This window comes from Dasypus novemcinctus, chromosome 21 (assembly GCF_030445035.2).
Source record: "Dasypus novemcinctus isolate mDasNov1 chromosome 21, mDasNov1.1.hap2, whole genome shotgun sequence".
NCBI lineage: Eukaryota > Metazoa > Chordata > Mammalia > Cingulata > Dasypodidae > Dasypus > Dasypus novemcinctus.
The window spans coordinates 78,951,320-79,023,408 of record NC_080693.1 but is presented as its reverse complement, the minus strand read 5'-3'; the positions used below and the strand labels follow the sequence as shown (position 1 = coordinate 79,023,408).

Below are 72,089 nucleotides of genomic sequence, written 5' to 3'. Positions count from 1 at the left end.
GCTGGGGGGAAGGCATTGCATTTACATGCTGAGTTTGGCTTCGAGACTGGCCACATTTGAGTAACATGAAGGCTGACAGGAGGAAATTCCCAGGCACAATGCTGCTCTAGGCCTTGTTCTTATTTTAGGCTTATCAGCTCCCAAGCATAGTCATTAGCGTTATGGGCTCACTGTTGAACCCTCACTCCCTCCCGGTCCCCGCCGCTGCACCAGGGAGACTGTCGCTGCTCCCCTAGGGACCACGACAGAGCACCACTGGCCAGGAACCCAGTACCCCCCCTGCTGTGGTTTTTAATTGTTGCCACTATGAGTATATCCAAACATTGCCATGCACCCTGGACATATGTTCTGTACAGCTCCCTGTCAGCCATATATCCCCTGTCAATAGTATCCCATACCAGTATTCCTCCATTGCCTTTGCTGAACCACTCTGTGGTCCAGAACTCCCTGAAATTTGAAGCCCAATATAATGTCAGGGTCCCTTACTAGGAAATGGCATATAGCTATGGGTTTAAAGGTTATATAAAGAATACGTGTTGACTTGGAAAAAATTCTACATCCTATCTTCCCCCCCCCCCCCTAATTATTGAGCTTCTCTTCACAGGAGCCCTAGACCACATCAATGCATATATATAGTATACAGCACTCCCATACATCCACCACAAAACCTTTCCCTTCCACAGCGATACTCTTACACCCTATTCACATCATATTTACTTAACGTAATGTACAGAGTCTGAGACAATAGCTTTCAAACAAGGTGACATTTGTGCTTACATTGTGGTGCATACTTTAGGATACACAGTTTTTTACATTCTTAGTTATCCTATGTTTTACATTATGGTTTACATTATCAGTCTGTCATCTCCTATATGTTATGCTGTAATATTACATGTTTTATATCCATCCTTGTGTACTCTCACGAAACTCCTCTCTTACCCCCCATTTACCTTGGTTACACACATTTAACGTCCATTTTCCCTTCCACCTTGGTGCCCACGGTGACAGCCAGCCTCCGTTTCCCGAGGAGCCACTTCCAGATATAGATGGAATAGTATTCAGGGTCTAACTTGCTCAACTGCCCCAATGCCCTGGGAGCCACCCTTTCTCTCGAGGGATACAGTTCCCTCTATTTGATGGCATTAGTCCTCCCCAGGATGTGGGTCCACCCCCACTCTCACTACTTGGGTTTCTACCCCATGGTGTCACCCACTCTGGCAGAATGAGCATTTAGACATTCCCCAGGAGCCCGTCCTGCATCAGACCCTCCCCTCTGAGCATTCTAAACAGGTAACCCTCTTTATTATATTTTGATATGATTTTCTTGGCATTTTACTCTCCACCAACACCTGACCCTCTCCTGTGTTCGTATGCTACCCCTCCCTCCCCCCACTTTTGGGCAATGTTACCCATCCGCCCATCCCCAGCCTCCCTCAAACCCGCAAAGCCCCAACCAAAGGTAACCCCTGCCCCCCTTTTATCTCTTCTTTGTGTTCATACTTACCACCATCTCGTCTTAAGTTCCACCCCTGTAGACATCGGCTCACATCCTTCCTCCACCCTCCGATTTCCTGTAAGCCTATCGTTCAGTCTCTTGCTATCTAGGGCAGCTTGGTTATTTCAAATCATTGAGGTCATGTAGTATTTGTCCTTTAATGTCTGGGTTGCTTCACTCAACATAAGGTTCTCAAGATTCATCCATGTTATCACATGTGTTTGTAGTGTGTTTGTTCTTACAGCCGAGTAGTATTCCATTGTGTGTATATACCACATTTTATTGATCCACTCATCTGTTGATGGGCATTTGGGTTGATTCCAACTTTTGGCAATAGTGAACAATGCTGCTATGAACATTGGTGTACATATATCGGTTTGCGTCCTTGTTTTCAGTTCTGCTGGGTATATACCCAGCAGTGGTATTGCTGGGTCATATGGCAAATCTATGGCTAGTTTTTTGAGAAACCACCATAATGTCCTCCAGAATGGTTGGATCCTTCTGCATTCCCACCAGCAGTGGATGAGTGTTCCCCTTTCTTCACATCCTCTCCAGCACTTGTATTCTTCTGTTTTTTTCATAGCTGCCAATCTTATGGGTGTAAGATGGTATCTCATTGTGGTTTTGATTTGCATTTCCCTGATAGCTAGAGATTTGGAACATTTTTTCATGTGCTTTTTTGCCATTTGCATTTCTTCTTTGGAGAAGTGTCTGTTTAAGTCTTTTTCCCATTTTTTAAATGGGTTGTTTATCTTTTTATTTTCAAGATATAGGAGTTCTTTATATATGCAAGTTATAAGTTTCTCATCAGATATATGGTTGCCAAATATTTTCTCCCACTGTGTGGGCTCCCTTTTTACTTTCTTGACAAATTCCTTTGAGGTGCAAAAGGCTTTAATTTTGAGGAAGTCCCATTTATCTATCAGTTCTTTTGCTGCTCGTGCTTTTGGTGAGATATTCATAAATCCATTACCTATTACAAGGTCCTGTAGATGTTTCCCTACACTGCTTTCTAAGGTTTTTATGGTCTTGGCTCTTATATTTAGGTCTTTGATCCATCTTGAATTGATCTTTGTATAAGGTGTGAGATGGTAATCCTCTTTCATTCTTCTACATATGGCTATCTAGTTCTCCAGACACCATTTGTTGAATAGGCCACTCTCTCCCAGTTGAGAGGTTTGGTGGCTTTATCGAATATTATGTGGCTATATATGTGAGGTTCTATATCAGAGCTTTCAATTCGATTCCATTGGTCTATGTGTCTCTCCTTATGCCAATACCATGCTGTTTTCACCACCGTAGCTTTGTAGTATGTTTTGAAGTCAGGTAGTGTGATTCCTCCAATTTTGTTTTTCTTTTTCAGTATGTCTTTGGCCATTCGGGATCTCTTTCCTTTCCAAATAAATTTCATAGTTAGTTTTTCTAGTTCCTTAAAGAAGGCTGTGTTGATTTTTATTGGGATTGCATTGAATGTGTATATCAGTTTTGGTAGGATAGACATCTTAATAATGTTCAGTCTTCCTATCCATGAACAAGGAATAGTCTTCCATTTATTTAGGTCTTCTTTGATTTCCTTGAACAATCTTGTATAGTTCTCGGTGTATAAGTTCTTTACTTCTTTAGTTAAATTTATTCCTAAGTATTTGATTTTTTTATTTACTATTGTGAATGGTATTTGTTTCTTGATTTCCTCCTGATCTTGCTCATTATTGGTGTACAGAAATGCTACTGATTTTTGCGCATTGATCTTATAACCTGCAACTTTACTAAACTCATTTATGAGTTCTAGAATCTTTGTTGTAGATCTCTCAGGGTTTTCTATGTATAGGATCATGTCATCTGCAAATAATGACATTTTGACTTCTTCCTTTCCAATTTGAATGCCTTTTATTTCTGGCTCTTGCCTCAGTGCTCGAGCAAGTACTTCTAAGACAATGTTAAATAGGAGTGGAGACAGTGGGCATCCTTGTCTTGTTCCTGAGTTTAGAGGGAAGGAGTCTAGAATTTCTCCATTGTACACAATATTGGCTTTAGGTTTTTCATATATACTCTTTATCATGTTCAAAAAATTTCCTTGTATTCCAATCTTTTGGAGTGTTTTTATCAAGAAAGGGTGCTGTATTTTGTCAAATGCTTTTTCTGCATCAATAGATATAATCATGTGATTTTTTTCCTTCAATCTGTTTATACGGTGTATTACGTTGATTGATTTTCTTATGTTGAACCATCCTTGCATACCTGGGATGAATCCCACTTGGTCGTGGTGTATAATTCATTTAATGTGTTGTTGAATACGATTAGCAAGTATTTTGTTAAGTATTTTTGCGTCTAGGTTCATTAGAGAAATTGGTCTGTAATTTTCCTTTCTTGTGATGTCTTTGTTTGGCTTTGGTACTAGGGTAATGTTGGCATCATAAAAGGAGTTTATGTTCTTTCTGTTTCGATTTTTTGGAATAGTTTCAGCAGGATTGGTGTCAGTTCTTTCCGGAATGTTTTGTAGAATTCACCTGTGAAGCCATCTGGCCCTGGGCTCTTCTTAGTTGGGAGATTTTTAATAACTGATTCTATCTCTCTGCTTGTGATTGGTTTGTTAAGTTCATCAATTTCTTCTTTTGTCAATATGGGCTGCTTATGTGTTTCTAGGAATTTGTCCATTTCCTCTAGATTGTCATTTTTGTTGGAATATAGTTTTTCAAAATATCCTCTTATGATAGTCTTTATTTCTGTGGGGTCAGTAGTGATATCGCCTTTCTCATTTCTTATTTTGTGTATTTGCATCTTCTCTCTTTTTTTCTTTGTTAGTGTCGCTAAAGGTTTGTCAATTTTGTTAATCTTCTCAAAAAACCAGCTCTTGGTCTTGTTTATCTGTTCAAGTGCTTTTTTATTTTCTATTTCATTTAGTTCTGCTCTTATCTTTGTTATTTCCTTCCTTTTTCTTCCTGTTGGGTTACTTTGTTGTTGTTTTTCTTTTTTTTTTTTTTTTTTAAAGATTTATTTATTTATTTAATTTCCCCCCCTCCCCTGGTTGTCTGTTCTTGGTGTCTATTTGCTGCGTCTTGTTTCTTTGTCCGCTTCTGTTGTCGTCAGCGGCATGGGAAGTGTGGGCGGTGCCATTCCTGGGCAGGCTGCTCTTTCTTTTCACGCTGGGTGGCTTTCCTCACGGGCGCACTCCTTGCGCGTGGGGCTCCCCCACGTGGGGGACACCCTTGCGTGGCACCGCACTCCTTGCGCGCATCAGCACTGCGCATGGCCAGCTCCACACGGGTCAAGGAGGCCCGGGGTTTGAACCGCGGACCTCCCATATGGTAGACGGACGCCCCAACCACTGGGCCAAAGTCCGTTTCCCTGTTGTTGTTTTTCTAATTCCTTCAAATGTGCAGTTAGTTCTTCAATTTTTGCTCTTTCTTCTTTTTTGATATATGAATTTATGGCTATAAACTTCCCTCTCAGTACTGCTTTTGCTGCATCCCATAAATTTTGATATGTTGTGTTATCATTATCATTTGTTTCAAGGTAGTCATTGATTTCTTTTGAGATTTCCTCTTTGACCCACTGTTTTTCTAAGAGTGTGCTGTTTAATTTCCAAATCGTGGTGTGAAATCTGGGCTTCTGTCCCTTGCAAATCTCCAGCTTGACTCCACCGTGGTCAGATATAACGTTTTGTATGATTTCAATCTTTCTGAATTCGTTCAGCCTTTCTTTGTGGCCTAGCATATGATCTATCTTGGAGAATGATCCATGTGCGCTTGAGAAAAATGTATATCCTGCTGTGTTTGGGTGTAGCGATCTATATATGTCTATTAGATCCAGCTCCTCTAATATACTGTTCAGATGTTTTGTTTCTTTGGTGATTCTCTTTTGAGATGTTCTGTCCAGAGTTGATAGTGGTGTATTAAAATCCCCCACTATAATTGTAGATGTATCTATTGTTTCACTTAGTTTTTCCAGCATTTGCCTGACATATTTAGAGGCACCCTTGTTAGGGGCATAAATATTTATGATTGTTCGATCTTCTTGACAGATTTTCCCTTTCACTAAAATGTAGTATCCTTCTTTGTCTCTCACAATTGTTTCACATTTAAAGTCTATTTTGTCTGATATTAATATAGCTACTCCTGCCTTTTTTTGGTTATTGTTAGCTTGTATGATTGTTTTCCAGCCATTCACTTTCAATCTCCATGCATCTCTGGGTCTAAGATGTGTCTCTTGTAGACAGCATACGGATGGGTCATATTTCCTTATCCAATGTCCCAGTCTGAATCTTTTGATAGGTGAGTTTAATCCGTTGACATTCAGTGTTATTACTATCAAGGAATTATTTGTGTTAGCCATATTTTGATTGGATTTGTGTTTGTCATATTTTGTTTGTATATATATATTTTTGTCTTTTTTTTTGTTGTTGTTGGTCTTATACTCTCCTCCAACTCTGCCTTTCCTGTTTTTTCCTTTCTTCCTGCAGAACTCCCTTTAGAATTTCTTGAAGGGGAGGTTTCTTGTTGGTATACTCTTTCAGTTTCTGTTTGTCTGCGAATATTTTGAACTCTCCATCATGTTTGAATGCTAGTTTAGCTGGATAGAGTATTCTTGGTTGGAAATTTTTTTCCTTTAGTATCTTGACTATATCATACCACTGCCTCCTTGCCTCCATGGTTTCAGAAGAGAAATCAGCACTTAATCTTATGGAGCTTCCCTTGTATGTGATGGTTTTCTTTTCTCTTGCTGCTTTTAGGATTTTCTCTTTGTGTTGAGCATTGGATAATTTGACGAGTATATGTCTTGGGGTGGGCCTGTTGGGGTTTATGACCAGTGGAGTGCGCTGTGCTTCTTGGATATGTACGTCTGTCTCTTTCAGTAGATTTGGGAAGTTTTCAGCCATTATTTCCTGCAACACTCCTTCTGACCCCTTTCCCTTCTCTTCTCCTTCTGGAATACCTATAATACGTATATTTGAGCGTTTTGCATTGTCATTCAGGTCCCTAAATCCTAGCTGGATTTTTTCTATCTTTTTATCGACCCCTTCTACTATCTGTTTGATTTCTGATGTATTGTCTTCCACATCACTAATTCTCTGCTCTGCCTCTTCTAGTCTGTTGATATTTGCTGCAAGTGTATTTTTGATTTCTTGAACTGTGGTGTTCATTCCCATCATGTCTGTTATGTTTTTGCGTATGTCTGCAATTTCCCCTCCCAGTGTTGTCTTCATGTTGTTAACCTCTTTCATTACTTCATCAAATTTGTTGGTGATAAATGTTGTGAGATCTTTCATTGCTTGTGCGAAGTTCTGCTCCCCTTCCTGATTTTTAGTTTGTTGATTGGATTCAGCCATGTTTTCCTGATTACTGATTTGGTTTGTCAATTTTTGTTGCTTTCTGGTCATCCTTTTATCTTGACGGGTTTAATCAGTTCCTTAGCTTCTTTGTCTAGTCTTGGAGATTAATTAGCTGTTATTTTTGTGTAAGTGTTATATCTTCTTTTTGTCACTTTGTTCTTCTTATTCTAATTTCTTGTTGCTGGTTAAGTTCACTTTAAAGGAAAGTATTAGTGCCAGGGAAAGGCAATTGTGTAAGCAAGGAAAAAGTGTAGAATTGTATTGGTGATATATGTTAACAAAGCAAGAATATGAGATCTGGGAGGATGGAGGTTAGATTCATGTAGATTGTGTAGAGTTATAGCTGTAGGTAGAGTACCTTTTATGAGGTAGATGACTGAATATGGGAGGAATATGGTATGAACTACAAAGCTATTGTTTTCGTGAGAGAGGGAAAAAGAAAAGAAAGGTAATAGTTTCAAGAGTGGATGCCAGACAGAAAACAGAACAAAGGTATTAGAAATTAAGAGTTAGACACTTTGTGGATCAAAGAACAGGAGGTGGGGGGTGGAATATAGGAGAGACAGTAGATGATAGTGGATATCAAGATCCAGGGGAAGGGGGATAGTGGAGTTAGCCTAAATCAGTTCACACAGAAATGAGGCAGAGGAGGATGGGAAAACCCAGTAAATGTGAGGTGTTCCCTGTAGCACCTATTGTATACTTGAATTAAAATAAAATAAGTGGAAAATGAGGGACAAGAGGGAAAGAGAAAACCGAAAAAGAAAAACTAATTATAATAAAGAAAAAAAGAAAGACAAGAAGAAAGGAAGAAAGAAAAAGAGGATGGGCAAACGGTGGGGAACAGATAAGGGGAAGAGAGATACAGGTATACACGTGTCACAATTGCAACACTATCTAAAACAACAATGAAAAAAACCCCTAAATAACTGTATAAAAAAAAAGGACTTTGGGGGTCACGCTAGGAGAAAAGACAAGGGAATAATGCAATATTAGCAATCAGGGTGTCAAAAAAGAGTAAAAAATAAGATAAAGTGAAAATAAAAACAAAACAATATGAACCAATAAAGATAAAACGCAAACGTTAAGGTCTAGGGCACTCAAGGACCCCAGGTAGACCCCAGGGCATGATGGATTCAGGGGTGGAAAGTCTGAGACACTGAAGACTCAAGAGGTGTGAGTCTGGGGTGTGGACCGCCAGAGTCCAGGGGACCCAGACCTGGCAACCTCAAATCTGGTCCACAGGAAGCTTAGGAGCCCTGCAGTGCAACACAGCCCTCAGGGATCCCCGTAGCTGGGTGCCAGCCCCGTGGGGGAAGCCAGGTCCGCAAACTCTATATTAAATGTCTGATCCCTGCAATTCACCTACTCCTCAGGGTTTCAGCCTTTGGACAGCTCCCTCCCTGTGCTCCCACAAAACGGCCACTTGAGGGCGCCTCTACACCACAGCCAGTTCAATGACCCAGACCCCAAGCCCCGTCGGGTGGGCTGGGCTTCAGCTGGAAACGCCGAAAACAGACTCCGAGACCGGAAACCCCAAACTTTGCAAAATATTCCCCAATCGGCTTCCAGACGTGTCCCCCTCTCTCTCTGCACCCTACAACAGTCTCCCAATTGTGTCCCCTTATTGCCAAAAATCCAATTCCGTTGCAGATCGGCAGCCGGACCTGTGGGGATGGAGCTCCAGGTGGAAGCGCAACCCCCCTGTCCGGCGACCAAAACGTCCCCCGCTTCACAACAAAACACCGTCTGTCTCCCCAAATCGATCTGCAAAGGAGTCTTGTCCCATCAACCCCTCACCAGCCAGCCCAGTATCCGTGAATTCCTCAGCACCACTAAGCCTCCAGAAAAAGGAAAAAAAAACAAAAAACAAAAAAACAAAAAAAAAAACCCTGGCCGCGGCGGCTCCCGGAGCTGCAGGAGCGCCCGATACCGCGGCTCTGCCCACCCAAGGAGGGAACTTCCCGCGCCCAGCTGGGACCTCTGTTTATATATTATAGACGTATCCTCTCTGTTACCTTCCCACCAAATTGACGTCCAGACACCTTCCAACCAGCAAAAATCCCCGAAACAGCGCGGTCCCAAAGAGCCTTCAACGCTGCCCAGCCGCCCCTTGCAGAGACATTACCAGGCAAGCTCATTCAGCCACCATCTTCCTGATGAACCATCCTTGAACTGTTAATTATCCCACCCCTTTGCTAAGTTATTTTGCATAGGTATTAGTCAGGATGACAGCTAGGAAGTGGAGAGAGGTGAATCTTCAAGACTAGGGGCTGGCAAGCTTTTTCTGAAAAGGACCAGATAGGAAACATTTTAGGCTTTGGGAGCCATACAATCTTGGTCACAATTACTCAGTTTTTCCCTTCCTGCATGGAAGCCACCATACATGAATGAATTAGTGTAGCTGTGTTCTGATAAAGCTTTTGTATGTACACTAAAATACTGATTTCATAGAATTTTCATACGTCCTGAAATACTGTATTTCTTTTGAGTTTTTTCCCAACAATTTATAGATGTAAAAATCACTCTTAGCTCATGGGCTGTACAAAAAGAGGTGGTGGACTGGAGATGTGGTTTTGATTTTGTGTTCACCTCTTCCAAGGCCCTACAAGCCTCATCATTTGCTAAATAGTTTTTCGAGAATCACATACTATGGGAAACTGTGGTTAGATCTCAGTGAAACTTTGGGTGCCCATTCTCATGGGAGACTTTTACATTCATCACTACTCCAGGTGGCCAAGATGCCTTGATCCCCCCACTCTGTTCCATGGATCCTGGTATGGGCCCACATTTAGACCACAACCCTATTTCTCCAGCTCCTAAAGCCCATTTCCATTTCTAATAGTCGCCTTGGCTGTTGGGTGTCACATCCTGCTCATGCTACTCTCTTTCCATTCCTTTTGTATTTCTGGCACCTGAGGATTTTTATCAGTTACGTGTTAAAAACTTTTGGATTTTGTTTTACACAGAATTTCTGGGTTTGGACTGGCATTAGCTTCATCTACTGTACTGCCTGGAATTTGGACTTTCTTTTTGGATTATAATGGAATGTGACCACACTGGATAATTTTTTATATTGGTTTTCAATCATCAGTCCTTGATTTTGCTCACCCCCATTTCCTTTGTTTTATAAACAACTCCAGGGATTAGATTAGAAAAAAGGAAAGAGGAGGCAACATGTAAGAGGAGAACTGAGGGGGCTGGAGATTTTTTTGATCCTCTTGGTGAGGAGAAATGACACCTCCAGCTGTTGTCTGATGAAATGACACAGCAGGACGTGGCCTTGTAGTTGCCATCAGCTCTGTTAGTTCTGTACCCCCCAGGTGAGTGAGTGGCTTATATATTTATTGGACCAAAATCTATGTGTTTTGTCTTTTCATCTAGGACTTAATCCCATAGGTTATGTTTAATCAGATATAGTGAAAGAGAGAGGATGATAAGTTGTGCTCTTCTAGCAAAGGTTTGAAAAGACGGATGATCTCATAGTAGTTCTGAAAGGTAGTGAAGTTAGAGATAATGGATATCAACCCCTGGGGAAAGCGAAGTGGAAGCAGCTGATGGGGACAATCACTGGAATTAAAAACAAAAATTGTTACTTTTTCATGTAGTACACAAGGGTCCAAATCATCAGACAAAATAACTTCCTATAAATCCTTTCTTGATAACAGCATTTTTAATCCTGACTTACACTGAAATGGCTGACTGATTCCATGTTCAGTTAAACCCTCACATGGAGCACTATTCTCTGGGGTCTTGCTTTCCAGAAGTTCAGAGTTTCTCAAACCATCAGTTTCTGGCTTTGTGCCCAAGACTTCTTGTAGAATTTGAGAGAGGTTCAATTATTTGTGTATAGAGAGGCCAGGATTCAGGAATGATTTTGAGAAGGAAAAATGGTTTATTGATGGCTGGCTGGACTCGGGAGCTTTCCGTTTCAAACCTGAGCCCCGAACAAGATTTTTGAGTTCCTTTTATATGAGAGGAAAGGCCAAATGGTTCTTTTGTTTCAGTTCTCAATAGGCTTGAATTAGCATATATCTTCCACATCCTAGGTAAGCTTTTAGCATGGACTTCATACATTCTATATAAGCTTTTAGCACATTTGGTTTGCATTTCCCCTGAATATTTAAAGTTTATAGACTTTGCATTGTTAAACTGTTTCCTGGGACTGGAGTCATTGCCATGGTCACCAAGGGCAGGACTGCAGCCTTTTACTGTCCCACACCCACAAGTCGCAGACAGCTTAGGTTATCTACGAAGGGATGAAGAGCCTCCCACCCACAGCCCATGTCATTTCCCCCCTTTATGCCGAAGCTTAACTTGCTATGCTTTGGCATAATTATTGTTGGAGCTATGAGGTGGGTGGCTGTTTGTTGTTTGGGTTGATTACTTATTACTTTTCAGCATAGCATCTGGATCCTGTTTTTAGAAGTTTAGAAATTTTCATTCTGGACAGCAGAATCCTGGGGCAGGGCTTGCAGTCATCCTGGGGCCACCGGTGCTTATGCAGATTTCCAGTCAGGCTCCAGATCCATCTATTAATTTTGTTTTCCCCTTAAAGAATCCACACCTTTAATCTTAAAGGGGTGCTGAAGGGAGATGATCTCTTTTCTGTAACTGCTTCCTGCTGGCCATGGACTGTAGTTATTACTTAACAAGGTGTAAAACTTTTGTTTTATTTTAACTGGAGGAAGATGGATCTGGCATTCTGTACGAAGTTGGATTAAGTTTTCATATGGTTAATAAGATGTTCACTCTGAAAGAAACAAACTTAATTAAAATTTTGGAATATCCATTTTTAAAAGAGGACATTTGATTACAGAGGTAGACAAGGTTAGGTGCTTATAAAGATGGCACCCCTTTTTAAAAGCTGGTGGGAACCGTACATATATATATATATATATTTTTTTTCCTCTAAGTTATTTTCAGAGAGAAATTGCAATAGATACTTAGCTTTGTTTTGAAGACGCATTTCAAGCTGTTTAATAATTGGCACTCATGTTCTATTAGATGCTCCTGGTGAACTGGCACTTTTTCAACAGTTGGTTTCATTCAGGATTAGTGCATTAAGATGGAAATTTTCTTAGTTTTTAGCTGTGGGAGTGGATTAGAACTAGAGAATAGAGCTTTTTTTTTTACATTTCAGTTTTAATTGTACAATTTCTGGTAATTTTGATTGTTTAATAGGTGACTCATTAGCAAGCAAGCCTCATTTTTGCTACACAGTAGAGTATATCAGAATAGTAAGTTGGCTGAATCTGGCTAAGACCGTTGCCTTATTTTATAGATATGTTTATTAATTATTTAGAAAATAAAGTTACCAGGAATTTAACATGTCTAATATACTTCTGTACCTGATCCAGAATAGAAAAGATAACGTTATAATTATTAGGCATATATTTTGTACAGGATGGAAGTACGGCACTTTAATATTAATTAATGTATTATTTAATGCATAAGGATTCTGAGTTGCAATTAATAGTTTTAAATTTCAGGATTGTAATACTTTACATGTTATCTCTCCATGGGAGCAGGCCATAATGCCAGTTGTGTTTAAGTTTTACTTACAGTATCCTGGTATCATGGCTCCACTTAGCATGTTCTTCACGCAGTGAGCAAGTTGCAGCATCGTTGCTCCTAGAGTTTCCAGTATTTTACCAGCCTGGTTCATAGTGCTCTCTGGCACTATGGAACAGTACCAGTCTGGAGGCGATATCCATTGTACTTTTGGCTGTACCGAGTCATCATTGGCTGCTGCAGGAGCTTGAAACTGCAACATAGTTTTTATCGACTTCAGGAGCAGAACCAGAGGCTGATATAGCAAATATTTCTAATTGAGGGGTCAGTGACCAGCCCAGCCAATAACTCACATGGAGAGGCAACCTGTAATGTATTCAAGGCCTGGTTTGAATGCATAAAAGAGTTTGACAATGTTAAAATTTATTCCTTGTTTTTATATATATTTTAAACAATTTAACGCAACACATCATGTATCAAATGACTGTTTACTTATACAATTTTACCATGAAGATAATAGTAGGTATTTTACTCTAGTAATAGAGGGAAAAAGTTATATTTCATTGTTAAAATGAAAACAGAAGATTTCCAATAGAATCAAGATAACTTTTTATTACCATTTATTTAAATATGCACCTTGCAGTGGCCTTCAGATGGGTTTTATTATCATGAAGTTATTCTTTGCCACCAATACTAATCCAAGTTTTTAGTTAACAATGACTTCTAGAACTAGAACTAGTTAAACGTTTTCAGTTTGGAAGATGTTTTACAAACTCTTTATAATTGACTACAACCACATTGACTAGTTACCTTATGTTTAAATAAACTTACTAAATTACAATTACCAAAGAAATTTTCTTTATTATTTAAGGGAGCATATTTACAATTTTTCTTCTTTAGCTTAATTTCATTAACATGAACTCACAATTTTTATTACTCTAAAGACTTTGTACATATAATGTTAATTTATTTAATGGGTATTTTATAAACTAAGGGAGATTATACCCAAGCTAAATAAAATGGAAACCATTATAGTTTATGCAAGGAATGTTCTCTTTTTTTCTTTACAGGAAGCTAAAACTTCTTTTCTTTGTTTAAGTTATGAAAATGAATAACTTTTAAAAGCATACTGACTACTAGGTTTCAAAACACATTACACAATTACCTAATTTGCTTAATCATAATCCAGGAAAGATTTTTCCATAGTTTTTATGGACTTTTTTACCTACTGAAATTTGTTAACAGAGCCACTAATTACCCTTATTTTATGGCTTTAAACTGGGAAATTACAGGGCAAACTCATTCTTAATTCCCCAGCCTAGTAGATAGGTTGAATCTGCCACACCTAGTCCTGCCCTCAAAGCTCTTGCAAAGAGGAGGCCCTTTCCCAATAGTTTCTATAATCAGATTTTTATATGACTTTTTCATCCTGCTTAGTCTAATTTGGGCTCCAAGAATATTTATTTACATATATAACTGCATATTTAATTTTTAACAATTTGAATAGAGCTCTTTTAAGAATTTTCATTTGTTAATTTGATATTATCATTCTGATGTATGAAGATATACACTGAGCAAATGGGCAGATACAAATAGTTAGACACAGAAACACAACTCATTGATGTTACTTATAATTTGCATATATACTGTTTAGCTTAATTTGGGTTCCAGAAATATATGTTACTTTATAACTGCATATTTAACTTCAACAACTTGAGCAAATAGGCAGACATGAATAGTTTGACACAGAAACATAACTGTAGTTATTTTTTTTAAATGAATGTGTTTTTTTTTAAGATTTATTTATTTATTTATTTCTCTCCCCTTCCCCACCCCCCCACCCCGGTTGTCTGTTCTCTGTGTCTGTTTGCTGAGTCTTCTTTGTCTGCTTCTGTTGTTGTCAGTGGCACGGGAATCTGTTTCTTTTTGTTGCGTCATCTTGTTGTGTCAGCTCTCTGTGTGTGCGGTGCCATGCTTGGGCAGGCTGCACTTTCTTTTGCACTGGGTGACTCTCCTTACGGGGCGCACTCCTTGCACGTGGGGCTCCCCTATGTGGGGACACCCCTTTGAGGCATGGCACTCCTTGCGAGCATCAGCACTGCACATGGGCCAGCTCCACATGGGTCAAGGAGGCCCAGAGTTTGAACCGCAGACCTCCCATGTGGTAGACAGACGCCCTAACCACTGGGCCAAGTCTGCTGCCAACTTTAGTTATTTAAAACTTCTATATTTTACAAAATAAGTGTGACTGCAAAACATTTCAAAGACTCTTGAAACTTTTCTTAATTTGCACTATGACTGTGCAGTTTTGCACATGAATTTTGTTTTTTCACTAATGACTTGTAACCAAAATGTTTCCAATGCTTTAGCACCATTTTCTTTTGTTTCAAAACTTTATATTTTACCTTGAATTTAGCAGAATTTTGATAAGTAACAAGATTAAATTCTATGTGTATTTACTGAGGCTATTTGAAGCCTCAGGGAGACTGGTTTCTCTCATGAATTGCCACTTTTAGGAACACTGAAAGTCAAGGCAGGAGACTTCCTTTTTTCCCCCCTAGTTCTTGGGAGATAATAAAACTCCAGTGGTCGTTTAAACTCAAGGGCTAAGAATTTCATCAGACAGCAATTTAGTTTACACTTGGATTCATGAGAGAAAGCAGGGTTACTAACACCAGTAGGATAGGAGACAGGGATGTCCCCAAGTTCACCCTTCCCTGGACTATAGGGGCAGAAGCTGTTATGAAATAACCATAGGCAAAGGCAAGGGGTGAGGTTAGGCTTGAAGTAACCATAAATGAAGGTAAGGTTAGTTTAGAATTTACACTTACAATGATAGGTTCAGGCTAAACTCACCCAGTTGTTTCAGTTATTATTTTTCCACTGTTTTATAATATAAATGCATCTATAAATGATCTTAAGTCTTAGTTACAGTTTTTATTAATTTTTTAACCTTAAGGTGAATTGGATAACTTTATTAATTAAGCTACAAGAATTTTATTAGTAACAATTTTGTGAAGTCTTGCCTTTTCTTAGTAATGGAACAAATTCTCATATGCAAGTTATGCATTTAATTTATCAGCAAGAGAGTATTGGCATTTAAAGATTCATTTTAAACTACATTTTTACCTTTTTACCATGAATTCATGGGTGCCAGCAATGGACAAAAGCCAAACATAGATTTCAAAGTGGCATTTCATTCTTTTTTTTTTTTTTTTCCCTCTGTAGTCTCACAACCCTGAAGTTCCCAGCCAGACCATTGAAAAGGCTATCAAGTGATTAGAGGTCTGTTGTTTCAAGTGATAGCCTGCTTTCTTCAGACAAGTTTACAGTTTTAAAACTTTTCAAAGTATTTCTTCAGTCTTACAGAGAGAGATTCTGAAAAGTAAAGAACCTGGGCAGAATGCAAATGTATTTTGACCTTTGACACCCTAGGGAGGGAACTTTACTGCATTTATTTTGATCCTGCTTTTCATCCCCTTTACCTCCCCCCTTCCAGGCAGTAGGGTGCACAGCAATAAAATAGGAGTGTGGCTTATGAATAGAAGGTGTGGACTCACTGAAAAGGGGCAAGCCGTTCCTCCCTTTCCAGCTTTCTGCCAAAATGGGCAGACAGAACCTACTCAAATTTGGCACCCCTCCCAGGGACCCAGCCACCCAAAAAGGGTAGCCCCAACAAGCCTGGGTGTGTGGCGTGGACACAGATGGCTGCTAAGCCCCGGCAAAGGGGTGGGCCAGAGACGAGACAGCAGAGTATGTGCAAACATCCAGACTCCGCAATTTTGCCCTATAATCAATTCACCCCCTTGCCATAGGCAAGGAAGTGTTCCAGCTCAACTAAATTTCACCACTTTACATAACCACACAGCTCTAACACCAGCGTTGAGCTGACACAGACAGAAGCACAAAGGTCATTAATCTGACCCATAAGTTTTATATATATATATTTTTCAGCGTGGCTGCCCCCACAGCCATTACAAACCTTAGAGAGAACACTTAACATTAGCATCTAATATAAAGTGAATTTATTCGCAATTCAGCACCATAACAAAAGATTCCAGCTGACTTTTCCACTGTTTAACTTTACACTCAGACCAAGCTTCACTAGAAAAGCCAATCCATTTTCCTGTAACCAAGTTTTTTAAAAATTTAGACCAATTTCCAGGACATAGGACTTGAACCTATAAACAACCCTTCCTATTATAATCAGGCCTCTACTCCTTCAGTGGATATAAGACCAGTACCAGATTCCAACATGCAGTTAGACAAACCCAAAACACCAGGCTTTTTCCCGGTTTTTCTCTAGAATGTTAGGACTGAGCCTATAAACAACCTTTCCTATTATAATCAAGCCTCCACTCCTTCAGTGGATTTAAGACCAGTACCAGATTCTAACATGCAGTTAGACAAGCCCAAAACACCAGGCTTTTTCCCAGTTTTTCTACTTTTTTCAGACCTAGAGAGAATGGCTTCCCCCCAATTTTCTGGGGCTAGTAGAGTTCTCTTGGGAGGTGATCAGCCTCCCTCCCTAGCACTTAAAGCTAGGATTCTCCAGACTATGCTCACCTGGGGAGTCTTACCTTTTTCCATGTTCAGAGTTCTTTTTCATTCCCAGAATCTTTCTCTTCAGACCTTCCATTGCCCTCGATTTTCATCAGGAAGATTCTAGTGGAGCACACATTTTTTCTGGATTAAATTTAATCCAGGGGTGCCCAGATTTGGGGTTCACCCGAGTCCTCCTGGCTTCCTTGGGGATTTGGAAGGAGCAGCAGAATGCTACCGTCTCTGGCCTTCGTTTGCAATCCCGGAAGAGCCCCCAAAAATGTTGTAGAATTTGAGAGAGGTTCAACTATTTGTGTATAGAAAGGCCAGGACTCAGGAATGATTTTGAGAAGGAAAAATGGTTTATTGATGGCCGGCCAGACTCAGGAGCTTTTTGTTTCAAACCTGAGCCCCGAACAAGACTTTTGAGTCCTTATTGTATGAGAGGAAAGGCCAAATGGTTCTTTTGTTTCAGTTCTCAGTAGGCTTGAATTAGCATATATCTTCCACATCCTAGGTAAGCTTTTAGCATGGACTTCATACATTCTAGATAAGCTTTTAGCACATTTGGTTTGCATTTCCCCTGAATATTTAAAGTTTATAGACTTTGCATTGTTAAACTGTTTCCTGGGACTGGAGTCATTGCCATGGTCACCAAGGGCAGGACTGCAGCCTCTTACTGTCCCACACCCACAAGTCACAGACAGCTTAGGTTATCTACGAAGGGATGAAGAGCCTCCCACCCATAGCCCACATCAATTCCATTTATAAAGGACTCCAGTAAGAGGATTAAGACCCATCCTGGACAAAACAAACAAACAAACAAACAAATGAAAAAAGCAAGACCAATCCTGAATGAGGTGGGTCACACCTTAACTGAAGTAGCCTCATCAAAGATCCTTACAATGCATCTGCAGCCATAGGAATGGATTACATTTAAAAGCATGTCTTTCTGGGGTCTTTATAGCTTCAACCATCACAGGAGTTCTCAGCACAGCTCTTTAAATGAGGGGTGTTTTATCTGAGGGACCCAAAAATACATGGTCAGAGAGAAGGGGCAAGTGGTTCCAGATAGGAAGGAGAATGAGATCGAGCAAGTGGTTCCAGATAGGAAGGAGAATGAGAGGCAGGAGACAAAAGGGTGTCCTTTGCTGGAGTTTTCCTATATTTGGGATGACTTTCCCAAAGGCTCAGGGTGTGAACCAAACATTGTATAGTCAATAAGTGAAAAAAATCAGCAGCTCTCTATAAGTGCAATTAGTAATCTATTCTCAGAAGTGTCTCTTCTTTCTTCCCTTTTTTCTTAGTAAGGCTTAAAATTAGGAAGTAGCAGAGATATAAAAAAGGAAGTAGATGAGAGAGAAACACAAAGAATATTTGAACAAAAAGAAGTTGGATGACTCTAGTCTCTGTTACAAATACCAGGATACCAGTTGGGACTTGGATTTGCTGGGAGCATAGCTGAGGAGACAGGACCATGTGGCTGCTCCCAGTTCTGTTCCTTCTCTGCCTCCCAGGTGAGTGGAGCTGTGGCTTTGGGAACTTGATATTGTAGGGGGAAGGAGATTAGGAAAAAGGTGTCTCCTGGGTTCAAGCCAGCAGTGAGTTGTCTGCAGAAATGGGACATCCATCTGTATGTCCTTCTATACATTCATCCATTCATCCTTGAGTCCTACAAACATTGAACATCAGCTAGTTGCCAGTAATCTTCTGGGTGCTGTAATTAAGAGCAACGTCTGCACTTAAGGGGCTCATGTTTGAATGAGTCAGGTAGCTACAAGACAGTGGGGAACTTCCTATAGTAGAGGTGCCTATATGTAACTATGAGCGTGCACAACAAGACTCCTAACCCTGAATTTGGAAGGGTGGAAGTCTTCACCAAGGCATTGCTGGAAATCAGTCTTGAAGGATGAATAAGTTGGTTGAGTGGGAAAAAGGATAGTTTATACAAAAGTATGGAAATATGAAAGGTCATGGCAAGAATTTGCCAGTAGTTGTTTTTGCCAGAGCTTAGTTTAAAGGAGTTGGATAGGCTTGTTAGAAGGAAATAATGAAAGGGTAGAATGCCAGTGTCAGCATCCTCCTTAAAGCCTTCCTGAAACAAGTCGTATTATAATCAAGTCCCTAAAATTGTCCTCCAAATGGTGGACGTTCAAAAGAAAAAAAAAAAAAAAGACATTCAAAATGCATGAGAGCACATTTTTTCAGGGACAAATAAGTTTCAGATAAAAATGAGAGGACATTCTTCATGCTTGCAAAGGGATTTTTATGGTTGGGTTTCAGAAATGTCATAGAAATGTGATGGCCAGACTCTTCCCAGAAGAGTGGATGGGCAAAGCAGAGAGTTAAAGAAACCAGCTGGGTGACATTGAACAGACATAGTTATGTAGTCAGTAAAATGAGAATGGATTGAATAATTTCTAAAGTTTCTTAAAGCTCCCATAGCTATGATCCTAGCCTCAGAAAGACATGTAAGAGAGCTACATCTCATTACACATGGGAGGTATTAAAAAAGTCTTAAGAGATGATGATGATGATGATGACAATGATGACGATAATGGTGATGACGGTAGTGGTGGTGATAATGGATAAATTTAGAGTGAAGTGGATGCTTTGAGAATTATCATTATTAATGATGTGGTTACCCCAAAAGTGGTGGCTGTGGCAGACTTATTATATCAGCTCACAAAAGCCAATTATGGGCATGCCTTCCTGGCTTCATGTTCAGTGAAGGAAAACTGTTAGCTTGAACTCAGGCACACCGAGTGACTTATGTCACAAAGATCAGCAAACACTACAGATCAGGAGCTTTTCCCACAGAGAGTTGGACTGGCGGCACTTCACTGCCTGTGGTTGCTCTTGCTTAAATCTGGTAAAACGACCTAAATGCCCTAAACTGAGGTGGGAAACCTCTTCTGAGGCAGGCTGTTCTCTCCCACCCCACAGGCTCACCTGTTCACCCAGGGTGCTTCTGTGCTGGGGGTGCCTCATGCACCCAGATGTCCTCGAGTTTCTCGTTTTTCTTTGTACTCCTTAGTGTCTTCCTTTCTTTCCAATCCTATCCTCTACTCACCACACTCATCTGGTATTTTAAACACTGTTTAGAAAAACTCGATTCCTTTAAATGTGAGGGGAATCTTAGAGGGTTGAATTGTTAGTTTGAGAATGAGAAAAGAGAAAGAGATTAAAGAAAGCAGACAAGAGAAGTGGATTCCAATATAAAATGAGCAAAATAGAACTCTTGTTTTATTGCATTTACAGACCATAAAATGTGTGACACAATTTAATCATCTGAGCAACTATGACCTATGCAAATAGCAATGTGCCCATTTTACAAATAAAGTGGGGAAGAAATTAGCTCATGACATCAACTAAGTAGAAGAACTGAAAACGATGTCCCAGATCTCCTTCCACTGAGTTTTTCCACTAACTGGAGATGTCTGGATTAAAGCCAAATAGTTGCAAAACAGCTCAGGGTGCTTCCTGCTGTTGACTGCTTTGCTACGTCTTCTGGTGTTTCCATTCTGAACTGATTGTGCTCTTTTATTCACTAGCTCCCTGTAACTTAAAGCAACCAGCGAGTACTCATTAAAATATGCACATCTGTATTTGTATAATTCCACATATCACTTCCAAGAATATGCCAGATTTCATTAAGACCTGCTAATCTTACATTCAGGTACTACTCCAGCAGGACAGAGGAAAGTAAGGTTTCATAATTAACAAAACCTTTGTTCTTAACTGCAGGTGTCTGGGATTGGGCTGGTCATGGCTCTTGACACCTTCTCAACGTTGGTGAATGCCATACCTTCATTTCTTTTCATTATGTGTAATTTAATGAACACCTGCGAACTCTCTGGCTAACTTCAGGACTAGCACATTTCCAATAACTGAGATCTACCTCCTCCTTTCCCTCCAATCCTTCTTCCTCTTTCAGACGCCAGCATTTTGGTGTTATTTGCCAACAGTCTGCATGAATATTTGCTTTTGTCATATTGGTTCATTGGCTAGAAAGCTGGGCTATGGAACTGTCAGCCAAGTTCTAAATCTGAGGGTCTGTGATTTAATGAGTCATACTCCCCCAGGGCCACTTTTTCCAAAAGGATACTAATCCAGATATTCCCTTCTGCAGTTTGCCTTAATTTGCCTCAGTTTTGGAGGTGGTTCTGTTTACTGGGCTTAAGCTAGATGCACTTATCCACATTCCCAGGCCTGCCCCTGAAGCGTAAGTCTTTACATGTAACTTCAAACATTTAAGAACCTTTTACTTTTCTTTCAGAAGATAAGTTCAAATCAGCATCATAGCAAGGAGAGTTGCCTAATAGTGAGAAATAAATTATAATGAATGCTGAATTCCGTTGCTTTTCTAGAATGATCTTCCAGGTTTATTAGGTCCGAGGATTTCAGAATGAGGTTCTATCTCTGCAAAGGGACCAATTCTACCTGGCTTGGGATAGCCTTGAGAGATGTTTCTTGGGTAGACGTCTGTGAAACCAGAAAATCCCTAAGATATAGATGTTCACCCAGAGAGGAAGAGAGGGAGAGAGAGAGGATGCTGCCTGCTCCCTAGGAAGGTCAGAGAGCCCAGAGATTCTGTGACTGGACTGTTCAGCCCAAGGTTAGTTCTGTGGATTTTCCTCCCTTGGCTGTGCTCTCCCCTGGCAAACTGAGGACACTGTCTTGCTTACTAATTGTCCTGGCTTTTCTGGAACGCAGTGCTCTGGGGCTGGCCTCATGTATCTGGAGCTCCTGATATGGCCATGGCAGGAACTAGCCTGCACCCACCTAAATGAGGCCCACCCCCCATGCCCACACAATGACAGGATCCCCCCCTGTATTCTATTCTCAGGCCAAAATTTGGGTGGTATGGGTGGTGGTGGGGTATGAAGATCTGTCATCCATGTAGGCAGATGGCGGTGATGGGCAGCTGGAGGCTCATCTCCTTAGTGCTAACAATTCCGCATAACATTTGTAAGCACTTGTGTATGCTGAAGGAACGTGGACAGTTCTCTGCAGCTGGAATCTCCTTACTCAGAGAGGCAGGGAGTTCTGGGCCCACACTCACAGCCTTGCCAAGTGGATGGACAGCCTTAACTTGGCCATAGCCAGTGATCGATATCCACCTTGCCCATCTTACATGAGATGGGGTTTGGTTTGAGGCTCTGATTTGGGGCGGTTTCAGGATTAGATTCAAAAGTACATGAAGTAACACAAAACGTTGCTACTGCCCACAAATTTTTCACCTGTTTATCAGATTCATCTCTCTAAACCCAATCCTCTGCCTGCAAAGATGGCTCAGGAGGGATTTTTAAATAGGGGAAAAATTGTTAGTAATCCAGTATTACATAATTATATATAAATACTGTAATTATATAAGGCATACTATTATATATGATATATTATATTAATGCAATAAAAATACTACTTGACTACAAATACAGAACTTCACTAGGCTTTTTCAGAAAAAAAAAATAACAGCAGCAAGTTTATGTATGTGGGAGAAGAAAAGGGAAAAAGTGCTTTCTAATGACCAAAAGTGAGAACAATTGAGAGCTGTTTATAGCGAACTTGGCTATCCACCTGTGATGTACCTTGCGGTTTTGCAAGTGCTTTTCTGTTCACGACCCCGTGCAGGCAATATCCACCCCCTTTGGGAAGCAGGCAGGCCAGGTTGGCACTCAGAGAGTTAAGCAATTGCTCAAGGTCCCAGCCGAACCTAGAACTCAGGTCTCTTGACTCCCCATCAGAGCTCTCTACGTTCTGTTGCCTCCATGACGCCAAGGCTCCTGCCCTACAAGAGCACCGGGTGGTGAGTTTTCATTCTTCCCAACCTCTAAACACGGTGTACATGGGCACCCCCTCGTGGGCTATATGTCCTTGATGCTATGGCAGTTGATCTGGCACGAGCTTGTTCATGATTGGTAAACCGAGGCACACAGGCTGCAATGGCTCCACAGCCCAGGGTACCAGGGGTGCAGGAAGTGAGGTCCAAGCACCCTGAGAACAGTGCGGCAGGAGAAGGAGTAGCAGAGGAAGAAGGGAGCTGAGGAGTCCATCAGGGTTGCAGACTGCTGCTCTTGGGAAGTGAGGAGAGGGGCTGCCCGCCTAGGTGAGTGTGTGTGTGTGAGTGTGTGTGTGCGCGCGCGCGTGCGCAGGCAAGAGGGAGGGACTGAGACAGAGAGAGAGGGCTGCCTGTGCCCGAGGAAGGTGAGGGAGCCCTGCCTTAAGCAGGGGCCTGGAGGGTAGATGCCAGAGAAGGAAGCCTTTTCCTGTGACCGGGGACAGTGGCCAGGCCCCCTCTTGCTTCCCCTGACTTGTTTGATGGAAGCATGGGAGCTCCAGGCTGGAAGGTCCCCTCTCTTCTGACTGCCCACCTGCTGCTAGAATCTCCTTGATGGGCGAGTCAAGGCTTTCCAGGATGCACATAGCTCTGGGGGGCTGGCGATGAGCCTGGACAGACGCAGGCCAGCTCTCCAAGGAGGACTTGTCTGCAGCTGCCCCAGCAGCCTGGGTTCCCACATCCAGGCTCTTGGATCCCGTGTGCTCTCACCTGGGAGGGGGAATGCAATTCTGAGCTCTGCCCAGAAACCAGAAGGAAGCCCCTTCTGGGAGCTCACCAGCCCGAGGAGGGCCCCAGGGACCAGCTGACATGGGAGGTGAGGCCCAGCTGTCCAGCCTTGTGGGGGGGGGGCGGTGAGAGGGGGCACCGGACCTCAGGGAAGACACAGATGTGGAGCCGCGATTTGGAAAAGGGAAGGCAGTGCAGCTTCCAGTGTGTCCAGGTTTCCCACATGAATTAAGGCAGTGCGGAGCCTGCGGGTCAGGAGTGACTATCCTGTGGCCACAGGAGAACAAAGGCAACCCCTGGGCAGGGCTTGAGGGAGGAGCAGCTGCCAGGTGCTGGAGGGCTTGGGAGGGGTGAGGAGGACGGGAAGAGTGTGGACATGCGAGGTTCTTGGGCTGGAGAGCAAGAAGTCAGCAGCTCCTCCACCCCTGGACTCACTTCAAAAATTAATTGCTAGGATTAGATATAATTAGCACAGTATAGACTGGGAAGGACCAGAGCTCTTCCCATGATTTATGCTAATTCCAGAGCTTTTACTTCCATGGCCATGTGCTGCATGTGAGCGTCTTCTTATTTCTCACAGCTCAGTTTCTTCACTGTTTTCACACACACTTGCACGCACATGCACAAACACACACTCAAGCTGGAACAAAGCATTTCAAAAGCTTTTGAGCATTTGCTCAAGATTTGGGGGTTCTTCTGAGAGTCATGTCACTCAACGCACAAACTTCTGCCCACTTACGGCCTCTCTTCCTCCTTCCCTTTCCTTCAACTTCTCACACCCCCACTTTGTTCCAGTTCCAAAAGCACCCCCTTAGTTACAGAGAGCAGCTTCCCTTATTGATTCAGAATACGTGGTGCCAGCCAACGCCCAGGCCTTGGGGCTGTGTTTGCGGGGTAGGGAGGTCAGCTTGTACCCCAGACCTGTGTAAAGAAACCTGTTAGGGCTGCTTTGGGACATAGCCCTTCCCAGCAACGTGCTGACTCTCCAGTAAAGTTAGAGCTAGCAATTTATTTTTTATTTTTCACTTTTTATTTTTTTTAATCCCCTCCTTGTGACTTTTTGCATGCTGTCTGCTCTCTGAGTCCATTTGCTGCAGGTTCTTCTGTGTTCTTGCTTGCCTCCCTTCTTCCGTTGTGCCACCTTTGCTGAGTCAGCTCCCCACGGTGTCTGCGGGTGGGGCGGTGCTCTGCAGCGTGCGGGCGAGCCTGCCTCCACAAGGAGGCCCCAGGACATGAACCCAGGGCCTCCCATATGGTAGACGGGAACTTATCTGATTGAGCCACAGCCACTTCCCTAGCAATTTATTTTTCCTACTTCCAGAACATAAGGAGAGGGGAGTAGATAATAAATTGCACTCTTCAGGAACAAGTCTGAGTAGCAGATAACCTGAAAGGCAGAGGCTTTGTTGCTGGGCTGAGAACAGCCTAGGAGCCAGCTCCTTTCTTCTCCCCCTTCCTGCTTTGGCCTGACTCTCCCAGGCCCCAGTGGTGGGTTCCCTGTATGGGTGCTCGGTGTTTCTGATCTCCCAGGTGACAGGTTCCTCCTTGTCCTCCCACCTGCAGTCCCTGGCCTCTCTGGCTTAGGCTCCTAAGCTCAGTATCCTTCCAGGGTCCAAGTCCAGGAACCATCTATGTCTCCCCGGCAACTTTCCTTTTCAGGCAGACAGCTTCTGCTGGGGCCCATCTGTGCGGAGGCTTGGAGCGTGGGCTTGTGTTTTGCAGGCTGTTCTTCTCTGAAGGGCCCTACAGAGAAGACCGGCACCCCAGGGAGTTCTCTGAGAGTGCACTGTCAATACGACGCGATGTACAAGGGGTATAACAAATACTGGTGCCGAGGACAGCATGACACATCGTGTGACACAGTTGTGGAGACCAAAGGAGAAGAGAAAGAAGAAAGGCGAGGCCGTGTGTCCATCAAAGACTATGCTGATGACCTCACCTTCACAGTGACCATGGAGGACCTCAATGCGGATGATGCTGGGTCTTACTGGTGCAAAATTCAGAAAATATGGATCCTGGATGGGTGGTCACGTGACCCTGCATTCCAGGTCAAGGTGTCTGTTTCTCCAGGTAAGATTTCCCCTTGCTCCAGTAGCAGAGCTTATGGGATGCCACTGAACATGGGGACAACTAACTGTGGGTGTATGATGAAGTACATCTCTGGGTCTTGTCTTCAGTCTCAGGGGTGTTGGGAAGAGCCAGTGATGTGGCAGAGAGACAGTTGGCTGATCCCTCGGCCTTGGGATGGGTGGGGGTGCATAGATCATGGGACCCTCACTCTCCTAGGGCCTGAGCCTCATCCCATTGTCTATGGAGGCACCTCCCAGCTGAGTCAAAGCTCTTTCCAATGTCTTCTTTGGGAAACTTGTTCTTAAGGAAACAAGCTCCTATACATCTTCAGCTTCCTCATGGAACATTTCTTCCACCATATTGTTCTGAAATTGGTCTCACTTGGGATGACTCCTCTTGTTTAGTAAAGCTCCTTGAGTAGAAGCTAATCTTTCTTCTACACACCATATGCTGTGGGTTCATGAAGTCATGTCCACCTTCTTCTGGCTCCCCATCACAACTTCCCAACTATTACTTTCCTATGTACTTCCTTTAATATTTGGATCACATGGCCACACCCATCCTGAGTCTCTCTTTGACAGCATCATCATGGGCTTCTGCATACTCTCTAACATTCAACAGGCAACCTGGCAGCTTCTCCATCCCAACTCGGCCATTGTCTTGGAAAATTTTCATGAATTGTCAAACACCTTTGTTTCAGGTTCCTTGAACTTTGCCACTTGAGTGACATTCATTTCCACTCTCTTTCAGAATTCAGCCCTCTGCCACCCTCAGTACTACTCTACCTATTCTTGGCCTCACAGAGACCTCCAGTCCTTTTATCCTTCCCTTTTCTCCCAACTTATTGCCTTCCCACCTCCTGCCCTGACCTCACTTCCTTCCTAAGCCAGCTTGAACTCCCACAGTAGACCATGTTTTCTCTTAACAATCATCCTTAATTCCCCTGAAATCTAATCATCCAGTTTGTCCAGGACTGAAGGATTTCCTACAATGCAAGATTTTCAGTGCTAAAACTGGGAAAGTCCTGGGCAAACCGAGACAAGTTGGTCACCCTACCTGAAATCTACCTGCTCCCGTACTGCTGGAGAAAAAGTCAACCAGTAGTGCATATGGGTGTCAATAGGAGCTCATGTTTCCCAATATTACTCTCTCATCCTTTTACCTTACCAATGATACACTGGATATCAGGCATGAACTCTCTTAATTTCTTTTCTTCTCCATCTACAAACTTACATACAGCCAAACGGATCCTTTTCTCTCCCGTCTGGGTTGAGGATAAGAATTTCCTTCTCTTGTTCAAGAACAATCATTCATGAACCCGGCTTCTCACCTATGGCTCCTTGCCTCACTCCCTCTTTAGTCAAAGTCCTTCTTTTCTCCTCCATATTCTCTTCCCATCACTTATCCATGCTCTCTCCTGTCCTCGGCCTCTTCTTCAACTCTGTTCCTTCACCTCAGCCTATAAACATACACATGGTCTAAAAATACGAAATCCCATAGTCGTTCTGAGTGCCACCTCATTTCTCATTTCTTTCCTTTCCACTTACCAGGAGGGTGGAGCATGTGCACTCCCACTTTTGTGCCCCTGTTGTACCTGGTACAGATGTCCATCCCAATGCCATCCACTTTGTATTGAAATACTCTGTGTGTCTCTGCCCCTCTGAAAGCACAGGGATGGTGTCATACCCATCAGTGAATTTCCAATAGCAAGGAGGTTTATGGATGAAACTGAGGCTGTATTGGGTGCTCTGAGAAGGGCTGGGCCTCTGGGACAACGGCTTTTTTTGGAAATCATGAGGTGGGGGTTGAGTGGGGTAGAGGACACCTCCACTCATGCCAGGATTCTGGAGTCCCTGAGGCCCTTGGGAATAGCTGGGCAACAACATCTGCACTGAACCCCTGCTCCCTTCCCTCAGCAGTGGTCCTGTTTTTTGTTTTTTTTTTAAAGTTTTATTTATTTCTTTTTAATTCCCCCCCTCCCCCGGTTGTCTGTTCTCTGTGTCTATTTGCTGTGTCTTGTTTCTTTGTCCGCCTCTGTTGTCAGCAGCATGGGAAGTGTGGGCGGCGCCGTTCCTGGGCAGGCTGCACTTTCCTTCGCACTGGGCGGCTCTCCTTACGGGGCGCACTCCTTGCGCGTGGGGCTCCCCTATGCGGGGGACACCCCTGTGTGGCAGGGCTCCCCTTACGTGCATCAGCACTGTGCACGGGCCAACTCCACATGGGTCAAGGAGGCCCAGGGTTTGAACTGCGGACCTCCCATGTGGTAGGCGGACATCCTAACCACTAGGCCAAGTCCGCTTTCCTGCAGTGGTCTTAAATGTCGCCATATGAAGGATGATCTGATCCCCCATTCCACCATCTCTGCAAGGCTTTCTAGGCTATAGGCCAAGCCATCTTCCTCCAGATCCCTCCCTCCTCCCTGTTCTTGCTCCCTTTGTGGTCCCCATGAGGCTGGGGAAGCCCTTGAGAGGCTCTCATTCTCACACTAAGCAGAGTCAAATTTGGGATGGAAAATAATTATTGAGGTGACTCTTAAACAGTAGGTTCTGGAAAAGGCTCATTTAAGATCTGAAGGGTGATAAGATGGGATGGTAGGCAGTGGGAAACACTTCTTTCCTATGCTTCTCCCAGGGTGTGGCCTGGGTCTGACTTGGGGCACCCTTCTGCGAATATTTCTGTATGATTCAAATAGAGGCTCAGTGCGAGCCTGGGAGAGAGCAGCAGCCTGATGGGTGATTTTTCTCTTTAGCACCATATGCAAGCAAATGGACTGAACATCCTGGCTCACCTCCCACCTCTTCGACTGTAAATCTTGGACTGAACCACCACCCAGGGTAAGGGTCCAGGTTTTAGAGCCTGTGGTGGGAGGGGCTCAACAGACTTCCTGGGCACCCTGGGGTGGGGGCTGGGTGGCAGCACACCATGTCTTTTTTGCTGCACGGAATGCTGGGTTTTCCTCCAACTCTCATCCTGATTCCATGTCCTTCAAGGCTGCATGTGGACTCTGATTGGAAAATGTCACTTGTGCTGGCAACACTTTCCCCTATCGGGCAGGGACACAGGCTGGTCAGGTGGCCCCTGCTCCCACCCCATGCCTTTTTCCCCACCCAGCTCTGGACTCAAGTTTCTGTGGCTCTTAACCTGAGCTCACATTCAAAGGCCTTTGTTCTGTGGGGGATCCTGCTCCCAGGAGCTGCTTGTTGGGTCTGTGGGCAGATTGGCCAGCTCCAGGATGGTTGGATCTCTTCTGGCTCTCCTCCCAAAGATACCCAGAAGGGCTGTGATGCTGCTGCCAGACCCTAATGGGAGGGGTGAGGGGAGGGATAGAGGATTGAGGGGTGTAAAGTGTGGGTGTGCATTGGCGTTCAGAAGTCAGTCAATAAAGAGGAAATGCGGGGGAGGTTGGGAAAGGGGTGTGGGTGGGCTCAGGAGCACTCCTCTGGAAGGCAGGGACTACCTGGGCCCCTCTTCTCTTTTTTCTCTCTCTCCTCGACCAAAGGAGTGTGGGTGGCAGGGGCCCCAAGAGCAGCTGCCCTGGCCTGAGTCCCTTCCAGATTAGACCCTGAGTTATTTGGGTTCCAGAGTTGGGGCCCAGGGAGAGGTGGGGAGAGGAGGCTCCGGGCGTCCCCCTGAGGAGGCAGCTCACCGTCTGTCACCATGTCCCCACAGGTCCCTGCTCAGCAGCATCCACTTCTGGCTCCTGGTCCTCCTGAAGCTGCCCCTGCTCCTGAGCATGCTCAGTGCTGTCCTCTGGGTGAACTGGCCTCTGAGGGCCACCGGGGAGGTGGGAGATGGAGTGGGCCTGAGGTGGAGAACCCCTGGCATACTCCTCCCAGGAAGGCGCTCTCCTGGGACACACCACAGGAGGCCTCTGGACTCCTGGCCTCAGGACAGGAAGGGAGAAGTAACTGGACTCTGGAGGGCATTAGTGGGGTTTTGTTCCTGTGCCTTGAGGAAGGGTCCTGGACTGCAGGGTTCTCAGGAAGGAGAAGGGAATGAGATTCACTTTCGGGCCCTGCTTTCTCCTCCCCAGGTCCCCAGGCCCCCCACCCTCCGGGCCACCTCCCAAGGACCCTCAGAAGCAACTCTTCCCTCCTCTCCTGGGCTCAGAGTCTCCTCAAGTGTGTCTCCCCCAGGGCCCTCGCCAGCTTCTTCCTGCAGACAGGAGTGCCCTGAGGTCACTCCCCGCCCCCTGCCTTTGGTCCCCGGGCTCACAGGGCTCCCGCCCCTCCTCAGGGACAAACTCAGGGGAGTTTTGTCCTGACTGGACAAGCTCATGCAGTCGCCCACTCTCCTGAGCACCCAGCGCTCCCTTCCCTCCTCTGACACTCTTCAGATTTCACTGGACTTGAACCCCCACCCACCCAGCGCCTTCGGTCCCTGTTACTGGGGGGTGTGTGTGGCCGGCCACAACCGAGAAGCTTCGAGTTGAAGTCCTGGGGAGTCAAAGCAACCATGGGAGAAGGGGGTGGTGGATGCCGCTGATCATCTCTCCTGGAATTCTCCAACCTGGAGGGTCTCCTGAGCCCAGAGCTAGGGAGTCCAGCTTTATCCACTTTAGGAGAAGTCTGCATGAGGCCACCTAGTAACAATGGACCCTTTCCATGGGAGAGGCAGCCATGGCTTTCCAAAGAGGATGCAGGGCATACCTGTGAGGAGACGTTTCACCACTCTGGGATGGCATGACGCCACAGCCATCACTCAAGCCCGCCTGGGCATCCCCAGCCTAGGAAAGGACTCAGCTCAGTGTTGTTGTTTTTGGTTTGTTTGTTTTATGTTTGTCACTTGCTCTCTCTCTAAAGTTTACAAGAAAGAATCACATAGTCTGTCATGAGCAATGTCACCATCACCACTTACTCCTTGGATCCCTCCCCACCCCTAGGCCCCAGCCTGCCCTGACTGGTGATGCACTCTCTGCAAGCGCCTGAGTACCGAGCTCTCAGGTGGAGCTGCTCTGCTCTGAACTTGAGAATGGGCGTGGGTCCTGCAGGGCTGAAGAGAGCTGGGACTTGCTCATGCTGGTTCATGCTGAGAGAGAAATTCAATCTAATTAAGCATGGATTAATCATATTAACAATGCATGCACAAGATGATGTAGGAGATGCTGCAGTGGGCAAGACAGGAGTTAAGGATGAGCTTTATAAAAAAACAGGAAAAGCTCACAAAACCTTTCAGAGAAGGGTAGAACTGGTCAGCTCCACTGGCGAGCCTTGGCAATGGGCTTGATAAGCCTGGGATGGGGTGTAGCATTATCTCACATTGGTCAGGTGGGGAAACTCTTTTCCAGGAGGGGATGTTTGGGGGTGATGTGGAAGGAGGTGCAGGAATTCAGTTGGGGATGGAGAAGTGGTACAGGGAGAGAAAAGGACATATTCAGAGGAACAGGGTAAATGAAGGCAGGGGGGCAGGAAATGTTTATCACAACAGTCACTCATAGAGGAGCTTTAGCCAAAAGAGTGTGCTGCTCACCCTCAGTTTCCATGGTGCTCAGTTTCACTCAGCAGAGTGAAATTTCTCTTGTGGCATTGTAGATGGCACTAAACCTGGAGCACTAAGGTGGGTGTGTATTGCAGAGGCTTGGGATCCAACTCTTAATTAAACTATCATTGCAGACATATGGGGTTGAACACATCAAATCGGGATTATGGATGCATTTTAGGAAGGTTTACCCAGCTGCTAGGTAGAATGGAAGAGTCTATGTAGAATGGAAGAGTCTGAAGGGAAGAGTCTGGGATTCTAGTGATCTCACTCCTGGGAGACCAGAAGAATGGGGACATCATTGACAGAAAGGGAAAAGCCAGGAGCACGGTTGGATGATGAGGAGCTGAGCTTTTCGTGTGTACCTGGTGTTACCAAGCAGAGAGGGCTAGCAGGCAGCTAGGGATGTGAGTTGGGAGAGTGGTCAGGGCTGGAGAGAAAGGTGTGAGTCATTTGTGTGGAGAGGTTAACTGGAGCTCAGGGAGAGGTGAAATTGGAAGAGAAGAATTCAGGACCAAGGACAGAGCCTCTGGCTCACCTACAGTTAGGGACCAGGTCGACAGAGGACACTAAGCAAGGTTAGAAAAAGAACAGAGGGAGGATGAGAAGTCAAGATGAGAGCAGAGCCAGAGAGAGAGAGAGAGCGAGGTGGGCGAGGACTGTGAAGAGGTCATTGAATTGATCACTCCCAAGGTTCTGAAGTTCTGGAGAGCAGTTCGACAGAGAAGTTGGAGCAGAAGCCAGATGGAAAGAGTTAAGAAAGGGTGGATAGATGGTGAGGAGACGGGGAAGCAGCAGGTGCAGGAGAAAGGGACAACTGCTTTCTCATACTTTGAGGTTTCCTCCCTCCCTCTCTCCCTTCTTCCATCTTTCCTTTCTTCTTTCCTTCATTTATTCATTCACTTATCCAGCTTTATTGTGTCTATGTTGCATTGTTCTGTGCATTGCAGATAAGGAGGTAAACAATGCAGCATCCCTACTCCCAAATAGGAAAGGTTAAGAAATGGACTAACAATGGCAAAGGGGCATGTTAGGTATGATGTTAGAGGTCTGTTCAGTGTTACCTGGGAGCACAGAAGCAAGGCATTTTCCCGAGGCTGTGCTGAGAAGAAAAATCAAGGGTATGACCTGTAAAACTAAAGGAAAAGACTGGGGATTAGATGTACCAGGCAAAGGCAGGGAAGGGCCGTGGAGCATATTAGGTTCCAGGATCTTCAGATCGTATGTTAATGTGTGAGGGTTCATGTGGTGGGAAGGGGTGAGATATGCAGCTGGAGCTTGAATTCTGTCTGCGAGGCCATAGGTAGCCCTGGAGGCTTTTCGTTTTTAAAACTTTTATTTTGAAATAATTATAGATGCAAAGTTGCTAAAATAGTATACAGAGTCCCCTGAGCCCTTCATCCATCTTTTCCCAATTGTGACATCTTGTGAACCTGCAAGACAATAGCAAAACCAGGAAATTGGCATTAGTCAGTTTTCACCAGTTTTTATGTGCATTCATTTATGTTTATGTTTGGATGTGTAATTCTATTCAATCATATCCTATAATAGATTTGTGTAACTAACTCTCCAATAAAATTACAGAACTGGGCCATCATCACAAAGGACTTTCCTCATACTAGCCCTTGGTATTTGCACCCCTCCCCCCAGTCACTAATCTGTTCTCCATTTCTAGAGTTTGTTATTTTGAGAATTCTATGTAAATGGAATCATACATATGCAATCTTTTGAGAGTGACTTTTTTCACTAAGCATAAGGCCTTAGATCTGCATCTAGGTTGTTGCATGAATCAATACACCATTGTTGATATGGATGTACCACATTTTATCTAACCACTCACCCATTGAAAAACATTTGGGTTGTTTCCAGTTTCTGCTGTTATGATTAAAACCACTATGAACATTCGTGTATAGGTTTTTGTGTGACTATACATTTTTCTTTCTCTGGAATAAACGCCAGTGCAGTTGCTGAGTCAAACTATTTCCAAAGCAACTCTACCACCTGACATGCCCACCAGCAATGTGCAAGAGGTCCAGTTTCTCTGTATTCTTGTCGGCATTTGGTATTATCACATTAAAAATTTTAGCTGTTCTGATATTCATGTACTGATAACCCATTGTAGTTTTAATTTTCTTTACCTAATGGCTAAAGATGTTGAATATCTTTCAGTTTGCTTATTTGCCATCTGTATATCCTCTGGTGAAATGTCTGTGTTTTGCCAGCTCTTTTTTTTAAAGATTTATTTCTCCCCATCCCCATGGTGTTTTGCACTTGGTGTTTCTGTTCATCTTTCTTATTTCTTTAGGAGGCACCGCAAGCCGATGTAGGGAGGAGGCATCTAATTGCTTGAACTACCGCCACTCCCTGCTTTGGTGAGTCTCTCATTATGTTTTTCTTCTTGAGTCTCGTGTTGCATCATCTTATTGTGTTAGCTTACCACGCCTGCCTGTTGCACCAGCTCACTGTCTTCTTTAGGAGGCACCACATTTGAACCAGGGACCTCCCATGTGGTAGACGGGAGCTCAATCGCTTGAGCCGCATCTGCTTCTCTTGCCTGCTTTCTAATAGAATTGTTTTTGTTGTTTTTTCAGTGTTGAGCATTGAGAGTTTTTTATATATTCTGGACACAAGTTCTTTGTCGTGCATGTGGTTTGCAAACATTTCCTCACAGTCTGTGGCTTCTCTTCCTCCTGCTCACAGATCTTCCACGGTGCAAAAGTTTTAACCTTTGATGAAGTCTAGTTTATAATTTTTTTCTTTTATGGATTATGCCACTTGTGTCATGCCTAAGAAATCTTCACCTAGTCCTAGATTCCTAAAGTTTACTCCTATGTTTTCTTCTAAAATTTTTAGTTTTTATGTTTTAAATTTAAATTCATGAACCATGATCCACTGTGGATTAATTTTTGCAAAAGATGTTGTGGTAGTTTGGAGCTGCGTGTGCCCCAGATAAAAGGTTCTTAAATCTAGTCCATTCTTGTGAGTGTGAACTCATCGTAAGTAGGACCTTCTAATCAGGCTACTTCAGTTCAGGTATGGCCCACCTCATCAGGCTGGCAGGGGCAAAGCCAGCCACGGCACAGCCCCGAGACAGGAAGAACCAGCGTCTTGCATAAATCCCACACATAAAGGCCACAGAGGCATGAGGGCATCTCAGCAGGTGCCAGATGAACATAAGACCTCACACAGAGGCCAAGTGTCTCCCCCTCCCCATAGTACCCTGGCCCTACAGAAGCCTCCAGAACTAAGTTACAGCCCTGGGGATAAAGCAGGGGGAGACCTTGAATTCCCCAAGATTTCCCTCACCCAGTAGAATGTGGGATTGAAAATGAAAATGAGTTGCTATAGAAAAAAAGTAAAGCAACTTAATTTCTTACATTTCTGGATTTGTGGAGTGAGATTTGCCCCTGTTACACTTATATACAAGAATAGGATCTAAGATTTATTGGCCAGTTCAGAATTTCCTAGACTTGTGGGGAAAAAAATCCACCAGAAGGCTAAACCCAATACGGAAAATATCTGAATGGTTTAATATTGTTTTTTTTTTTCTTTTATATGCATTATTTTTTTTCCTTTTTTTAAATTGATTTTGTAAAAATATTACATTAAAAAAATATGAGGTCCCATTCAACCCCACCACCCCCACCCCATCACTCCCCCCCCAGCAACCCTCACTCGCATCATCATGACACATCCATTGCATTTGGTAAGCTCATCTCTGGGCATCTCTGTACCTCATGGTCAATGGTCCACATCATAGCCCATACTCTCCCCTATTCCATCCAGTGGGCCTTGGGAGGATTTACAATGTCCGGTGATTGCCCCTGAAGCACCATCCAGGGCAACTCCAAGTCCCAAAGGTGCCTCCACCTCTCATCTCTTCCTGCCATTCCCCATACCCATCAGCCACCATGTCCACTTTTCCCACTCCAATGCCACCTTTTCTCTGTGGACCTTGGATTGGTTGTGTCCGTTGCACCTCTATGTCAAGAGGAGGCTCAGATTCCACATGGATACTGGATGCAATCCTCCTGCTTTCAGTTGTAGGCACTCTAGGCTCCATGGTGTGGTGGTTGTCCTTCTTCAACTCCATCTTAGCTGAGTGAGGTGAGTCCAATAAATCAGATTGTAGGAGCTGGAGTCTGTTGAGGCTCAGGGCCTGGCTATCATATTGTCAGTCCAGAGATTCAAATCCCCTAAATATATCTTAAAGTCCAACACCAACTACAATTCCAGTAAAGTAGCATGAAAGTCTTATGAAAATTAATATTGTTTTGATTAAATAATAGAAGGGCAGTAAAATTTTGTTTCGAACAGTCTCTGTTGTTTCAGTGACTTGATGTTTCCATCTTCCTTCCCATTTTAAAAGAATGAAAATGAGGCTCAGCTCAGAAAACAGGAGACACCCCAATTTTGGCTGGTCCTAAAATATTATACAGTTAAGCTTGGGATCAAGTTACCTTCTAAGATCTGAACTGTTCTTCCATTCTCTTCTCCCCTCTGCCTTCATCCTCCACATGCCTTCATGTGTGTGTCTCTTCCGGGTATTTCATATAAATGCCGCATTTTGTTTATCCTCTCATCAGTTGATGAACATTTCGGTTGTTTCCACTTTTAGGTTTTGTGAATAGTGCTGCTACGAATATTCTTGCATAAGATTTTGTTTGAACATCAATTTCAGTTCTTTTGGGTGACACCTAGGAGTGGAATTGCTGGGTCATGTGGTAAGTCTATATTTAATTTTGTGAGGAACCACCACACTGAAACATTTCCATCACTCCAAAATGCGGACCTGCTGTTTTGTTATTCTCACTGACTTTTAGGCTTCACCTGTGGCAGGTGTGACCTTGGGAGGGTCCACCCTGTCATTTCTGGACTTAGGACCGAGTCTTCTGGATCCTTAAAAATGAGGGTGGGGGAAGCTTCAGAAACTGAGATAGCTCCACCAGTGTCCAAATAATGCCAGCCCCAGAGTGGGCTTCTGCTCGTGTCACCTTATCTCCCTTCCTCCCCTCATGGTTGTCCCAAGAACCCTAATACTCTTTTCACCTAATTCTAGAAATTAAGAAAGATCAAAGGAAGTAGGTGATAAGAAGTTTAAGGGATATCCTGGCAAGAAAAGTCTTGAATGCTCTGGCCAAAATTACTTGGAGTTCACCAGGACTCAGCGGTGCTGCTTCTTGTGGGCCAGTGGGGATGGGAGCCAGGGAGCCAGGACCACGGGGCTGCCCCCAGCTCTGCCCCTTCCTGGCCTCTCAGGTGAGTGGGGCTGTGGCTTGGGGAACCTGGAAGTGCAGGAAAAAGGGAGGGAAGCAGGGAAGTCCTCTCCTCTTTAGAGGATGTTAGGGTATTAGTTGGATATGTAGAATGTGACATCTATGTGGACGCTGAGGATGGAGACAGGAGACTTTCTCTTTTCTTCATATAAGCCTCAATCTGAGAGAATGAAGCAGGGGTGTCAATCTCAAAAGCCCAAGGTGTCAGATAGGTAGCCTGAACAGGTAAAGCAGCTGGGTGTAAGACAACAGAGAATGGTGGGGACTGTGGTGAGCTGGGACCTGCATTCATGCACCATGTTATTTTCAGACCTTCCTTTAAAAGGAGAAGTCAGAAGTGAAATTTCCTCATATTTACATATAGGCAACAGATTCCATTTTAAAAATCATCATCAAAACAAAACATGTTCATAAGCCCATGCAACTCTTGGATGCTAGTCTATGACCTCTTGAGTAAAGGATAGAAATTCAGTGGCTTCTGCCTAGTATTATATTTACACCAGAGGCCATCTGGTGTCCCCAGAGGCTTGGACAGTGACCTTCTAAGTGCACAGATGAACCAACAGAGATGACACATGCCAGCCCCAGGTGGCTACCAGGGGCAAATCCAACTCTGCTACCCAGCCTTGAGGCTGTGAGCCAGGTGGCTCTGCCCCTTCAGGTTTGTTATTCTTCATGTGACAGTTTTCAAACGTGGCTGCCAATTCTTTGACACTCCTTCCTTTAAGCGGGTTTATGTCCCTTCTCCTTGAGTCTCAATGAACTGTGACTGCTTCAATGATAAGACTACAGTGGTTTTTCTCAACCTTTTTTCCATATCACCTCCCTAAGGAGACTCTGGATATGTTTCCCCCAATCCACCCACCCCATAAAAATCTTAAAACCATAGACACTGTATATATGTTTATGTTTGTATTTATCTGTGCTTCACAAATAAAAAGAATAAGATTTGTTTTCCTTCACTAAGAACTGATTACACCCCTCCCTGAGAATGGTGCAAATGACAGCAGACTTCCAGGCTGGCTCAGAAGAAACCCTGCAGCTTCTTCCTTGGTCTCTTGAAAGTCTTGTTCTCTGCACACTCACACTCGGGATCCTCCCTCCTGAAACCCACCTGCCCATGAAGAAGCTACAAGCAGGATCTCATGTCAGCAAACCCATCCCAGCTCAGCCTTGGGTTTCCCAGCCCAGGCTCTTGACATGTGAGTGAAGACGCCTCCAGCAGATAGTGCTCAGCCACTTGAGGTGCCCCCCATCGTGTCTTCCCAACTGACATCCCAGATGTCAGAGACAAGCCATCCCTGCTGCACTCTGCCCGTATTCCTCACTGCAGAACCTGTGACATATAAAATGATGATTGTTTTATGTCATCAAGCAAGCACTAAGCAACAGGGGAAGGGATGTTCCAGCTCTCTCAATTCTTGGGTCAGGAAAGATGTTTAACAGGGTTGTGCACACCTTGACCTTACACCCCGCAGGCTGGGAATACAGTCGTTTGCTGCTGCTGCCGCTGCTGCCAATAGCCCGTCTGATTTACAGCAGAGAGGGCCGTGCAGCTGGAGCGCACACATTGTGGTCACGTGGGCCGTTTCCCTGGTGGCTGGTGGGACACAGCTTTACCCTTTCCTGACACGTAGAGCTGATGGAGCACTCCCTCACTCTCACCCCACATCTGGGGATGACCTCGAGCCAGGCTCTATCCAGGTTCATGCTTCTCCTTGCTTTCCACAGCACCCCTTGGGCCATCCTCCTTTCCTTTTGGGGCGGGGCTGGAGAGTCAGGCTTTAAGTCCAGGAGCTCCCGCTCCGTACCAGACTGGGAAGTGGTTGAGGGAGGACAAATCACACACCCTTCCCCACATTCTGCTGCCACCCCTAGCCCACCTGCCCTGGGATTATTACTGAGTTTGAAGTAAAGAAGGTGGAGCAAGCAACGGCAAAGTCCACATACCAAATAGAAGGCCTTCTGTGCAGGGAAGGCTAAGCATTGGCCTGGGGCCTCAGACAGAACCTGGCCCTCCTCCCATGTGATTTCCTCCATCACTAGCCCAGGTCAGATTTTCCCAGGATTCCAAAAGGCCGTGTCCTCAGGAGGTTCCTCAAGTGCCTCTCGGGCTCTCAGGGGACAGGCCTGCATACTCTGCCAATGACACCCTGCCTGGCGGTGCAGAGTCTAAGTCCACTGTAAACCTCCCCTAAATCCACTTGTATTAGGCCCAGGTACGTCATCCTGGCCCCACCTACCTCCAGGCCACACACAGGTGCTGCCCCTGAGCCCACTAAGGAGACTGTGTGCCACTGGCCTCTGACTGGGCCTTGAGGAAACCTGATTCCCAGGACCTGTCCTTTGGTTTTAGGACTAGGGGGGTGCAAATGTGGGATTGTGTTCTATTTGTTTCCAAGTGGCTGCAGGAAGGTGACAGATATTGGATGATGTAGGGAGCTCTGAGGTGTGATGTTGGAAGGAGGTAAAATATGCTGATCCAAGAAGGGCCATCGAGAGATCAGGGAATGACCCCAGAGAGACTCATGCCACTGGGCCTGGAGATGTGCAGCAGAGGAGGGATTGTGCAGACTTCCATCTTTTAAAATCCATTTGTATATTCAAAATGAGAAGTATGAAAGATAGTAATTTTATAGGGCTATTAAATTGGTTTCTACTCAGTCCTTCACTATCTGTTTTATGCATCTTTCCAGAGATATGCTCTGCCTATTAAGAATATGTATATACATATCCTACCCTTTCTGCACACAAAACAATATATTATCTATATCACTCTGCATCTTGTCAATTTTCACTTAAAATATTTTGAAACTAGTTGCATATCAGTACATATAGATTTTTGTTTTAATGCCACACAGTGTTCAATGGTATTATCACACCATAGTTCATTTAATCAGTTTCTAATGGTGAATACTTAGGATATTTCTATTTATTACTACAAAATATGCCATGCCAATATTGTTGCACATAGGCATTGTATACATTTGTGAGTGTATTTGTACAACAGATTTCTAGGATGAAAGAGCTGGATCAAAAAGTCTGTGCATTTTCAATGTTGGTCAATATTGCCAAAGAAATTGGACCAAGTTTTCTTCCCAGTTAAAATGCATGAGCATTGGTTTCCCCCATCCAACCTTGGGTATTATAAAATTTTTAGGTCTTTGCCAATCTGACAGTCAGGGGCAGGATACTGTATTTAAAACCTAGCCTCCTAGAGAGAGGAGATTGCTTCAGGGAAAGAGGATTAGAGAGAAAGAGGAAGCAAGCACATAGCAATAACCAGACTCTAAGGCAGAGGGCTCTAAGTACAGCAACCTCCTCGAACCCTGAAAACTGAGCTGAGGTGTGCTCTTGGGGCAAAGGGAATAAGATGTGGTGGGAGGTGTTCCAGGCAATAATATGTATCAACTGGATCAGCAACCCTCTCTGCCCCATGACTGCCCCACCTATGCTATTTGGCAAATCGCTAAACCTCATTCAAGTTAAAATAAAAAGTGAACCAGCACCTGTTCATAGCGATGGGGTAAAGGAGAGAAAAAGAATACAAGCAAAAGCCAGTTGAAAACATACATCATGAGAGGAAATACCCAAGGAGACAGAAGAGTTCAGATGAATAATTCCACTCAGTCTCAAAGGGATTAAAGACAGAATGATGTCTGAAAAAAGAGCTAAAAAAGAGATATACTGGTTCAAAAGAGAGATAAAATATGGAGAAAATAGCTGAGCAGGCAGAGTCCAGATAGAATGTAAGTGGAAGAGGAATAAAACAACTTTACAGCAAGGCATACCTTTGAAAACTGAAAACTGAACGAAAGAAAAGGCTTGCATAAGTAATTTTTTAAGAGTACATGGGGACTTCTGGGAAGATGGCTGACTAGAAAGGTACAGGACTCCTCTCTTTCAGAAAAATACCTAGAGTAAGGCTGAAACAGCCTGGAAAATGATCTTCTAGGGTTTAGGACACAGGTAAAGCCTGGACAAGGCCAAGAGAGAGCAGGACAAAGGAAGGGAATCACCGCGACAGAACTGAGTGGAAACAAGCAGCAACTACTGCCAGCACCATCCTCCACATTAGACATATTAGAACCCTCAGGCCTCTGGGCCTGTGGCTACAGACAAAGGGGGCTCCAGGGATCCACTACCCCAGGAAAGGGGAGAGAGAGGGACACAGCCTAAGGCTGATCCAGCTTCTGACCCACAAATTTGGTCTGCTGTGTCCCAGGAGCCCTTCCAGGCCAGTTGAGACCACACCGTGCTTTGCCCTGGGAGACTGCACAGGACTGGAGAAATCTGACCCTCTCAAACTCCCTCTCTCCTAGCCAGGACTGACTGTTGAAGACGCACCTCTTGAAGAAAAGGGAGAGAAAGAGACACAGCCCAAGGCTGACTCAGCTTTTGACTCAGAAATTTGGTCTGCTGTGTCCCAGGAGCCCTTCCAGCCCTGGTGGGCTGTGCCATTGTTTGCTTTGGGACCCAGCAAGGGACTAAAGATATATAACCCTCCCAATCTCCTCTACTAACCACTGAGGACACAGAGGGTAGTGGAAATATGTCCTACCTGGGAAAAGGGAGGGGGCTGCCAGGGAGGCCTGGAGAACTGTCTGTGAGAAATTTTGAATTAGGAGGCTCTTAGTCTCCAGGCAGGGAGCCCTAGTACTTTGATCCTGTCTGGATTGCAACAAATACTCTCTGACCAGGCGTTGAACTGAGAGCTGCTAAAGAGCGCCATCTGCTGACAGACCAAAGAAGTGTATGTGAGAAAATTAAAAATAAGTAAGAGAGGCTTTTTCTGGTCTTTTTAACTTCCCTCCCCAAGGCCCTAGGAAGCAGATCTTCAACCAATCACTGGGCCCAGAGCCCAGTTTTGTGCAAATAGCAAATAACAATCCAGGTTGAGCCCAGAATCAAAGACAAGTGGTAACACACAGCCTCCTGCCACTAAATCTCTACAAAAGAGAAAGAAATTGAGCATCTGAATAAACAACATCCTAATCAGATGCCTAGACATCAGCAAAATATTATGAGTTATGGAAAACATCTGTGGCTCAATTAGTTGGGCTCCTATCTACCATATGGGAAGCCCTCGGTTCGCATCCTGGGGCCTCCTTGTGAAGGCAGGCCCGTCCACACACTGCAGAGAGCTGCCGGCCTGCCAGTGCTGTGGAGTGCCACCCAGCCTGCCAGTGCCATGGAGTGCCGCCTGGCCAGCCAGTGCTGCGGACAGCCAACTCAGCAAGACGACCCAACAAAAAGGGAGACAAGCAAAAACTCAGAAGAGCGTGCAGTGAATGGACACAGAGAGCAGACAACAAGCAAGTCACAAGGGGGGAGGGAATAAATAAATAAATACATACACAGAAGAATGCACAGCAAATAGACACAGAGAGCAGACAGCAAGCAAAAAGCCACAAGGGGGGGATTTAAAAGATTATGAATTATACTAAGAAAATGTAAGACATGGCCCAGGAAAAGGAATATACCAAAGCCCCAGAAAAGACACAGGATTTGAGAGAACTAATTAGCAAGATGTGAACAAATTTCCAAAATAAAATTAATTAATTGAAAGACAATATGAGTAAAGAGATAAATGACATCAAGAAGATATTGTGTGAGTGCAAGGAAGAACTTGAAATCCTGAACAGAAAAGTAACAGAGCTCATAGGAATGAAAGACACAACAGGTAAGCTCAAAAACACATTAGAGACATATGACAGCAGACTTGAAATGATAGAAGAAAAAATAAGTGATACAGAAGACAGACCAGCTGAAATTGAAGAGAGAAAAGAACAGAGAGTGAAAAGAATGGAAAAATTGGGCTGGGATCCAGAGAGTTGAATGACAACACAAAATGTATATGTCATGGGAGTTCCAGAAGGAGAAGAGAAGGAAAAGGGGCAGAAAGAGTATTTGAGGAAATAATAGCTGAAAGTTTCCCAACTCTCATGGAGGAAATGAACTTACATGTCCAAGAAGCACACTGTACCCCAATCGGAATAAATCTGAATAGACCTACTCCAAGACACATACTACTCAGAATGTCAAGTGTCAAAGATAAAGAGAATATATTCAGAGCAGCAAGGGAGAAGCAAACCATCATGTACAAGGCCAGTAAGACATAGAGAAGATTTCTCATCAGAAACAATGGAAGTGAGAAGAAGGTATGATGCAATTAGGATACTGAAAGAGAGAAATTGCCAGCTGAGAATTCTTTATCCAGAAAAATTGTCCTTCAAATATAAAGGTGAGTATAAAATATTCACAAACAAATAGAAACTAAAAGAGCTTGCAAAAAAAAAATCCACCTTTGCCGTAAATATTAAAGGAAGTCTTAGAACCTGAAATAAAAATACAGGAGAGATCTGGAGAAGAGCATAGAAGGAAGAATGGAGAAAGGATAACCAAAGAGTATAAAGACAGACAAAAGTATGATGACATATGAAAACCAAAGAATAAAACTGTGAAAGTAAATAATGCATTTACAGTAATATCATTGAATGTGAATGGATTAAACTCCCTGAAGCAGTTTTATATAGTTATAAATTCCAAAATAGGTATTAGATTATGTTTGTAAACTGGTCTGTACCTCGGTATGATTAAATTATGATTAGGGCTTTGATTGGGCAATGTCAGTAGGGTGTTGAGTCCCCACCCCTTGGTGGGTGGGGACTCACAGATAAAAGGCATGGCAAGGGATAGAGTTGGAGGCATTTTGATGTTGGAGTTTTGATTTAGAGTTTGATGCTGGAGTCTTCAGCTGGAATCCTGGAAAGTAAGCACACAGAGGAACGAGAAGCAAGCCCCAGAGAGGACCTGAGCCAGGAGAAGAACATAGAGGAATGAAGATGGCTCCTTAGACATGGCAGAAACCCTGGGGAGAGAGACAGAGCCATTCACCTGATAGTCTACAGCTTACCTTGTAGAGAGAGGCAAAGCCTATAGAGCCTCATAGTCTCCTTGTGGAGAAAACAGAGAACCTGAGCCCAGAAAGAAGCAAGACCTGGGAAGAGAGGAACCCAGGAAGCCTGAACCCTGGCAGATGTTGCCAGCCATCTTGCTCCAACATGTGAAAATAGACTTTGGTGAGGGAAGTAACTTATGTTTTATGACCTGGTATCTGTAAGCTCCTACCCCAAATAAATATACTTTATGAAAGCCAGGAGATTTCTGATATTTTGCATGAGCACCAGCAGCCCTTTGGCTGACTAATATACTCCCCAATCAAAAGATACTGGCTGACAGAATGGATATGAAAACATGAGGGAAACGGACTTGGCCCAGTGGTTAGGGCGTCTGTCTACCACATGGGAGGTCCGCGGTTCAAACCCCAGGCCTCCTTGACCCGTGTGGAGCTGGCCCATGCGCAGTGCTGATGAGCGCAAGAAGTGCCGCGCCATGCAGCAGTGTCCCCCGCGTAGGGGAGCCCCACGCGCAAGGAGTGCACCCCGTAAGGAGAGCTGCCCAGCGCGAAAGAAAGTGCAGCCTGCCCAGGAATGGCGCCGCCCACACTTCCCTTGCCGCTGACGACAACAGAAGCGGACAAAGAAACAAGACGCAGCAAATAGACACAGAGAACAGACAACCGGGGAAGGGGGGAATTAAATTAAAAAATCTTTAAAAAAAAAACAAAAACAAAAAACATGAGCCATCCATATGCTGCTTACAAGAAACTCATCTTAGTTAGACCCAGGAATACAAACCAGCTAAAAGTGGAAGGTTGGAAAAAGATCCTCCATGCAAACAGTAACCAAAAAACAGCAGGGGTAGCTATACCAATATTGAACAAAACAGATTTTAAATGAAAAAAAGTTACAAGAGACACAGAAGGCCATTATATATTAATAAAATGGACAATCAACCAGGAAGATATAACAGTTATAAATATCTATGCACCTAACCCAGGTGCCCCAAAATATGTGAGACAAACTGGCAAAACTGAGGGGAGAAATAGATATTTCTACAATAACTGTTGGAGACTTCAACACCGCACTCACATCATTAGATAGAAGAACTAGACAGAAGATCAAAAGGGAAACAGAGAACTTGAATAGTAAGATAAATGAGTTAGACCTAACAGACATATACAGAATGCTGCACGCAAACTCAGTGGGTTATACATTCTTCTCAAATGCTCATAGATCTTTCTCCAGGATAGACCACATGTTAGTGCACAATGCAGCTCTCAATAAATATAAAAAGATTGAAATTATACAAAATGCCTTCTCAGATCATAATGGAATGAAACTGGAAATCAATAATAGACAGGAAAAAAGTAAATTTGCAAATGTGTGGAGGCTGAACAACACACTCCTAAATAATCAGTGGGTCAAAAAAGAAATTGCAAGTGAAATCAATATATTGAGACAAATGAAAATGAGAACACGACTTATCAAACCTTAGAGAATACAGCAAAGGCAGTCTTGAGAGGAAAATTTATAGTCCTAAACACCTATATTAAAAAAGAAGAAAGAGCTAAACTCAAAGATTTAATTGAACAACTAGAGAAACTAGAAAAAGAACAGGAAACCAATCCCAAAGCAAACAGAAAGAAAGAAATAATAAAGGTTAGAACAGAAATAAATGAAATGGAGAAAATCAACAAAACCAAAAGCTGGTTCTTTGAGAAGATCAATAAAATTGACAAAACCCTAGCTAGACTAACAGAGAAAAAAAGAGAGAAGATGCAAATAAATTCAATCAGAAATGAAGGGGGGGGGGATTATGATTGACCCCACAGAAATAAAAAGGATCATAACAGGATATTATGAGAAACTGTATACCAACAAACTAGACCTATACATGAAATGGACTAATTCCTAGAAATGCACAAACAACCTACACTGATGCTACAAGAACTTAACAAACCCATCACATTTAAAGAGATTGACTCCATCATCAATAATCTCCCAGCAAGAAAAGTCCAGGATGAGTTGGCATCACCAGTGAATTCTATCAAGCACTTAGGAAAGAATTAACACCAATCCTGTTTCAACTCTTCCAAAAAATTGACAAGTAGGGAAAATTACCCACCACATTTCATGAAGCCATCATCACCCTAATACCAAAGCCAAATAAAGACACTACAAGAAAAGAAAATTACATACCAGTCATGCTAAAGAACATAGATGCAAAAGTCCTCAACAAAATACTTGCAAACAGAATCCAACAGCATATCAAAAGACTTATACATCACGACCAAGTGGGATTTATCCCTGGTACTCAAGGCTGCTTCAACATAAGAAAATCAATCAATGTAATACACCACATTAACAAATTGAAGGAAAAAAACCCACACATGATCATCTCAATTGACAAAGAAAAGGCATTTGATGAAATCCAGCATTCTTTTTTGATAATAACAATTCAAAAGAAAGGAATAGAAGGAAAATTTCTCAATATGATAAAAGGCATATATGAAAAACCCACAGCCAACACTGTACTCAATGGGGAAAGGTTGAAAGCTTTCCCTCTAAGATCCAGAACAAGACAAGGATGTCCACTGTCACATTGTAATTCAATATTGCACTATAAGTTCTAGCTAGGGCAATTAGACAATAAAAATAACTGAAGGCATCCAAATAGGAAAAAAGGAAGTAAAACTCTCACTGTTTGCAGATGACATGATCCTGTATTTAGAAAATTTTGAAGTATACACAGCAAAGCTACTTCAGCTAATAAATGAGTTCAACAAAGTGGCAGGATACAAGATCAACATGCAAAAATCAACTTGAGGAGGAAATCGGGAAAAATTCTATTTATAATAGCAACAAAAAGACTCAAATACCTAGGACCTATAAGCAGAAAACTAAAAAACAATGCTAAAAGAAATAAAGATCTAAACAAATGGAAAGATACTCCATGTTCATGGACTGGAATAATAAATATTGTGAAGATGTCAATCTTACCCAAACGGATTCATAGATTCAGTGCAATACCAATCAAAATTTCAACAGTCTACTTTACAGAACTAGAAAAAGCAATTACAAAATTCATTTGGAAGGGAAAGTGTACCCAAACAGCCAAAAGCATTTTAAAATAGAAGAGCGATGTGGGAGGAATTTCCTTGCCTGACCTTGAAACATATTACAAAGTACAGTGGTCAAAACAGCATGGTACTGGCATAAAGATAGACACATTGATCAGTGGAATAGAACTGAGAGTCCAGAAATAAACCCTCATCTCTATGGCTAACTGGTTTTTGACAAACCTACCAAGTCCATGTTAACAGTCTCTTCAACAAATGGTGCTGGGAGAACTGGATATCTATAATCAAAAAAATAAAAGAGGACCCCTATCTCACTCTCTATACAATAATCAATTCAAAATGGATCAAAGACCTAAATGTAAAAGCCAGGACCATAAAACTACTAGAAGAAAATGTAAGGAAACATCTTCAAGACCTTGTAGGTAGTGATTTCTTGGACTTTATATCTAAAACATGCACAATAAAAGAAAAAATAGATAAATAGGACCTCCTCAAAATTAAACAGTTTTGCACCTCACAGGACTTTGTGAAAAGGGTGAAAAGGCAGCCAACTCAATGGGAGAAAATACTTGGAAATCACATGTCCAATAAGGGTTTAATGTCCAGGATATATATATAAAATGTTACAATGCAACAATAAAAAGACAAGCAACCCCATTAAAAAATGGGCAAAAGACTTGAATAGACATTTGACCAAAGAAGAAATACAAATGGCAAAAAACCAAAACAAAACAGAAAAAATGCTCAACATCACTAATGATTAGGGAAATGCAAATCAAAGCTTCAATGAGAAATCATTTCACACCTATCAGAATGGCCACTATTAAAAAGACAGAGAACTACAAGTATTGGAGAGGATGTGGAGAGATAAAAACACTTATTCACTGTTTGTGGGAATGCAGAACGGTGGAGCCACTGTGGACTGTTTGGCAATTTCTAAAGAAGTTGAATTTAGACCTGCCATGTGACCCTGCAATACTGCTACTGGGTATATACCGAGAAAAACTGAGAGCAGTGACATGAACAGACATCTGCACACTGATGTTCATAGCTGTGTTATTCATGATTGCCAAAAGTTGGAAATAACCCAGGTATCCATCAAACAATGAATGGATAAACAAACTGTGGTCTATTCATGTGATGGAATATTATGCAGCTGTAAGAAGAAATGAAGTTGTAAAGTATATGACAACATGGATGAACCTGGAGGGTGAAGCAAGTCAGACAAAAAAGGACAAATACTGTATGATTACATTATTATGAACCAAATGTATTGTGTAACATATTGTATGATTTTTAAAAATTATACAAAGTACCATAAACTCAGTGATTTCAAACCACAGAAATGTATTCTTTCCCAGTTCTGGATGCTTCCCCTTTTTTTTTTTTCAATATTTATTTATTATTATTTTTTAAATTACATTAAAAAAAATATATGAGGTCCCATTCAACCCCACCGCCCCCGCCCCCCACTCCCCCCACAGCAACACTCTCTCCCATCATCGTGATACATCCATTGCACCTGGTAAGTTCATCTCTGAGCATCACTGCACCCCATAGTCAATGGTCCACATCATAGCCCAGACTCTCTCACATTCCATCCAGTGGGTCCTGGGGGGATCTACAGTGTCCCGTAATTGTCCGTGAAGCACTATCCAGGACAACTCCACGTCCCAAAAATGCCTCCACATCTCATGTCTTCCTCCCGTTCCCCACACCCAGCAGCCCCCATGGCTACCGTTCCCACACCCACTCCACATTTTCTCTATGGACATTGGATTGGTTGTGTCCATTGCACACCTATGTCAAGTGAGGGCTTAGATTCCACATGGGTACTGGATGCACTCTTCCCGCTTCTAGTTGTAGACACTCTAGGCTCCATGTTGTGGTGGTTGACCTTCTTCAACTCCATGTTAGCTGAGTGGAGTAAGTCCAATAAGTCAAAGTGTAGGAGCTGAAGTCTGTTGAGGCTTTGGGCCTGGGTGTCATATTATCAGTCCAGAGATTCAAATCCCCTGCATATATCTTAAACCCAGCACCAACTACAATTCCAATAAAGTAGCATGCAAGTCTTGTGAAAAGAGATCCCCTCTGAGTCCATTTCCATCACGCAGAGACACCAGCTCCAAAGAAGGGCCATCTGTCATGGCAGTGAACCCTTCTGCCATGACCATAGAACCCGTGGGTCTCTTTATCCCTCAAAAGAACCAATACCTGGGGTTGTATCTACCTTATCTGTCTCTTAGACTCTGTTCAGTTGTACATAGGGCTATTCCTTCTGACAACCTCCAGACTCTTTTTTAGAGACTCACAGCCTTATAATCTCATTTCTCCTTTCCATTTCCCCCTTACATTAGGTCAAACCGCTTCCCGAAGTCATGTTATTATATGTAGACAGGTATATTCTGCTGTTCCGCATTGAATCTTTAATTCAAGGTCATTTTCTAGTTGCTTCTTCAGCTGGTATGTGGTAGTGATCCCTCGGTGCCAGAGAGGCTCATCCCCGGGTGTTGTGTCCCACGCTGGGGGGAATGCATCACATCTACACACTGAGTTTGGCTGTGAGAGTGGCCACATTTGAGTAACATGAAGGCTGTCAGGAGGAAACCCCCAGGCACAATGCTACTCTAGGCCTTGTTCTTATTGCAGGTGCTAAGGCTCAAAAGTATAGCCATTAGTATCAAGAGCCCACTGTTGGGCCCTCCTTCCTTCCTGGTTCTTGCCGTTGCACCTGGAGGATTGCCGCTGCTCTCCCAGGGCCCACAACAGTGACCCCCCGGCCAGGAGCCCAGTACCCCCCCAGCTGTTGTTTTTAATTGTTTCCACTATGAGTATATATAGACATTACCATATACCCTGGGCATATGCCCTGTATAACTCCCTGTCAACCATATATATCCTGTCAATAATATCCCATATCAGTATTCCTCCGCTGCCATTGTTGAACCATTCTGTGATCCAAAACTTCCCGTAAAGTGAATCCCAACATAATGTCAGCTTCAGAAGAGTCTTAGATCACCAAAATTCATATATACAATATACAGTATTTCCCCAGATCCACCATAAAACCTTTTGCCTTCCACAGCAATAATCTTTTAACTTATTCATATCATATTTCCTGAAACTGATGTACAGATTCCGAAACTATAGTTTTCAAACAAGGTAACATTTGTGCTTACTATGTGGTCCATACTTTAGGTTGTACAGTTTTCTAAATTTTTTAGTTATCCTATGTTTTGTCTTATGGTTTTCATTATTAGTCTGTCGTCCCCTATATGTTTTTGGTGTAATATTAGCTGTTTTATATTCATCCTCGTGTACTCTCACATAACTCCTCTTTTGCCCCCTTATTTACCTTTGTTCCATCCATTGCACGTCCATTTTCCCCTCCCCTTAGGGCCCACAACGCCTGCCAATCTAATGCCCTGGGAGCCGTCCTTTCTCACGAGAGATACAGTTCTCTCTATTCGACGGCATTAGTCTTCCCCAGGATATGGGTCCACCCCACCCAATGGTAGAACCCACCTTGGCAAAATGAGCCTTCAGCTATTCCCTCCGGAGTCCGTCCCGCATCAGACCATACCCCCTGAGCGTCCTAACCAGGTAACCCTCCTACTTATACTTTGATACGTTTTACTCAACATTTAGTTCTCAACGAACTTCTGGCACTCTCCCATGTTTGTATGTTGCCCCTCCCTCCCACCTATTTCTTGGACCATATTACCCCTCTTCCCATCCCCAGCTCCCCTCAAACCCAGAGAACCCCACCCGAAGGTAACCCCTTGCCCCCATTTTGTCCCTTCTTTGTGCTCATACTTACCCCCAGCTCATCACAGATTCCACCCCTACAGACATTAACTCACATCCTTCCTCCACCCCCCGATTTCCAGTAAGCCACTTTTCCAGACTCTAGCTCTCTGAGGCAGTTAACTTATTTCATATCATTGAGGTCATATAGTATTTGTCCTTCAATGCCTGGGTTGCTTCACTCAACATAAGATTCTCAAGGTTCATCCATGTTATCACGTGCGATTGTAGTGTATTGGTTCTTACAGCTGAGTAGTATTCCATTGTGTGTATATACCACATTTTATTGATCCACTCATCTGTTGATGGACTTTTGGATTGATTCCAACTTTTGGCGATGGTGAACAATGCTGCTATGAACATTGGTGTACATATATCGGTTTGTGTCCTTGTTTTCAGATCTGATGGGTATATACCCAGCAGTGGTATTGCTGGGTCATATGGCAAATCTATGGATAATTTTTTGAGAAACTGCCAAACTGTCCTCCAAAATGGTTGGATCCTTCTGCATTCCCACCAGCAATGGATGAGTGTTCCCCTTTCTTCACATCCTCTCCAGCATTTGTATTCTACTGTTTTTTTCATGGCTGCCAATCTTATGGGAGTAAGATGGTATCTCATTGTAGTTTTGATTTGCATTTCCCTGATAGCTAGGGATTTGGAGCATTTTTTCATGTGCTTTTTAGCCATTTGTATTTCTTCTTTGGAGAAGTGTCTGTTTAAATCTTTTTCCCATTTTTTAAATGGGTTGTTTATCTTTTTGTTTTCGAGATATATGAGTTCTTTATATATGCAAGTTATAAGTCTCTTATCAGATATATGGTTGCCAAATATTTTCTCCCATTGTGTGGGTTCCCTTTTTACTTTCTTGACAAACTCCTTTGAGGTGCAGAAGGCTTTAATTTTGAGGAAGTCCCATTTATCTATTTGTTCTTTTGCTGCTCGTGCTTTTGGTGTGATATTCATGAAGCCATTTCCTATTACAAGGTCCTGTAGATGTTTCCCTACACTGCTTTCCAAGGTCTTTATGGTCTTGGCTCTTATATTTAGGTCTTTGACCCATCTTGAGTTGATCTTTGTATAAGGTGTGAGATGGTAATCCTCTTTCATTCTTCTACATATGGCTATCCAGTTCTCCAGGCACCATTTGTTGAATAGGCCATTCTCTCCCAGTTGAGAGGGTTTGGTGGCTTTATCGAATATTATACGGCTATATACATGAGGTTCTATATCTGAACTTTCAATTCGATTCCATTGGTCTGTGTGTCTCTCCTTATGCCAGTACCATGCTGTTTTCACTACTGTAGCTTTGTAGTATGTTTTGAAGTCAGGAAGTGTGATTCCTCCTATTTCGTTTTTCTTTTTCAATATGTCTTTGGCTATTCGGGGCCTCTTTTTATTCCAAATAAATTTCATAGTTAGTTTTTCTAGTTCCTTAAAGAAGGCTGTGTTGATTTTTATTGGGATTGCATTGAATGTGTAGATCAGTTTTGGTAGGATAGACATCTTAATAATATTCAGTCTTCCTATCCATGAACAGGGAATATTCTTCCATTTATTTAGGTCTTCTTTGATTTCCTTGAACAATCTTGTATAGTTCTCGATGTATAAGTTTTTTACCTCTTTAGTTAAGTTTATTCCTAAGTATTTGATTTTTTTTTTTACTATTGTGAATGGTATTTGTTTCTTGATTTCCTCCTGATCTTGCTCATTATTGGTGTATAGAAATGCTACTGATTTTTGCGCATTGATCTTATAACCTGCGACTTTGCTAAACTCATTTATGAGTTCTAGGAGCTTTGTTGTAGATCTCTCAGGGTTTTCTATATATAGGATCATGTCATCTGCAAATAATGAAATTTTGACTTCTTCCCTTCCAATTTGAATGCCTTTTATATCTGGTTCTTGCCTCAGTGCTCGAGCAAGTACTTCCAAGACAATGCTAAATAGGAGCGGAGACAATGGGCATCCTTGTCTTGTTCCTGATTTTAGAGGGAAGGATTTCAGGATTTCGCCATTGTAAACAATGTTGGCTTTAGGTTTTTCATATATACTCTTTATCATGTTCAAAAAGTTTCCTTGTATTCCAATCTTTTGGAGTGTTTTTATCAGGAACGGGTGCTGTATTTTGTCAAATGCCTTTTCTGCATCTATAGATATAATCATGTGGTTTTTTTCTCTCAATCTGTTTATATGGTGTATTACATTGATTGATTTTCTTATGTTGAACCATCCTTGCATACCTGGAATAAATCCCACTTGGTCATGGTGTATAATTCTTTTAATGTGTTGTTGAATACGATTAGCAAGTATTTTGTTAAGTATTTTTGCGTCTAGGTTCATTAGAGAAATTGGTCTGTAATTTTCCTTTCTTGTGATGTCTTTGTTTGGCTTTGGTACTAGGGTAATGTTGGCATCATAGAAGGAATTAGGCAGTGTTCCTTCTGTTTCGATTTTTTGGAATAGTTTCAACAGGATTGGTGTTAGTTCTTTCCGGAATGTTTTGTAGAATTCACCTGTGAAGCCGTCTGGCCCTGGGCTCTTCTTAGTTGGGAGATTTTTAATGACTGATTCTATCTCTTTGCTTGTGATTGGTTTGTTAAGATCATCAATTTCTTCTTTCGTCAGTATGGGCTGCTTATGTATTTCTAGGAATTTGTCCATTTCCTCTAAATTGTCATTTTTGTTGGAATATAGTTTTTCAAAGTATCCTCTTATGATAGTCTTTATTTCTGTGGGGTCAGTGGTGATATCACCTTTCTCATTTCTTATTTTGTGTATTTGCATCTTTTCTCTTTTTTTCTTTGTTAGTCTCGCTAAAGGTTTGTCAATTTTGTTGATCTTCTCAAAAAACCAGCTCTTGGTCTTGTTTATTTTTTCAAGTGCTTTCTTATTTTCTATTTCATTTAGTTCTGCTCTTATCTTTGTTATTTCCTTCCTTCTTCTTCCTGTTGGGTTACTTTGTTGTTGTTTTTCTAATTCCTTCAAATGTGCAGTTAATTCTTCAATTTCTGCTCTTTCTTCTTTTTTGATATATGAATTTATGGCTATAAATTTCCCTCTCAGTACCGCTTTTGCTGAATCCCATAAATTTTTGTATGTTGTGTTATCATTATCATTTGTTTCAAGGTAGTCATTGATTTCTTTTGAGATTTCCTCTTTGACCCACTGTTTTTCTAAGAGTGTGCTGTTTAATTTCCAAATTGTCGTGTGAAGTCTGGGTCTCTGTCCCTTGCAAATTTCCAGCTTGACTCCACTGTGGTCAGAGATATTGTTTTGTATGATTTCGATCTTTCTGAATTCATTAAGCCTTTCTTTGTGGCCTAGCATATGGTCAATCTTGGAGAATGTTCCATGTGCGCTTGAGAAAAATGTATATCCTGCTGTGTTTGGGTGTAATGATCTATATATGTCTATTAGATCCAGCTCTTCTAATATACTGTTCAAATGTTTTGTTTCTTTAGTGATTCTCTTTTGAGATGTTCTGTCCAGAGTTGATAGTGGTGTATTAAAATCCCCCACTATAATTGTAGATGCATCTATTCTTTCACTTAGTTTTTCCAGCGTTTGCCTCACATATTTAGAGGCGCCCTTGTTAGGAGCATAAATATTTATGATTGTTCGATCTTCTTGACAAATTGTCCCTTTCACTAAAATATAGTATCCTTCTTTGTCTCTCACCATTGTTTCGCATTTAAAGTCTATTTTGTCTGATATTAATATAGCTACTCCTGCCTTTTTTTGGTTGTTGTTTGCTTGTATGATTGTTTTCCAGCCATTCACTTTCAACCTCCATGAGTCTCTGGGTCTAAGATGTGTCTCTTGTAGGCAGCATATAGATGGGTCGTATTTCCTTATCCAGTGTCCCAGTCTGAATCTTTTGATAGGTGAGTTTAATCCGTTGACATTCAGTGTTATTACATTTAGAGAGTTATTTATGGTAGCCATATTTTGGTTGGATTTGTGTTTGTTATATTTTGTTTGTATTATTTTATTTTCCCCTTCTATTTTTGTCTTTCTTGTTGCTTTTACACTCTCCTCCATCTCTGACTGTCCTGTTTTTTCCTTTCTTCCTGCAGAATTCCCTTAAGAATTTCTTGAAGGGGAGGTTTCTTGTTGATATACTCTTTCAGTTTCTGTTTATCTGTGAATATTTTGAACTCTCCATCATTTTTGAATGCTAGTTTAGCTGGATAGAGTATTCTTGGTTGGAAATTTTTTTCCTTTAGTACCTTGACTATATCATACCACTGCCTTCTTGCCTCCATCGTTTCAGATGAGAAATCAGCACTTAATCTTATGGAGTTTCCCTTGTATGTGATGGTTTTTTTTTTCTCTTGCTGCTTTTAGAATTTTTTGTTTGTCTTGAGCATTGGATAATTTGACAAGTATATGTCTTGGGGTGGGCCTGTTGGGGTTTATGACCAGTGGAGTGCGCTGTGCTTCTTGGATATGTACGTCTGTCTCTTTCAGTAGATTTGGGAAGTTTTCATTCATTATTTCCTGCAACACTCCTTCTGACCCCTTTCCCTTCTCTTCTCCTTCTGGAATGCCTATAATACGTATGTTTGAGCGTTTTGCGTTATCATTCAGGTCCCTAAGTCCTATCTGGATTTTTTCTACCTTTTTATTGACCACTTCTACTATCTGTTTGATTTCCAATGCACTGTCTTCCACATCACTAATTCTCTGCTCTGCCTCTTCTAGTCTGCTGATATTTGCTGCAAGTGTATTTTTGATTTCTTGAATTGTGGTGTTCATTTCCATCATATCTGTTATTTTTTTGCGCATGTCTGCAATTTCCCCTCCAAGTGTTGTCTTCACGCTGTTAACCTCTTTCATTACTTCATCAAATTTGTCGGTGATAAATGTTCTGAGATCTTTCATTGCTTGTGCGAAGTCCTGCCCCACTTCCTGATTTTCAGTTTGTTGATTGGATTCAGCCATGTTTTCCTGATTACTGGTTTGGTTTGTAGATTTTTGTTGCTGTCTTGTCAACATTTTTTCTTGACAGGTTTAATCAGTTCCTTAGCTTCTTTGTCTAGTCTTGGAGATTAATTAGCTGTTGTTTTTGTGTAAGTGTTATATCTTCTCTTTGTCACTTTGTTCTTCTTATTCCAATTCCTTATTGCTAGTTAAGCTCACTTTAAAGGAAAGTATTAGTGCTGGGGAAAGTCAATTGTGTAAGGAAGGAAAAAGTGTGAAGTAGTATTGGTGATATATGTTTACAAAGCAGCAATATGAGTTCTGGGAGGATGGAGGTTAGATCATGTAAATTGTGTAGAGTTATAGTAGTAGGAAAGTACCTATAATGAGGTAGACGACTGAATATGGGAGGAATGTGGTACGTACTAAGAGGCTATTGTTTTTGTGAGAGAGGGAAAGAGAAAAGAAAGGTAATAGTTTCAGGGACGAATACCGGATGGAAAACTAAACAAAGGTATTAGAAATTAAGAGTTAGACACTTTGTGGATCAAAGAGAGGGAAATGGAATATAGGAGAGATAGCAGATGGTGGAGGATATCAAGTTGTAGGGGAAAGGGGATAGTGTAGACAGGCTAAATCTATTCACAGAGAAATGAGGCAGTGGAGGGTGAGGAAACCCAGCAAATGTGAGGTATTTCCTGTAGGACCTATTGTATTGTTAAGGTAAAATAGTATAAGAAGAATATTGGGGACAAGAAAGAGAGGATTGAAAAAGAAAAAAAAAAAAGAACAAGAAGAACAACAACAACAACAAAAAATAAAAAAAATAAAAAAAATAAAAAAACCCAAAGAACAGACACCCCGCCGCCAGGCTCGGCTGGGCTCAGCTGGGCTCCGGTCCCCCACCCGCCGCCCGCCGCGGCTCGGCTGGGCTCGGCTTCCCCTCCCACCGCGGCTCGGCTGGGCTCGGCCGGGCTCGGCTTTCCCGCCCGCCGCCCGCTGCAGCGTGGCTAGGCTCGGCTGGGCTCGGCTCCTTCGCCCACCGCCCGCCGCGGCACAGCGCGGCTCGGCTCTCCCGCCCACCACCCGCCGCGGCGTAGCTCGTATCCCCCGCCCGCTGCCCACCTCGGCCCAGCTAGGCTACCCTGGCCGCCGCCCGCCGGGGCTCCCCGCAGTGCTAGCTGCCTCGGCTCCACCTACCCAAGGAGGGAGTCCTCCACACGTAGCTGGGATCTCCGTGTATATTTCACAGATGGATCCTCTCTGTTACCTTCCCTCCAAATCGATGTCCAGACACCTCTGGACCAGGAAAAATCCCGAAACAGCCGGTCCCAAAGAGTCTCCGACGCCTCCCAGCCGATTCCCCCCAGGAGCTAGTAACCGGGAAGTTCACTCAGCCGCCATCTTGCCTCCCCCTCCTGAAAAGTCCCAAATTATATCTTATAGACCAGTCCTTTCTGTTACCTTCCCACCAAATCGATGTCCAGACACTTCCTGCCTTGAAAAAATCCTGAAAAAGCCTGGTCCCGGAGAACCTCCAGCGGTGCCCAGCTGCCTCTTCCCAGGAGAGACGGCAAGGCAAGCTCACTCAGCCACCCTGGATGCTTCCCTTTATCCCCTCCTGAGATGGAGGCCACAGGCAGCAGGGAGGTACAGCAGGGTCCTGGGAGCTGTGCAGAGCAGGAGGGAGCAGAAGCATGTTCCCGAGGTTATAGTAAGGGGACTCTTCACCTCAACGAGAGCCTTGTCTCCTCTGGAGCCCCAGTCACTGCTCATTCCCTGATTGGAGGTCAGGAGGTTCCTCTCCTCCAGTCCCGTGGGCTCTGTCTGTGGACCGGGCATGGACAGCATGGGAGCTGAGATTCTCCTGGCCAGGCTGACTTTCTGTTGCCCCAGAGGTCCTCTGAGTCCTCCTCAGCCACATGATGGCAAAGAGGAGGCCCCCGAGCTGTGTCACCTTCAGGTACATCAGGAACAGGAAGCGGATGCTGCAGAGAAGGGACCTGGGTAGGAAGAAGGGAGAAGATGACAGGGCTGAGTTACCTCCTCAGGAGTAGTTCCAGGCCCTCTGCCCCCCACTCCCTGAGCCAAGACCTTTGGCCCTAGTGATCTGCATGACAGTAAAGCCTTGTTTCCTGGCTGGGGTAGCCCCCTCTGAGGGACTGAGCAATTAATGGCCTCCCGAAATGCTTAGCCTGGACACACACTTCCCCTTTGTTGGCTGCTACCATCTGCCTTTTTGTGTGATCTCCCATAATTCCCCATCAACTAAGTGTGTTCCAGCCAGGTGGTGGGTTTGCTGGATCCTGTCATTTTGCCTCTGCTTCTGCTCTTCTCTCGACCTTGTGTCTCCCATTGCAAACTCTGCTCGTCTTTGAAGCCTAGCTCTAATAGTACCTCTTTGAAGCAGAGGCGGATTGCCCTCATCCCTGCAAACCTGGCTAGTTGCCTGGCCTGGGAGGGGTCTTTCAGTGCTCTGATCCCCAAGAATTCATGTGCCAGCCTATGGATGCTAGGTATTTGACATGGCTCTAGTTGACTATGGGCTAATTTATGGACTATGGGTCGGTCCTGATCAGGACGTAAAAAGAGTCTGATGCCCTGATCCACCCTGTCCCTTGTCCCCTCCCACACACCTGGTGCCAGGACCTTCCCTGCAGCCAGCATTGTTCTTTCCCTCAGCCCCCCTTGAGCCCACCCTAAGTCCACAGATGCATTGATGAGTCACAAGTTTTCTCAAGATGTAGAGGGTATGCTGCACCCTTTAAACCCCTGCTCTCTTAAAATTCCATTCCCCATGGGGTTACTGTCCCATCACCTTTCCCCTCACCAAATTTCCTCTCCTGCTGCTCCAGTCAAGCTGGAAGTGCTGCCCTAGCCACTGTCCACTCAATAGAACAGCCATGGTCTGAGCAGCAGCAAGACAGAAGCCAGGGCAAGCAGCATGCCCATGTGCCATGCCTCACCCAGACTCCTCTACTGAACACACATCCACAGTGACAGATAGGACCTAAGGAACAGGACCCTTGAGAAGGAAGGAAGAGGGACTGGAGAAGGGACATGAGTCCATGGAGAACGATTCCTGGAGGCAGGACCAGAGAGACAAACGACCTTGACCCTGGACTCCAGTGGAAGACACCAGCATCAGGCAATGATGGAATTAAGTTGGGGTAGTGGATATTTGATCTTGACAAAAGATTTTATGACTGTGCTTTGGATGCCTTGAAGGGGAGAGGGCTTTGTGTTGGTGCCCACAGTTCTCTGCCATGTTGGGAATGTGAGAAAACAGGAATCCCAACATCCCATGAGCTCTCCTAGAATTTCCCTAGCCCTTGGGGAGGGGAGGGCTGGAGCAATGAAATGTACACTTGTGTACAATCAGAGTGTGGCTGGTAGGGGACTGTGGAAGGCAGAATAATGACTGCTCAAAGACATCCTCATCTCCAGAGCCTGTGGTCACTGTATCACTTTGCAAGGGGAAATTAAGGCTGCAGAAGGAACAAAGATGGTTAATCATCAACCTTGATATGGGGAGATTGCTATGGGTTTTCTAGGTGAGTCCAGTGTCAACACAAGGGTCCTTGTAAGGGATCGGGAGAGGCAGTGTCAGAGTCAGGTGATGCCATTACTGGCTCTGAAGATGGAAGGGGCCATGGCCAAAGAAGGCTGCAGCCTCTGGAAGCTGGAAAGGCAAGGGAGTGATACTCCCAGAGCTCCAGAATGAACCAGGCCTGCCAACACCTTGATTTTAACCCAGTGAGACCCATGTTAGAGCTCCAGATTTCATGATAGTAAATTTGTGTTGATACATGTCACTGAGTTTATGATAACTTGTTAGAGCAGCAATGGGAAATTAATACGCCAAGCTCCCGTTCTACCACACTTGAAGCTGAACCCCAATACTCTTTCTTTTGCCTCTTGGGGGCTGGGGAACATGTAGGAGCAAGACCAGAGGTGCCTGCCCTGCAGCCAAGCTGAAGAATATTGTCCTAATTTAGGTTCCACGTGGGCATCTCTTTAAATACTCAGAGGCCTAAACAAGGAGAGGGAAGCTCACTGCAGACTTTGCTTTTAATCCCCTGACGCAAGAAACATCAGAGAGGCCACACGAGGTCCCTGCCTGAGTCCTCCAAGGGACGAGTCACAGGGTCAGGGCAGGGGGACAGATTCTCAGGGGCCCAACTCCGCTCACCTGATCAAGGGGCTGGTGAAGGTCCTCAGTTTGTTGCTGGTGGTTGCTGTGTCTGTTCTCACAAGTTCAGTTGTGCTTGCTGTCACATGTTCAGGTGCATTTGTTGGACTTTCTTCTAAAGATAGAGAGCAAAGCACAGCTCCGTGGCTGATCGAGGGGCTCCTCCTTGGTCCATTCCACAGCCCCCTCACCCCAAGCACTTAGAAATTTTTCCTCTTAGGACCACAGGCCAATGATTCTGTCTTCCCCTGCACCCTTTTCATTTCTTATCCCAAACACAACAGGACTTAATATGTAGAGCAACATCATTTTATCATGGTGGGAGGGATTTGGGGACAAACTCTGTAGGCACTTTACAGATCATCAATTTAGCCCTGGAGTGCTGCTTGGCCTGGCCAAGCATGAGGAACCACGTTCCAACCCCTGTAAGCAGCTAGAAATCAGGGTCAGGCTGGGTCTTGTTGAGGCTCAGCATTGGCTGAAGCAAGCTCTTTGTCGCCAGCCCTGAGGCTTGTAACCCGCGGAGGTGGGAGTTCCCTCCTGGAGCCCCAACCCTGCAACCCAGGAGGCCCCTCCCTCCTGCACCTGGGCCAAGTCCCATCAGCTTCTGCTTCTCCCCTCAAGTCCCTCCTGCCTCTCATCAGCTCCCTTGTTCCACCATTCCTGCCTCCTGAAGACTTGTCTTGTTTGGAGGTTTCCAGCCTCCCATTCTCCCCATGCACCTCCACACCCCACCCCCTCCTTTGTTCTCATGTGCAGTCAATTTCTGGAACATTCTAAAACCAGCAGATCTCCCCACTGTCCATACTCAAGCACACCATGATTGCACACCCAACTTAAAAAGTTTTGCTGTTTTATAAAAGGCCCCATGAATAATAGCTCCAATATTGAGTGTGTATGTGGGTGTGGGTGTGTGTATGACAGCGTGTACATGTATTTGAGAGTATGTGTATGTTAGTGTGTGTGCACGTCTGTGCATGTATGTGAGTGCACACTTGTGTGGTTTGCCTTGTGCCCATAGTGGAGACAAGACTTCCAGGTCAGGGGCTGCATCCTGAGCCTCTTTCTGGGCCTCTGTCTCGAGGGAGGCTCTGGCACGTCTGGGGCAAAGGAGGCTGAGCCCAGATTCCCCGTGAAGGAGGGTGCATGGGAAGCCTGTGTTCTTGGTGGAATTGGGCTTTCCTTCTCTCAGGATGGGTTCAGAGTCCCTCAACCCCTCTTTCACCCTTATGTCACCAGAAGTGGGGGAGGAAGAGGAAGATGGTTTGCCAGGGGGGCCAGACTTCTGGTTATTGTGTTTTCCCTGTGGCTGAGACCAGCAGGACCGTAGATTTCTAGAACCCTCACCTCCCTGCACACTAATGAGGCCCCAGTCAGGCTGGGTTTCCTGTGAAGGTAGAACGGATGCCCCAAGTGATGTGGCTTGGAGGTCTCCCTTTTCAAGTCTTTATTCCAAGTCCTGTACTGTTTCTCTTGTTAACAATAGTTGACATGCAAAGATACCAATGTACCAAGGCTCCTGCTTTCTTTTAGTGTTTTTCAAGATTCTTGGTATGCCGCTCTCCCTCTATACACAGCCATGTATGGCCATACATGTATGCAGGGTCATGCACGCACAAGTACATGGGCAGCCTCACACATTTTTTGAGATTCCTGTTGGGAGAAGAGAGAGGAAAAGTCCTGAATGCTCTATTTGTGAGTATAGGGCCTCTAAGTAGAGGAGAGAATGGCTCCTACCTGGAACAATGGTCACTTCAACTTGGAACCCAAGATCAATTCCAGTTCTCTCAGTCCCACACCAGTAAGTGTCAGCATCTTTTCTCCTGAGATCCTCCATGGTCATGGTAAATGTGTGGCTTTTCTGGTTGTCCCTGATGGACATGTGGCCCTCCTTCTCCTCTGGCTCTGATTCCTTGGTTTTGATGAGGATTTTACAGCTACCCCAATCAGCATCTCGGCACCACCACTTCTTGTAATCCTCCCACCCTTGGTCATAGCAACACTGCAGGGTCACCGATCCCCTCTCTGGGCCACTCACTGCCTTTGGACCACAGATGGAGAGACAACCTGGAAAACAGAAACACAACATAATCTCCTGTTCCCTGAGACCAGGGAATCCCTGGGGACTGACCAGGAGCCTCTGACTTTCCCAGTCCCTGCCTCAAGTTTCTCAATATCCTGATTAAATGCCCTTGGGCTGCACCTCTCTTGCAGAGTTCTCCTTTGGACTCCCAATTTGCCAATGCCTTGGTCTTCTCTTACCCCTCAACCTGCTGACCACTGACCACCTCTGCTTTTGGTAACTCTCCCCTCCCTTGTTTCAGAAGCAACACATCCTTCCCCACCAGCCCAGAGTCCACACTGCAGCTACAGGCATATTTCTGAACCACAGATCTAATCATGTAGACATCTTGGCCACCTCCCACTCACACCCACTGACCACTTACACCTCTGTACCTCTAAAATTTTTCATCTTACTCACTGGCACATGTGATAAAACTGAATGGAAACAAACACAGACACACACACAAGTGAGCGCCTGAAAAACTGGTGAAATCCAAATACGATGGGGGGATTGTATCAATGCCAATTCCTAGCTGTGCTATTGCACTATAGTTCTATGAGATGTTACCTTTGGGAAAACTGGGTGAAGTGTACATGGGATCCCTCTTTATTATTTCATATAATTTCATGTGAACCTGAAATTATATCAAAATAAAAAGAAGCACGGAGCAAAACAAAAGCAACACCTCTTCGTGGACCCCTTCCTTGGCCTAGAATTCAGTTCTTCAAAATCTGTATCCAACTTGGATTCTTTCTTCAACTCCAACCTCCCCTACATCTCATCATGACTTCTCACCACACTTGACTTCTATTTTCCTGACTTACTCCTGGGCTCTTTGTTTTTTCTTTAACCATCAAACTATGGAGGGGCTGCCTGTCCATGTCAGAAGGCTCCTTTCCAAGCTTTAGGGGAGTTCTCTACTGATTCACAGTCAACAGAAGGATATGTTCTCTTCTTGAACACACTGGTGCTGTGTGCCCAGGAGAGGAAATCAGATACTCTTCCATCTCTTGATTTCAATGAGCATTTTTTTTCTGAAATTCTAATTTACTTAGGAAGATATTTGATAATGTTGAAATCAGTTCTCATCCTGCTTTTCCAATCTCATATCCCACCCACAATGCAGTCCACAAGCTACCACACATGCGCACACACACACACAGAGCTGTTGTTTCCTCCTGACCTCCGTGCTGCCTTGTGCTTCCACAGCCTTCACAAGCTGCTCCCTCAGCCTAGAATGCTCTCCTCTCTTCTCTGATTGAAGGAATCAAGGGTTTATCCTCATGTCTAAGGCTTAGCTTAAACAACTCCTCTTCTAATAAGATTTCTTTGTTTCTGCAGCTAATGCACCCCTCCCTGGTGGCTCCAGACCTTTTGGTCCATCCCGGTTATCACCTTTGCTACATGGACAACAGTCTGGTCTTTGGTTTGTCCAGAGCAGAAACTGAGGTAGGCTGATGTGTGGGGTTAAGCGATTCTCTAGAGAACAGATGTTGCTCTTGTTTTGCTCATGTCTTCTTCCTGTACTCTGAGCCCCCTAGAGGAGGGAGTTTTGTCTCCATCTATGTGGAAAGACCAATGGTGGAGGGTTCTGAACAATCCAGATACCTGAGCCCTACCATGACTGGTGGGTCTGATCTGGAGCCTGAGCAGCTGTGCTCCTTAAAAGCTCCTCAGGGACTCATGCATCTATTTATCATCTATCTATATCTATCTGTCTATGTATGTATGTATGTATGCATGTATCTATCATCTACCTATCTATCTTCTATTTCTCTTTTTATATGTAATATATATCTATCACACATCTATACATCTCTCTTTTCCGTCTATATATCTCTTACATCTATCTTTCAAACTATCTTCTATATTTATCTATATCTATAATCTATTTATCTACCTTTCTGCCTGGCTTAAGAATCACTATCCTAGAAAACTGATAGTGTTAATTATATTTATATTATTTTTGTTCTCCAACACTATTTCAGTAACTGTCAGATAACAGAACTGTATGTATCTCTGACAAATAAGTGCATGATGAGTGAGCTGGCCCTGCCCTCTTCCCTGGCACCTCTTCTTCCCTGGACAGACCCTCTGGGTCTCCTGTCCCAGCTCTGCTGGTTCTGGTTCTTTAAGCCCCAGCCCCACTCACCTGGGAGGATGAGAAGGAACAGAGCTGAGCGCAGCCACATGGTCCTACCTGGCTGGATTCGCTCCCCTGTGGTCGTCAAATGCCAGCTGCCCTCCAGGGACTTGTGACTGACCCCGAAGGAAAACGGCTTTCTATTTGCCTGAATCGTTATATTGCAGATTCCCTTACCTACTTCCTTTAACTGTTTTCTCCAGTTACTTTCTAATTTCATAAATTAGTAGAAAAGGCCAGGTCATCCTGTGGGAATGCTTGACTGGCGTTATGATGTGTTTCAGTGACTGGGGAAAGTATCCAGGCCTGGCCAGGGTTCGCCTCCCGGTGTGCGCGAAACGCCTGGAGGGCGGCTGTGAGCACAGGACAGGGAGAGCGACGGGGACCAGCAGGTCCGGGCAGCAATGGGGCCACGCTGCGTGTGCCCCTGCCTGGTGGAAATACCCCAGAGGAGTCACTCCCAAGCACCCTGGAGCCAGGGCCTGTGTCCCAAACCTCCTCCAGGAGCCCCCACCTCTCGCAGCTTTCCTGTGCGGGCTGGTGTCCCTCCTGCACTGACCAGCGCCCACCCCCCCCCACCTCCTCCCACCTCGGGACAACCTTGTTCTGAGGTCGTGAGTCACTCTGAAGCAGAGGCCCCTTCTGCTGGTAAACAAGTCGCCTTTTCTCGGCAGTCCCATTTTCTCCTAGATGCTCCCTCCCTGGCTGCTTTGCCTATTTCCCACAGGCTGGGGGCTGGGGCCACCTCCAGGAAAGCTGCCTACTCACGGGAGCCCCAAGTGCCCCTCTCAACCTCTCCCCAGCCCTGCAGGCCTCCAGCCCCCCTTCCCTGCCCCTCTCCTTACTTGTCACCCGCATCCCAAGTCCCACAGGCTGTCCTTGAGGCTCTTCTCTCTGCCCTCCTCTTTCAGGGGCCCTCTATTCCCTGTCACCTGATGCCCCACCGACTGGCTCTCATTTCCAGCCCCCACGGCCTGTTTTGGGGAATGCCCGGCCTCCTAAATGCGTTTATTCCACACTGGGTCTGTGGACCCAGGCCCCCGCCACACCCACTGTGCACCTCTGTGGGCTCTGTCAGCTCTCTGGAGACCAAGTCCATCTGAGTCTCTTCCTGCCACCTGCCCCTTGTAAACCCAAGTGCTCAGAGGGGTTTGCAGGCTGAGGTCTTGCAGGAGGAGTAGCAAAGGCGTTTGTGGGCAGGAGTTTGGGAAGCAGTGGGTGGCTCCAGGGGGGAGCCATGAAGGCGACTCAGGGTGCCCTCTGCCTAGCTGCTCCCACTGCACCAGGGAAGCCGAGTGTCACAGAAGTTCATATTGAGGGAAGTGGATTTGGCTCAACTGATAGAGTGTCCTCCTACCACATGGGAGGTCCAGGGTTCAAACCAAGGGCCTCATGACCCGTATGGTGAGCTGGCCCACGCACAGTGCTGATGCACGCAAGGAGTGCCGTGCCATGCAGGGGTGTCCCTCACATAGGGGAGCCCCACGCACAAGAGTATGCCCTGTAAGGAAAGCCACCCTGCGTGAAAAAAAATGCAGCCTGCCCAGGAGTGGTGCCGCATGGAGAGCTGATGTAGCAAGATGATGCAACAAAAAGAGACAGGTTCCCGGTGCCACTGACAAGAATACAAGCAGACACAGAAGAACACACAGCAAATGGACACAGACAGCAGATGGGGGGGGGGGTTGGTGAAGGGGAGAGAACTAAATAAAAAATCTTTAAAAAAGAAGAAAGAAGTTCATATTGAGGGCCAAGCCTTCTCCTGGGTCAGGAGTCCCAGGGGCCCCAGTGCGTCCGCCTGCAGCAGTGAACCCATAAAGGGGAGGGGGCAGGCCTGCAGGGGCAAGGGCCAGCTTCTTTCCTTCTGTGCTGCTCGACAGCTTTACTGAGGTACAATTGGGATAAAATTAACTGCACATATTTAAGGTTTACAATTTGAAAATCTGCTCTTGCTATTTTTATTACTTTTTTTTTCAAGTTTTACATTCTGGAAAATTTCCTCCACATGGATGAACAGTATCTAAGTTTTAACGCATGCATCAATTCATACAACCAGCAGCACAGACACGGAAGCATCCCATCACCTCGGCAAGACAGGCATTGGCCTATGATTCAGCTTCTTTGGCTGCAGGCAGCGAAGGGGGTTAGGTGCAGACCTCGAGGGCTAATCCGGGTTAGTTCAGTGTCCATCCTGGCAGGCTGGACAGAGCAGACCCCGGGTGTGCTGCCTGCCCTCTCCCACCCCCAGCAGCCGGTGTGTGTCCAGGGCTGGGGCCTTCCCCCGCGTCCTCTCCAGGATCAGCTCCACGGGAGTTCAGGTTCCCTTTCTAGAGCCTTCCTCTAGAAAGCTTCCCGCCTTCCTGAGGTCCCTCTCCTGGTCCTGTGGCTGGAAAGCTGGGATTTCCTGTGACTGGGTCACCTTCCAGGGCCCAGCAGAGGAAGAATAAAGAGAGAAAAAATCCAGTAACAAGCCCCCATGCCCTTTGGACCATAGCCCCTCGGGACAGAGACAATTCCCCACCTTCAGAGCTCTGCAGCCACTGCCCGGATGCCACAGAACTGTAGCTTCTGGACTGAGGCTTACCTGGGGACAGGGTAAGGAAAGGAAACAAACAAAGGAAAGCTAAAAACAGACAAACAAAACAGGCATCCCTCCCCTCCTCTTCCTTTAGGTTCTAACCTTTCCCTGCTCATCAGAAAAGAAAGAGAGGTTGTCTCCTGGAGCTTGTTGTCGCCCTTGTATGTACGCAGGTTAGGAGTGTGGACCGCAGAGCCCGAGTCCAGGGAGGGCGAATGGAAGGAGACTCGCACTGGTTAGTCATACTTGGGGCTTTGGTTTCCTCCCGACTTCTGCTGCCGTTCATTTGGCAGGGCCCTCCAAGGGCTGCTGCGAGCACTCTGTTCTGGATTTTAGTTTCTTTCAGTGGGAAAGACAGCATGGGCTGTATTTACTTCACTGTAACTGCAACTGGAAGCCTGCAGCTTGAGCTGTAGGAGCAAAAGGCTGGAAAAAGTCTCAGTGGCCATGGATATGGCGGTGGTTACATTTTAGTACAGTCTTGCAATGGAATATTATGCAGCTATTAATAGAATTAAGTAAATATCTACGTAAGGAACATACAGGCTTGGAAAGGTTTCCATGGTAGATATTTTAAAACTTTTTATTGGAATATAAAATAAATACAGAAAAGCACATACATTAAAAGTACACAGTTCAATGAGTTTGAACAAATGGAACACACCCATGTAACCAGCCTCAGATCAAGAAACAAGATTTTGGGAAGCGAATGACGCTCAACTGATAGAGCGTCCACCTACCATGTAGGAGGTCCAGGGTTTGGTACGCAGGGCCTCCTGACCCATGTGGTGAGCTGGCCCACATGCAGTGCTGATGTGCGCAAGGAGTGCTGTGCCATGCAGGGGTGTCCCCCACATAGGGGAGCCCCAGTGCAAGGAGTGCACCCCAAGGAGAGCCGCCCCACGCAAAAAACGCAGCTCTACCAGGAGTGGTGCTGCACACACAGAGAGCTGACACAGCAAGATGACGCAACAAAAAGAGACATATCCCAGTGCTGCCTAACGAGAATGCAAGTGGACACAGAAGAACAAACAGCGAATGGACACAGAGAGCAGACAATGGGGGTGGGGAAGAAGGGGAGAGAAATAAATAAATCTTTAAAAAAAAAGAAACAAAACACTAATAATGCCTGTGGATTCCTTTCCTGCCCCCCCTCCTTCACAACACACAAGGGAAACTACCACCCTAACTTCTTTTTTTTTTTTTTTTGCCTGCTTTGGCAAGGGGAGATTTGAATTTATACATCACATTCCTAGGTGGGGAAATGATAGTGGTGCGAGGCGGTCGAGGGTCCGAGTGAGGTGCATGGGGCCAATAGGAAGCCCTAGAGGTGAAAATTTCCCCTTGTATAAGGCTAGAGGGTAGTGGGTTAGGGAGTTATGTCTTCTTGGAATGCTGGAGTAGCAGCTGGTGCTGTGATCCACAGAGAGAGAAGGTCTTTATCTCCCTTTACTCCTGTCTCCACGTGGTTTCTTTGTTCAACCTTTGTGGAAGTGCTGTACTTTCAGACACGTAGGCTTATGAGAGGGGCTTGTCTTTCCTCAAGGCATGTCAGGGGGAACTGAGTCACAGCTTGTTAATTATAGTAAACCTAGTGAGAGGAAACCTCTAACAATAATAAATCCCAGACAACATCTCCCTCAGTGGGAAATGCTGGAGGTTACTGCCACCCTCCAATACTTAAAGGACATCACATCCACATTCAAATTTGTCACCAGTCTGGTCCTACACAGATCAAATGGATGAAGGCAAATGATAATGGTCTGGTGAAGACTTAACCAAATAGGCACCAAATTGCAGCTTCTGTGCCTATAGTGATAACTTTACTAGAGTAGATTGACACAACCTCAGGTATATTGTGTGTGACTATTGCTCTGGCAAAGGTATTCTTTTCTTTTCTTTTTTTTAAAAATTTTTAATTCATTTTTTAAAAATATTACATTAAAAAAATGTGAGGTCCCATTCAACCCTACCGCCCCCACCCCACCACTCCCCCCACAGCAATACTCTTTCCCATCATCATGACACATCCGTGCATTTGGTAAGTATATCTCTGGGCATTGCTGCACCTCATGGTCAGTGGTCCATATCATAGCCCATACTCTCCCACGTTCCAACCAGTGGGCCCTGGGAGGATCTACAATGTCCGGTAATTGTCCCTGAAGCACCACCCAGGACAACTCCACGTCCCGAAAACGCCTCCACATCTCATCTCTTCCTCCCATTCCCCGCACCCAGCAGCCACCATGGCCACTTTCCCATACCAATGCCACATTTTCTCTGTGGACCTTGGTTTGGTTGTGTCCATTCCACATCTATGTCAAGAGGGGGTTTAGATTCCACATGGATACTGGATGCAATCCTCCTGCTTTCAGTTGTAGGTACTCTAGGCTTCATGGTGTGGTGGTTGACAGTCTTCAACTCCATGTTAGCTGAGTGGGGTAAGTCCAATAAATCAGAGTGTAGGAGTTGAAGTCTGTTGAGGCTCAGGGCCTGGCTATCATATTGTCAGACCAGAGATTCAAATCCCCTAGATATATCTTAAACCCCAGCACCAACTACAATTCCAGTAAAGCAGCATGAAAGGCTTGTGAAAAGAGATCCCATCTGTGTCCAGTTCCATCACGCAGAAATACCAGCTCCAAAGAAGGGCCAACTGACATGGCAGTGAACCCCATCTGCCATGACCATAGAACCCGTGGGTCTCTTTAGCCCTCAAAAGAACCAATACCTGGGGTTGTATCTACTTTATCTGTCTCTGAGACTCTGCTCAGGTGTGCATAAGGGCAATCCTTCTGACAACCTCCAGACTCTTTTTTAGAGACTCATAGCCATATAAACTCATTTCTCCTTTCCATTTCCCCCTTACATTAGGTCAAACAGCATTTTAAACTCCTGTTATTATATGTAGACAGGGATATTCTGCTGGTCCGCGTTGAACCTTTAATTCAAGGTCATTTTCTAGTTGCATCATCAGACCATCCCCTTTGAGCATCCTAAACAGGTAACCCTCTTAATTATATTTTGATACGGTTTTCTCAGCATTTTACTCTCAACCAACACCTGACACTCTCCTATGTTCGTATGTTGCCCCTCCCACCCCCCAATCTTTTGGGCACTATTACCCATCTGCCCATCCCCATCCCTCCTCAAACCCGCAAAGCCCCACCCAAAGGCAACCCCTTGCCCCCATTTTATCTCTTCTTTGTGCTCATACTTACCGCCAGCTTATCATAGATTCCACCCCTGCAGATGTCGGCTCACATCCTTCCTCTACCCCCCGATTTCCTGTAAGCCTATCTTCCAGTCTCTAGCTCTCTGAGGCAGCTTGCTTATTTCATATCACTGAGGTCATGTAGTATTTGTCCTTCAATGCCTGGGTTGCTTCACTCAACATAAGGTTCTCAAGATTCATCCATGTTATCACATGTGTTTGTAGTGTATTTGTTCCTAATGTCGAGTAGTATTCCATTGTATGTATATACCACATTTTATTGATCCACTCATCTGTTGATGGGCATTTGGATTGATTCCAAGTTTTGGCGATAGTGAACAATGCTGCTATGAACATTGGTGTGCATATATCGGTTTGTGTCCCTATGTTCAGTTCTGCTGGGTATATACTCAGCAGTGGAATTGCTGGGTCATATGGCAAATCTATGGTTAGTTTTTTGAGAAACTGCCAAACTGTCCTCCAGAATGGTTGGATCCTTCTGCATTCCCACCAGCAGTGAATGAGTGTTCCCATTTCTTCACATCCTCTCCAGCATTTGTATTCTTCTGTTTTTTTCATAGCTGCCAATCTTATGGGAGTAAGATGGTATCTCATTGTAGTTTTGATTTGCATTTCCCTGATAGCTAAAGATTTGGAGCATTTTTTCATGTGCTTTTTAGCCATTTGTATTTCTTCTTTGGAGAAGTGTCTGTTTAAATCTTTTTCCCATTTTTAAAATGGGTTGTTTATCTTTTTATTTTCAAGACATAGGAGTTTTTTATATATGCAAGTTTTAAGTCTCTTATCAGATATATGGTTGCCAAATATTTTCTCCCATTGTGTGGGTTCCCTTTTTACTTTCTTGACAAACTCTTTTGAGGTGCAGAAGGCTTTAATTTTGAGGAAGTCCCATTTATCTATTTGTTCTTTTGCTGCTCGTGCTTTTGGTGTGATGTTCATGAAGCCATTTCCTATTACAAGGTCTTGTAGATGTTTCCCTACACTGCTTTCCAAGGTCTTCATGGTCTTGGTTCTTACATTTAGGTCTGTGATCCATCTTGAGTTGATCTTTGTGTAAGGTGTGAGATGGTAATCCTCTTTCATTCTTCTACATATGGATATCCAGTTCTCCGGGCACCATTTGTTGAATAGGCCATTCTCTCCCAGTTGAGAGGGTTTGGTGGCTTTATCGAATATTATATGGCTATATATATGAGATTCTATATCAGAACTTTCAATTCGATTCCATTGGTCTGTGTGTCTCTCCTTATGCCAATACCATGCTGTTTTCACTACTGTAGCTTTGTAGTATGTTTTGAAGTCAGGTTGTGTGATTCCTCTAATTTCGTTTTTCTTTTTCAATATGTCTTTGGCTATTCGGGGCCTCTTTCCTTTCCAAATAAATTTCATAGTTAGTTTTTCTAGTTCCTTAAAGAAGGCTGTGTTGATTTTTATTGGGATTGCATTGAATGAGTAGATCAGTTTTGGTAGGATAGACATCTTAATAATATTTAGTCTTCCTATCCATGAATAGGGAATAGTCTTCCATTTATTTAGGTCTTCTTTGATTTCCTTGAACAATCTTGTATAGTTCTCAGTGTATAAGTTTTTTTATATCTTTAGTTAAATTTATTCCTAAATATTTGATTTTTTAATTTACTATTGTGAATGGTATTTATTTCTTGATTTCCTCCTGATCTTGCTCATTATGGGTGTACAGAAATGCTACTGATTTTTGCTCATTGATCTTATAACCTGCGACTTTACTAAACTCATTTATGAGTTCTAGAAGCTTTGTTGTAGATTTCTCAGGGTTTTCTATGTATAGGATCATGTCATCTGCAAGTAATGAAATTTTGACTTCTTCCTTTCCAATTTGAATGCCTTTTATATCTGGTTCTTGCCTCAGTGCTTGAGCAAGTACTTCTAAGACAATGTTAAATAGAAGGGGAGAGAGTGGGCTCCTTGTCTTGTTCCTGACTTTAGAGGGAAGGATTTTAGGATTTCTCCATTGTAAACGATGTTGGCTGTGGGTTTTTCATATATACTCTTTATCATGTTCAAAAATTTTCCTTATATTCCGATCTTTTGGAGTGTTTTTATCAAGAAAGTGTGCTGTATTTTGTCAAATACCTTTTCTACATCTATAATCATGTGATTTTTTCCCTTCAATCTGTTTATATGGTGTATTACATTGACTGATTTTCTTATGTTGAACCATCCTTGCATACCTGGAATGAATCCCACTTGGTCGTGGTGTATAGTTCGTTTAATGTGTTGTTGAATATGATTAGCAAGTATTTTGTTAAGTATTTTTGCATCTAGGTTCATTAGAGAAATTGGTCTGTAATTTTCCTTTCTTGTGGTGTCTCTGTTTGACTTTGGTACTAGGGTAATGTTGGCATCATAGAATGAGTTAGGCAATGTTCCTTCTGTTTCAATTTTTTGGAAGAGTTTCAGCAGGATTGGTGTTAGTTCTTTCCAGAATGTTTTGTAGAATTCACCTGTGAAGCCGTCTGGCCCTGGGCTCTTCTTAGTCGGGAGGTTTTTAATGACTGATTCTATCTCTTTACTTGTAATTGGTTTGTTGAGACCTTTAATTTCTTCTTTAGTCAATATAGGCTGCTTATGTGTTTCTAGGAATTTGTCCATTTCTTCTGAATTGTCGTTTTTGTTGGAATATAGTTTTTCAAAGGATCCTCTTATGATAGTCTTTATTTCTGTGGGGTCAGTGGTGATATCTCCTTTCTCATTTCTTATTTTGTGTATTTGCATCTTTTCTCTTTTTTTCTTTGTTAGTCTCTCTAAAGGTTTGCCAATTTTATTGATCTTCTCAAAAAACCAGCTCTTCGTCTTGTTTATCTTTTCAAGTGCTTTCTTATTTTCTATTTCATTTAGTTCTGCTCT

The 72,089-nt window shown here is 43.9% G+C and overlaps 1 protein-coding gene across 1 annotated transcript; it reads left to right on the top strand.

Annotated features, from left to right (window-relative positions):
* Window positions 1-18,357: 18,357 nt before the first annotated feature.
* On the top strand, window positions 18,358-32,900 carry CD300E (CD300e molecule). Its single transcript, XM_058283253.2, has 4 exons — window positions 18,358-18,397; window positions 25,171-25,518; window positions 28,268-28,352; window positions 29,188-32,900. Exons 1-4 carry the CDS (start codon window positions 18,358-18,360, stop codon window positions 29,780-29,782), a joined length of 1,068 nt encoding a protein of 355 aa, XP_058139236.1. The 3' UTR covers window positions 29,783-32,900.
* Window positions 32,901-72,089: the final 39,189 nt, after the last annotated feature.

Bases quoted from the DNA above. Each gene is read 5' to 3' on its own strand.
- CD300E (XM_058283253.2), top strand. From the start codon at position 18,358: ATGTGGCTGCTCCCAGTTCTGTTCCTTCTCTGCCTCCCAG. The intron at 18,398-25,170 runs GTGAGTGGAGCT...TGTGTTTTGCAG, and splicing joins GTTCCTTCTCTGCCTCCCAG to GCTGTTCTTCTCTGAAGGGC. The intron at 25,519-28,267 runs GTAAGATTTCCC...TTTTCTCTTTAG, and splicing joins CAAGGTGTCTGTTTCTCCAG to CACCATATGCAAGCAAATGG.